This window comes from Lactuca virosa, chromosome 1 (genome assembly GCF_052849685.1).
Source record: "Lactuca virosa cultivar CGN04683 chromosome 1, Lactuca_virosa_CGN04683_v6, whole genome shotgun sequence".
In the NCBI taxonomy this organism is placed as follows: domain Eukaryota; kingdom Viridiplantae; phylum Streptophyta; class Magnoliopsida; order Asterales; family Asteraceae; genus Lactuca; species Lactuca virosa.
In genome coordinates this window covers 221,963,854-222,035,942 of record NC_136426.1, presented here as the reverse complement: position 1 = coordinate 222,035,942, position 72,089 = coordinate 221,963,854, and positions in this window count along the sequence as shown.

The following is a 72,089-nucleotide window of genomic DNA, read 5'->3' as shown; positions in this document are numbered from 1 at the left end:
TGTTATGAACCTCATTATATCAAATTTAAATAATTAAGTTATGGGATATAATGAAAGACATAAAAATTTAATTATCAAACATTAATCATAATTTATTAGTTAAAAACAAAGATTTTTAATAAATCAAGAATTAAATAAAGAAGCCTTTTTATAAAAGTTGGGGTTTTATAAAAATTAAAGGGAAATTATATAAATGTGAATTAGGAGAGAGAGGACCTCTCTTATACTCATAAATTTCGTCCATACTCTCTCCCATGCTCTCTTTTCCCTAAAACTTCAATCATTAAGTCCATTCTTACACTTCAACTCCCCATTCACACTCTCTCTCTCACACTCCACTCTTTACAACACTCAAACTCTCTCTTCTTCAATCCAAACCCACCAAATTCTCCAGCCAAGAAAACCTCTCAACCTTCAAATATTCATCTTCTAAGGTTGTTCTTCAAGGTAATCACAAAAAATCTTCCATTTTCCTTCATTTTTCTTTCTTGTTTTAAAGGTTTTTCTTGTACTTCTCATTCTTCTACACCATTCGCTATGAACATTCATGAACATATCCATGAATGTCGAGTTTGATGATGGTGGTGGTAGGGTTTCACCCAAAAACAACATGCATGTTGTTTAATGGTGAAATCCAAGGACCAAAACCTATGTCAAACCCTAAAATACGGATTTTTACAAGTTTTAAAGGTTCATATACCTTATGCATTCAAGTATTTCTTTTAAAAACATCACTATGACCAACATATGTCCATGCATGGTCTTCAAACTGTGATGCATGTGATGAACACCAAGCTAAAGAGCTTGATGATCAAAGTACATTGTTAATAGTGCATGCAAATGATTTTATTTATAAAAAAATCTAAAGATCCTTTTCAGTTCGAAATAAAATTTCCCCAGATTCCCAGTAAGATGATATAAATATCTGGAAAATCCCAAGAGTTTTTATCATTTCCTTGATTTATTAAAATTTTTACAAGAAAACAAGGGCTTAAATCATATAAAATACTTTCGAACGTTTACAAATCCTAGATAAATTCCTGGATGACCCCTAAAGTAAATGACGACACCTCATTAAGTTTCATCAATTTTTGTTACTGTTTAGTATGACTTCTGATTTGCTTTTTGTTTGGTCCCAATAAATCACAAATCCACTTTGGAGAGTGTGAAAATGGTATCGAGCAATTTTCGAAGCTCTTACCAGAGGTGGAAGACTAAGAAAAATATTTTCAGAGTTTTTCATAATGCATTCCTCTTTTTCCCTTATTTTTGTATTTATAATGGACTAAAAATAAAATAAATAGTTCTACTCATCCAAAATTCATGAAAATTTACCAGAACACCTTATAATACATTAGGATGCTACATAAAAATGTTTATGATTTTTCTATTCTGTATGCTATTTTTCTTCTATTTTCCCAAGATTAAATACACTTAAACCCATTTTTTATTAGAATAAATGCACAAAAATCGTAAAATTGGGTTAAACAGTTTAGAAATCCATTTTTATATTTTTCCTAGCTTAATAATGTTTAGTAACAGTAATAGAAAAAGTTTGGGTAATTTTGGAAACTGTTTTCTATTTATTTCATTTCTTATTAGAATAAATGCACAAAAATCATAAAATTGGGTTAAACAATTTAGAAGACCATTTTTATATTTTTCCCAGCTCAAGTATGTCTAATGTCAGTATTATAAAAAGTTTGGGAATTTTTATGCTTTTAATGCTATTTTTCATGAATTTACATTGTTATGAAGGCTTAAAAATTTAGAAAAATAGTTAATCACATCAAAAATTCAAGGAAAAATTTCTTGGAAACCTCTACTGTATTTAGAATGAAAATACAAGGTTTGACAATTTTTGGAAACTATTTGATAATATTTTAAATTTTTAGGAGTTTAAAACACCTTTAAATGTGTTGAAATACCCTCAATTAACCAATTAATATAAAACCAATATTAGAACATAAATTTGGCATTGGTGTATTCCGAGGCACCAATTGTACCTACTCGAAACATTATGAGTATTCACGACTTCCCCTATTTTCGGTTTTTAAATGTTTTGGGGTGGAAAAACATGTCGTAAACTATTTATGTTTGTTGTATTTAATTGACTCGTATAAACTGGGTTGCTACATTTTGCATATTGTGAGTATTCACGCACTCCCCTATTTTCGGTTTTTATGTTTTGGGGTGGAAAAGCATGTCCGAAAAACTATTTATTGTTCGTTGTATTTAAATTGATTCGTATCAAACTCGATTGCTATATTTTGCTATAATTTGCTATATTCTGCTATGTATGTCTATGCAACACGGAACATGAGAACTTATCATCTTAAGTCCCTTCCCTTATACTTTACTCCAACCATTAACTCTTTGAGCCAATGGTCATTGTGGATAGAGCTATTAGGAATTGACAACTCCTCACTCGCCCGATTGCTTGAGTGCATGATACCATATAATCTATGGAACGATAAGCATAGATCTTGATAGGGCATCAGTCATAGGCTTGGTTGGGAACTCATTGTTTGCTCATATACATACAAACTCGTTTATCAATCATAGCAATCAACTTTGTTTCTCATTATAGTAATAAACTTTGTTTCTAATTAAAGCAATGTACTTGTAATTATGGAAAGTCTTATACCAAATCTTGATTTTATAAACTTGTGAACTCACCAACTATTTTCATAGTTGACGCTCGTTTTACATGCTTTTTCAGGAAATAATTAGTAAGTGGATATAAAGATTCATCATCATAGAGCATGTTGCATCGTGTGGAAGTTATTTTACGAAGTTATCTTTTGAACAATGTCATTTTGGAAAATTTGTACTTTGTTTTGTTTAAATTATGGGTTGTAAACTTTTAACTATTACTATGGTGATGTATCTTTACCTTTTGCAATGAAACCTTTATTGCTGTCATATCTTGCGTTTCCGCTTTAGCGGAGTGTGACAGAAATGGTATCAGAGCTAAAGTTATAGAGAACATCAGTTTTCTTTTAAGAAAACACAACCTATAACCAAAACTTATAAATATTCTTTTTACATCAAACATATTACTAATATAATTAGGTCGGGAGTTGTATCGTTGGACCTCAATTAAACATAGTCTGATCACCTATGTTTAATTAAGGAAAGATTTATACAAAGCTTGAGCTAATTATAATGGGAATATGTTCAACCAAATTTTTGAGAAAACTTTATTTCAAAAATTCAAAAAAGGGTGAATTTTGGTGTGTGTAAGCATTGCATATTATAGGCATTCATTGTTATTTATTTCATATCTCATTGAAACTATGTCTCAGTCCACTATGTCGACATCGTCATCCTCTCGCGCTACCCCCTCGGCTGATGAGTCCGGCTATGTCACCGTTATCCCTCGACGTGATCCCCCCCGCCTCGGTGGAAGAAGACCCCTCGGAAGACACCGAAGACACAGGAGACTCGATGGAGATCAGCAGCGACATCGCCCCGAGTCGGCAACGCGAGGCATCGCCCGCATCGGTGTTACCACAGCCACCACTTTATGGGCTTCGTATTCGGAGGACGGCAAGGAAGAGTGTTCCTATCCCGGGAAGGATAGCAACCAGTACAACAGGACTTGGCACAGCAAGACCCAGTAGGGTAGGACCCAGCATGGCAGGACCGAGAGCACCCCCACCACAGTGAGTTATAGGGATACCTGTCAGGCAGTCAGGTATGACCCCGGAGGAGTCCCGAAGAATGCAGTGGATGGCAGCGGACCTACGTCACAGTCTTGCTGTGATAGCTGGGCATCAGGAGGTTTTGGATGAAATGATGATAGGAATGGACATCCTGTTTCAGCATTCGATGGAGGCTACTGATACTGCTAGTGCTGCTACACGAGTGGCAGGTCGTGCGATGACCGCATGTTATGTGTTTGGAGGGTTGTTACTGATCATGATGTGGATGTTTCTTGTTGGGATAACGATTAGTATTTGGTTCTGATTTCAGTATTTTATTTTATTTTGTCATGAAATGAAAACCCATGTTGGGTGTCTTTTGGGAGAAACATTAAAACTTTATTTTGGGATTGATGTATTGTTTTGGTTTTAAAACTATTTCAAATGGTAATGAAAAAGTTTATTTTTATGTTTGAAAACTTTTACTATGAGGTCAAACCCTAGAATTTATTTAGTCAGTGGTTGAATAAAAAGATTTTTCTTTTTCTTTCCTTTCTCAAATCTATATGCATAGTATTAATGCAAACCATTAATTTGACAACACTTATGGTTTTCAAAATTAGTAGTAAACTAAATATTATACATTATTTTATATATTTATACGTATTTCTTCTCTTGTGTCTTAGAACCATGTCAGGAAGGCCTAATCGCGGGCGCCCACATAACGAAACACCCGATGTTTCTCAAGTTGTAGCACAACAACTCATGGCAGCAATCCCAAACATTGTTACTCAAGTAACTGCGGGTCTTAATGCTAACCAAGGAACTAGAGGAGGAAATCAGGGAAGCAATGAAAGAGAATGCAACTACAAGTCTTTTATGGCTTGTAAACCTAAGGAATGCCATGGAAAGGAAGGTGCGGTCGGGTTGCTGAAATGGATTGACAGCATGGAGTCGGTCCTTCACATTAGCAAATGTCTCGAACGCAACAAAGTGGAGTATGCAACTTGTCTACTCCAGGATAGGGCATTGACCTGGTGGAATACACTAGTGCAAACCCGAGGCCATGCAGCGGCATATCAGCTAACTTGGGAAGACCTGAAGAACCTACTGATAGAGGAGTATTGTCCCAAGGATGAAATTCAAAAGCTTGAATATGAGTTTTGGAACCATTCTATGGTTGGAACACAAACAGAGAAGTACACAGTCCGATTTCATGAGCTAGCAAAACTGGTACCTCACATGGTCACTCCTGAGGAGAAACGGATTGACCGCTACCTTTGGGGTTTGGCGCCAGAGATTCAGGGAATGGTTACTTCATCAAACCCAACTACCATTCAAAGTGCAGTAAGTCTAGCAAATAGACTGACCAATGATGTGATTCGAACAGGAGCCTAGATAAAGGAAAACTCTAGTAGCAAGAGAAAGTTAGAAAATCAAGGAGAAGAGAAAGATGATGGTGATTCAGGGAGGAAGCGGAAAACCACAAAGAATTTCATAGTAAAAACACAGGAACAAGAGTCGGTGAGGACCCAGGAACGAGGGCAGTACCTTGGGTTGTATCCAAAATGCGATAAGTGTAACTTCCATCACAAGGGAGCTTGCCTTGTGCGCCAAAAATGTAACCAAACAGGTCATTACCCGAAGTATTGTAAGCTGAATAAGGATGGAAAAAGGGCATGTTACGAGTGCGGGAGTACTGATCACCTCCGTAATGCTTGTCCCAAACTGAACAAGGGGCCTGGTAACAATGGACAATGCCAAGCTAGGCAAAATTTCCAAGGAAATCAAGGTGGGCGGCCAAGAGGTGTAGCCTTTGTGATTGGTGTAGAAGAAGCTCGTCAGAACCCTGAAGTGATAACAGGTACGTTTCTCCTGAACAATCATTTTGCATCAGTAATATTCGATGCGGGAGCAGATAGGAGTTTCGTTTCTTTAGCATTTAGACCATTAATTGACTTGAAATCAAGAAAGATGAGGAATACTTGTACTATTGAACTTGCTGATGGGTATGAAATTAGGGCTAATGAAATAATTCCAGGCTGTACTCTGAACTTAGCTGATAAACTCTTTAGCATTGACCTAATTCCTATAGAGCTAGGTAGTTTTGATGTAATAGTAGGAATGGATTGGTTATTCAAGAATAGAGCGGACATTGGTTGTTATGAGAAAGTCATTAGGGTGCCTCTCCCCAATGAAGAAACCCTTATCATACACGGTGAGAAGCCAGGAAGAAGTTTAAACATTGTGTCAAGCATGAAGATTCACAAGTACCTGAAGAAGGATTGTATTGCATTCATGGCCCATGTGGTAGAAAGAGAACCTGAAACTAAGCAAATCAAAGAGATCCCGGTGGTTCAAGACTATCCTGAAGTGTTTCCGGAGGAATTACCCGGTCTACCCCCACACAGACAAGTCGAATTTCGGATCGACTTAATTCCCAGAGCAGCACTAGTAGCAAAAGCACCATATCGCCTCGCGCCATCCGAGATGCAAGAATTGTCCGGACAACTTCAAGAACTTCTAGACAAAGGGTTTATATGACCAAGTTCTTCACCTTGGGGAGCCCAAGTGTTGTTCGTCAAAAAGAAAGACGGGTCATTCCGAATGTGTATTGATTACAGAGAATTGAGCAAGTTGACAATCAAGAATCGATATCCTCTTCCTCGAATTGATGACTTGTTCGATCAGTTGCAGGGCGCTTCATACTTCTCAAAGATCGACCTCCGATCAGGATATCATCAACTAAGAGTTCACGAAGAAGACATTCATAAAACAACATTTAGAACCCGTTATGGACATTATGAGTTCTTAGTCATGCCTTTTTGATGAACAGGGTCTGTAGACCATACCTAGACAAGTTTGTAATTGTATTCATCGATGACATACTTGTTTACGCGCAAACCAAAGAAGATCATGAGAGACATCTGAAGCTAGTGTTGGAGCTATTGAAGGAGCAGAAATTGTATGCCAAGTTCACTAAGTGTGAATTCTGGATTCGAGAAGTACATTTCCTTGGCCATGTAGTCGGCGAAAAAGGAATCCATGTAGATCCGGTTAAAATTGAGGCAATCAAGAAGTGGGAAAACTCCAATTACCCCACGATTTAAGCGCCATTCACGACACATTCCACGTCTCCAATCGTAAGAAATGTTTAGTCGACGAAGCATTAATAGTACCTCTGGAGGAAATCAAGATCAATGATAAGCTGAATTTCGTTGAGGAACCGATAGAAATCCTTGACAGAGAGGTGAAACAACTCAAGCGGAGTAAGATTCCGATTGTGAAAGTTCGATGAAACTCAAAACGCGGGTCGGAGTACACCTGGGAGTGTGAGGACTTCATGAAGGAAAAGTATCCACAACTTTTCCCATGCGATGACAAACGATGACATAGAATGCATTTTGGGACGAAATTCTTTTTGAGTGGGGGATACTGTGACAACTGTCAAATTCAGGTCATTCTTGGACTCATGCATCTTTTATAAAAACCATATATGCACAACATGTCATGGCCTAGTAGTATAAATTAGGTCAAAATCTTGCATAAACTAGGATCCAACTAAAATGTAGGACTAATATACTTGCCTCTTACGATTCTAGTAAGTTGTCTAGCTACCGTAGGAAATGCCAATACACGAATTAGAACAAACTCCAAACATTTGTTACAAATGAAAAAGAGTATCAAAACCTTAAAAATAAATTAAAATTTTCTAATTTCATTTCATTATGATGGTAAATATCTAACAAAGTTCCAAAAGCCCTAAAGAGCCCAAAAATCCAAATTTATAAACTTTAAAACCTAAAAACTCTATAAGATTTGTTATGAACCTCATTATATCAAATTTAAATAATTAAGTTATGGGATATAATGAAAGACATAAAAATTTAATTATCAAACATTAATCATAATTTATTAGTTAAAAACAAAGATTTTTAATAAATCAAGAATTAAATAAAGAAGCCTTTTTATAAAAGTTGGGGTTTTATAAAAATTAAGGGGAAATTATATAAATGTGAATTAGGAGAGAGAGGACCTCTCTTATACTCATAAATTTCGTCCATACTCTCTCCCATGCTCTCTTTTCCCTAAAACTTCAATCATTAAGTCCATTCTTACACTTCAACTCCCCATTCACTCTCTCTCTCACACTCCACTCTTTACAACAGTCAAACTCTCTCTTCCTCTCTCCAAACCCACCAAATTCTCCAGCCAAGAACACCTCTCAACCTTCAAATATTCATCTTGTAAGGTTGTTCTTCAAGGTAATCACAAAAAATCTTTCATTTTCCTTCATTTTTCTTTCTTGTTTTAATGGTTTTTCTTGTACTTCTCATTCTTCTACACCATTCTTTATGAACATTCATGAACATATCCATGAATGTCGAGTTTGATGATGATGGTGGTAGGGTTTCACCCAAAAACAACATGCATGTTGTTTAATGGTGAAATCCAAGGACCAAAACCTATGTCAAACCCTAAAATACGGATTTTTACAAGTTTTAAAGGTTCATATACCGTATGCATTCAATTATTTCCTTTGAAAACATCACTATGACCAACATATGTACATACATGGTCTTGAAACCGTAATGCATGTGATGAACACCAAGCTAAAGAGCTTGATGATCAAAGTACATTGTTAATAGTGCATGTAAATGATTTTATTTATAAAAAAATCTAAAGATCCTTTTCAGTTCGAAATAAAATTTCCCCAGATTCCCAGTAAGATGATATGAATATCTGGAATCCTTGATTTAATAAAATTGTTACAAGAAAACAAGGGCTTAAATCATATAAAATACTTTCTGAGGTCTATAAATCCTAGATAAATTCGTGGATGACCCATAAAGTAAATGATGGCACCTCGTTAAGTTTCATCGATTATTGTTACTGTTTAGTATGACTTTTGATTTTCTTTTTGTTTGGTCCCAATAAATCACAAAACCACTTTAGAGAGTGTGAAAATGGTATCTAATAATTTTCGCAGCTCTTACCAGAGGTGGAAGACTCAGAAAAATATTTTCAGAATTTTTCATAATGCATTCCTAGTTTTCTTCGATTATTGTATTTATAATGGACTAAAAACAAAAGAAATAGTTCTGCTCATCTAAAACTCATGAAAATTTACCAGAACACCTTATAATACATTAAGATGCTACATAAACAATTTTTATGATTTTTCTGTTCTGTATGCTATTTTTCTTCTATTTTCCCAAGATTAAATACACTTAAACCCATTTTTTATTAGAATAAATGCACAAAAATCATAAAATTGGGTTAAACAGTTTAGAAATACATTTTTATATTTTTCCTAGCTTAATAATGTTTAATAACAGTAATGGAAAAAGTTTGGGTAATTTTGGAAACTGTTTTCTATTTATTTCATTTCTTATTAGAATAAATGCACAAAAATCATAAAATTGGGTTAAACAATTTAGAAGACCATTTTTATATTTTTCCCAGCTCAAGTATGTCTAATGGCAGTATTATAAAAAGTTTGGGATTTTTTATGCTTTTAATGCTATTTTTCATGAATTTATGTTGTTATGAAGGCTTAAAAATTTAGAAAAATAGTTAATCACATAAAAAATTCAAGGAAAAATTTCTAGGAAACCTCGACTGTATTTAGAATGAAAATACAAGGTTTGACAATTTTTGGAAACTGTTTGATAATATTTTAAATTTTTAGGAGTTTAAAACACCTTTAAATGTGTTGAAATACCCTCAATTAATATTACAAAATCTGGAAAATTAATATCCAAAATTGTCTTAATCACATGAGTTATAGAATTTCATCATTTCAGAAAATATGTAACCAATTAATATAAAACCAATATTAGAACATAAATTTGGCATTTCTCTATATGTAGAGTTTAGTATATTAGCATTAGATTTCGACATAGAAACTCACTAGTGTCTGTTTGATGTCATAGGATCCCGGTAGTAAGGCGTTGGTGTATTCCGAGGCACCACTTGTACCTACTCGAAACATTATGAGTATTCACGACTTCCCCTATTTTCGGTTTTTAAATGTTTTGGGGTGGAAAAGCATGTCCTAAACTATTTATGTTTGTTGTATTTAATTGACTCGTATAAACTTCGTTGCTACATTTTGCATATTGAGAGTATTCAAGCACTCCCCTATTTTCGGTTTTTATGTTTTGGGGTGGAAAAGCATGTCCGAAAAACTATTTATTGTTCGTTGTATTTAAATTGATTTGTATCAAACTCGATTGCTATATTTTGCTATAATTTGCTATATTCTGCTATGTATGTCTATGCAACACGGAACATGAGAACTTATCATCTTAAGTCCCTTCCCTTATACTTTACTCCAACCATTAACTCTTTGAGCCAATGGTCATTGTGGATAGCGCTATTAGGAATTGACAACTCCTCACTCGCCCGATTGCTTGAGTGCATGATACCATATAATCTATGGAACGATAAGCATAGATCTTGAGAGGGCATCAGTCATAGGCTTGGTTGGGAACTCATTGTTTGCTCATATACATACAAACTCGTTTATCAATCATAGCAATCAACTTTGTTTCTCATTATATTAATAAACTTTGTTTCTAATTAAAGCAATGTACTTGTAATTATGGAAAGTCTTATACCAAATCTTGATTTTATAAACTTGTGAACTCACCAACTATTTTCATAGCTGACGCTCGTTTTACGTGCTTTTTCAGGAAATAATTAGTAAGTGGATATAAAGATTCATCATCATAGAGCATGTTGCATCGTGTGGAAGTTATTTTACGAAGTTATCTTTTGAACAATGTCATTTTGGAAAATTTGTACTTTGTTTTGTTTAAGTTATGGGTTGTAAACTTTTAACTATTACTATGGTGATGTATCTTTACCTTTTGCAATGAAACCTTTATCGCTGTCATATCTTGCGTTTCCGCTTTAGCGGGGTGTGACATGCACTGCTTCGTCCTGACCCATTGTCAACACTCTTCCTGCTGCTCCTGCCCCCCTGATTGTTTGCTTTTTGGCAGTTGCGCCGGAAATGGCCGGTTTCTCCACACCCATAGCAGGTGTAACTAGCCCCAGCATTCTTGTTGTTGTTGTTGTTGTTGTTGCGGTATTTGTTGTTGTTGTTGTTGTTGTTGTTGTTGTTGTTGTTGTTGTTGTTTGACTGTTGGTTTTGTTGCGGATACGTTCTTCAGTACCTTGCAGTATGACCCTTTCGGTTGCAGCTTGTGCAGTGCATCTCTCTACATTCTCCCTGATGGTGAAAATTGCATTTGTTGCACTTAGGTAGGGTCCCTGAGTATTGCTTGGGATTATTTGGTGTGGATGAGGCTAGAGCATGTGGTGTGGTGGTAGCTTGAGTAGCAGCATGGACAGTCATAGTTTGTTGTTTCTTTGATGATTCAGAATTTTGTTTTCCCTTCCGCTTGTTGTTTTTCCCCTTCTTGTTCTCACCTTCTTTCTTAACTTCCGATTCTCCTGTTTTGGCACCCGTTTTGTTGCCATGATCGTACAATTTCTTGGCCAGCCTCTTTGCACTATCATACGTCTCAGGGTTTGCTGAAATTACATTCCCTTGGATTGGCGCGGTTAATCCCCAGATGAATCTCTCGATCTTCTTCGCTTCAAATGTGATCATTCCGGGACACAAGAGAGACAACTCACTAAACCTTGATATGTATGCATCGATGTTGGAGTTTTGAACCATGAGGTTGCATAGCTCTTGTTCCATTGTTTGTATTTCTCCCATTGGACAGTATTCAGCCAACAACATTTCCTTAAACTCCTCCCATGGCATCGCATTTTCTACCGGGAGTGTCATGGCCTTTACGTGACCATTCCACCAGGAGAGAGCTTGATTAACGAGTGTGCAGGATGCAAACTTGACCCTGCACCCATCCGGACATCCGCATATTTCAAACACTGATTCCACCTTCTCTATCCATCCTTTTAGGTTTATTACGCCTCCCGTCCCGTTGAAGGTTCGAGGTTTGGCGTTGGTGAAGTCCTTGTAGGTGCAGGTTCTTATGGTCCCGTGGTTTGTTCCTTGATTTGTGCTTCCGATTCCCAGTCCGTTGCCTTCTCAATTGTTTCTGTTGCGAATTTGTGCAAGTGCTGCAGTGACCGCAGCGGACACTGCTGCTTGGAATGCAACTGAGTTAATTTCTGGTGGAGTCGGTGTTGCGTTGTTTCCACGGTTTGGTCTTTGAGGCATCTTTTTGTCAAAGAACGGAAAGGTGTTGAGTACATATCGCATTCCCAGTTTAGACTGTCACAGACTCGGCGAATCGATTTGTGCATCTAAGTGATTCCATGTATTAACATAAAACAAGGAAATAACACACATAGCAGATAACAACATCACGATAAAACATAGAGCATTTCCATTTATAATAATCATTTTTAATACATGAAAGTTTGCCAAAAGGCATACAGTACATGGGGAAACATATGATCCGACAGCATGATGACCCTATGAGTAGTGTAATCACTTAAACATATGGTCGATGGTACATAGAGTAAAAGAAAATCATAACGATAGTACATGAAAAGGTGCTTGTCGCGACGGGGTGGGTCTGGTGGTGCTGACGATGAGGTGGATGCGCCCTGAAGTCTAGCCAGGTGGCGCTCGGCGTCCCGAAGTCGGGCTTCCAAAGCGGCCTGACGCACCTGGTAGTCCCTGACTACCTCATGTGTCATCCTCTCCGTGCGTTCCATTGCGGCTCTCATGGCCACCATCTGGCCAGCGGTCGCCTGCGCCTGCTCGCCGATGTCGCGAGTCCTCCGCACTATCACAGGCAAGGCTCGGTCGGTGGGTCCACCGTGACTCAGGTCGTAGTAATCCCGGTTCATACCAAATTGGGGTCGCACCCCTTGCTGACGGCTCCATCTCCAGATGTCGTGTGCCCATGGGGGCGTAAGTCCATTGTGGCCCATCCGGTATGGGGGCACCCTGGCCATGTATGGAGGATTGATGATTTCAGACCCCGTGTCCGAGTCATCTGTGTCGTTGCCCTCTGCCTCCTCCTCGTCTGAGTAGGCTACTGGTTCTGTCGGTGCTTCCACGGGCTCTTCTTCATGCTCTTATTCTGGTTATTCCTCGGTTTCCTTCTCGGGTTCTTCCTCGGGTTCTAACCATCCACCATTTCCTTGATTTGGGAAATAGGGATCTCCAGGATGATGAAATTCGGCCATAGAGTGTGCACGAGGGTGTAAGACGTTGTAAGAAAGAAGAAAGAAAAAAAATGTATGCATATAGTATAACCAAAATACTCCTATAGTATTTTAATTATTTGTGTTTGAATTCCTGAGAAGTTTTGGATACGAGGTAAGCTTCTAGGTCAATTTCCCACCATGATTACCCCCAAACACATGTTGGTCATATTTTGAATAAATATAGTTGATCCGGCTATATTTATCCCCAGTATGACTACATAACTGCCTAGGTTTAATCACAGTGTTCCATTTCCTCCAGAGACTTTTATTGTTATTGTTTTAACGTATACCTAGGTATGCATTTTATTCAGAGTGTTTTAGTCCCATTGTATTTATAGTTTCACATCAAGTATGATTAGATATTCCAGTTCACTATAAACAATGCTCTGATACCAATCTGTCACACCCCCGAACCAGACGGCGGAAACGTCCGGGGGCTTGCGTGTGACTTCATCTTGTAATATCATCACAATTGCATATAATTGAAACAAGACAACAACATCATCATACATATCCAGATACAACCAGCATTGTTTACATCAAGTACAATATCATAAATTACATGTTCAAAATATTTAATGTATGATGATAACAAACATAACAAATTCCACCATTTCCTGCTGACCTTTCTGCTTAAAGATTCCCTGAGAATACAAGTTATTTTGAAAAACGTCAACATATATAATCTTGGTGAGTTCATAAGCATATTTGAATGAAAAGTTTTGGATTATTTGTAAACACCAGAAAATCCGTTATTTTCTAAAAATGGTTTGAACGTGATGTATCAAAATCAAGTAATAATGCATGTGTATTTTCTGTATTTGGAATGTATAAAAATGTAATCCAGATAAAAACCCTGTATTTTCTATACTACGTAAAAGATATTGTTTAACGGATATTACCCCATAAAATCCAATATTTTCTGTTTATAAAAGTGTTGTGGTCTCAACCCTAAGACCGAATAACAATATATGAATGTTTTTGTATTCAACAAGAATTTATAGGTAATCTATAAAATTATGTTGGAGAGGATTTCTAAGTGAGCCATTTTAACCATACTTAATTTTTGATGAGTTCGCCTGTCGTGGCGTTCTTAGGCGCCAGTTTGATTTACGGTAAGGTTTGTCACCCTAGACTGGCCTAGTCTAACTGTAGCGAACAACTCAGGTGTGGGGTGTCACCCTGTATAGATCTATACACAAACTCTCGCTCTTCCTCCAAGAGACTCTGGTTATAACTACAGGCCATGATCATAGACTCTTGGGGTGTCAACCGACAAGTCTCACTAGATCATTTATTGTTTTCACACGAGTATTGAATTACGATATGTATAATCTTTTCGTATATATAGTTAAGATTTGCAAAGCCCAGAAAATAGGTATATGAATGTATAAGGCCCAACATACATGTAAGGGAGCAGCTATGGCCCACTAAGCATGTGATGTATAGACTGGGCCCATTAAGCATGTTAATGGGTCACAAAGGCCCAAATTAACATGTGATAAATACATTAGGCCCAACAAATATGTAAATGGGCTACAAAGGCCCAAATGGACATGTAATGGATATATTAGGCCCAATATCATGAAATTTACATTTATGGCCTAAATATATATTAAATATTATTTTTGGCCCATTTTTATAGAAATTGACATTTTTGGCCTAAAATATATATAACATATTATTTTCGGCTTATTGTTATTAGGATTTACATTTTCAGCCCCTTTTTAAATAAAATGACACTTTTCGACTCAAATTTTATAAAAATTGACATTTTCAGCCCATGATTATAAAAATTTACATTTTTATCTCACTTTTCGTAGATATTACGTTTTTGGCCCAAGTTTTGGAAACAATTCATTTTAAACCCATGAAACCGTAGGTTTACATTTTGGACTCAAACTTGAGTTAAATGACGATTTACTCCATAAAAATCGAGATTTTTAAATTTTAGGCCCAATAAAACCGAAACGCTCATTTTTATGCCCAATATTCAAAAAAATTGCATTTTTGGCCCTTTTACTCCCAAGAATATCATATAAACTCATTTTTGTATAAAAGTGACTCTTTAAGTCCTTGTAAAACTGAAAGTGTCATAAAACTCTCATCTTTTTGTTTATTTGTAAAAAATGGCCCTATTTCAAGATTTTGTTTCATTTTTCCAACAATCATCACATATGTACACTTTCATTCCAATGTTATGGTGTGTAAAGTGTTATAGTTTGTAAATTTCACATTCTTTTGTTATAGAGTTCGAGATCTATCATATTTCATCACATAATCACAACATAAACCAAGAAAATCACACATAACATGCACTAATACCTAGATCTACACATATGTACTTGTATTCTCCCACACCAAAACAAAGTAAAACCGAAAAGAAGGGGGTATGAACTCACCTTGATGTTGGGATTTGATTTTTGATGAAGATGTGTAACACCCGGATTCCCAAGTATGTTATTTTAAGTATTTATTTTTTGGGGTTCATTGATCTACTCGACAAGTTGGTGCTATAACTCGCCAAGTAGAGACGGGATGGCCACGTGGGTTTAATGATCTACTCGATGAGTCCGGGAGTAGACTCGCTGAGTAGGTGCTGGGAGTGAAAACCCTCAATCCCCGGGCTTGAGACCTATTTAAAGGCACTTATAGCCTCCTTCGTGGCCACCTTCCCCAGAGAAAAACCCTAACCTGCCCTATCCGTGCATAGAGAGAGAGATAGAGAGTCCATCTTGAGCATTCTTGAGTTCTTTGGAGAAAAGATTGGAAGAGTTGGTGAATCTAATCAAGAGGAGGCTGTGGATCTTGCATTCTTCTGTCATTAGCTGCTATTCAAAGGTATAAAGCTCTCATCTTGACCTCTTGTTTGTTAGATCTCATTTTGGGAGCTTTTAGGGTTTTCTTCCAATCATCTTATGTCCTTGAGTTATTTGAGCATGGTTTGAGGTTAGGACCTCGGATCTGGACTATAGGAGGCCTTGAGAGCCCAAAGAGTCAAGCTTTATTGAGCTAGAGACAAAATCATGTGCTTTTATCCTTCTTTGGAGCTTTTAATGGCATATTGGAGCAAATATGCCATGCATGAACGTAAAGATCGAAGCTTTACGTGACTTTCGAGCCTAAGGAGCCTAGATCTAGAGTTTGGAGTGTTGGATCTACCCTAAAACGTCTGAATGGGAATATAGACTGGATGAACTCGCTGAGTCCATGAGTTGACTCGACGAGTCGGTTAGGGTTTGTCCCGATAAGTCTGAGCACGCTGTGACTCGACGAATTGGCGGGCCTACTCGACGTGTAGAGTCGGTTTTCATAAGGTCCCTGAGGGAGCGAGGGAACTCGACGAGTCTCCCCAGTGCACTCGACGAGTTGAGTCAACACGAACTGTTGACTCAAGTCTGACTTCTGTTGACTTTTGGAACTTTGACCAAATATGAGCAATGGGGACCATGGAGGGGTAGAATGGTCTTTTGCCCTTACCAAGAGTTAAAGAGGGGTTAGAATGAGTTTATTATAATTATGGTTTAATTAGACATATTATCCTTGTGATTAGGCGGAGGCTAGATCGAGGATTCTCGAGTACGAGGCTTTTACTTACTAGCTTACAAGGTGAGTCTTCTCACTATACACACCTAGAGTGGTAACTAGAGCTGTGTGATAGAGTATCATATATGTTATTTGTGTACTGTGATATACTGCATTATTTTTATGTGATTATTGCTATGTATTATTCAGATTTTACAGAGTTAGGACCAGAGGGTCCACAGAGTTAGGGCCGGAGGGTCCACCAGAGTCGTGGGACTGGAGGGTCCCACTGAGATACGTTGACCCGAGGGTCAAATAGAGTTATAGCCTCGAATGGCTATCTGTTGTATGTGGTATTTTGGGGAGCTCACTAAGCTTTGTGCTTACCGTGTTATGTGTTGTGTGTTCCAGGTACCTCAGAGGATCGCGGGAAGGCACCGACATGATTGTACACATCTGTTCGAGATTTTATTGAGGGTTCTGGGATTTGACTTTGTCATGGATTTATGTTGACTTGAGACACTTATGATTTTTATGATATATAATATATGAGTTTTATGTGATTTAAAAATGAAAAATTGGTTTGAAAATTTACGTCGTTACAAGTTGGTATCAGAGCCTTGGTTTGAGGGATTCGGATGCACCTTCGGGTATGTCTGGACTCAAACTAAGGATTTGAGAAAAATTTTCCAAGAGAAACGATTTTTCTAAAATGAGCAAGAGTTCTACGAGAAAAACGAGAAAGAGCGATTTGTACAATCAGCCAGAGCCCGAACGGTGATTTCCCAAAATACCCTTACTTTCTGTGTTATAAGATATTTGCGAGATATTATGAGATATATTATGCATGCTACAGAATTGGCTAGGTATTTCATATTTTAGGACTAGAGTGGCCTGATTTGTGATGCCTTAGCCTAGTAGTTCTGCTACCGGTGATTTGTTTGACAACGAGTGTATAGCGGGAATGAGCTTATGAGAGTAGACTGGTTTCAGCGAGATATAGAGTATGTGCTATCTGGATTCCTAGGAGGAGGACTTGGGGTGATTAACGATGCAGTGTGGAAGGTAGTATTGGGCCCGTACTACTAGAAGCACCGGGTCGGTGAGCAGTCCAAGTAAGAATCCTTGGGATGCCAAGGAACAAGTAGGGGGAGTGATCGAGTGTGAGTATAGTCGAGCGAGTCTCTGATTGTGTTGTTTTGTATTCTAGAGACATCATGGTGGGTACGCGCCACAAACCAGGGGGCAGTGGTACCAGTGACGATGAGATTCGGAGGATGATTCATGAGGAGGTAGCCGCAGCCATCCGAGCAGAGATTCCTGAGATGTTTGGGTCTATCAAGACCAACCTGATTGAGACATTTGATGAACGATACACTACCATCAATCAGGCTGCTGCTTCTCCCGCCACCTCAGCTGTCGCTGCTGTTAGGCCACAGGGAGGTGACTCGTTGTTGTTCCGGGAGTTCAGCAACACGAAGCCACCAGAGTTTGATGGGACGCAGGATCCGATTACTGCTATGAGATGGATTTCTGATATTTAGGGGTGTTTCTACAGTTATTCTTGCCCAGAGCACTTGAGGGTTTGGTTCGCACTGAACCAGCTTCGCTTGGGAGCGAAGGATTGGTGGAAGTTTGTGACAGCTCATTTTACTCCTGCAGAGCACACTGGCGTGACTTGGGATAGGTTCACTATGATGTTCAGAGATGAGTATGTTCCCCCGGTGGAAAGGGAACGGTTGGCCCAGGAGTTCCTGTCCCTCAAGCAGAGGACAAAGTATGTGACAGTGATTACGAGGATGTTCCATGAGAGGGCGTTGTTTTGCCCTGAGCACGTATCTACCGAGAAGGCACGTCTGAGTCGGTATTTGAGCATTCTGAGGAGGGATATTCGTGAGTTCGTGGCGAACTCGTCTTATCGGTCATTTGATGAGCTTTAGGCAAATGCCCGAAAGAGGGAGATCGAGCTAGAGACTCAGGCCAGGGAGGAGGCGGAGTCGCAGGGGAGGGATCGGCGGCCGACACAGTCTCAGCCGGTAGCCAAGCGGGCAGGGCCCACTGATTCGAGATCAGGAGGTTAGAAGGGATGCACTTGTGGAAAGTGCGGAAAGGGTCATGAGGGGATATGTCGAGCAGGGTCTTGCTACAAGTGTGGCAAGGAGGGGCACATGGCGAAGGACTGCCCTAAGGGATTTGTAGTTTGCTTTCACTGCAACCAGACTAGCCATCGGAAGGCCGAGTGCCCGCGGCTGCTTCAGGGATCAGCGCAGGGAGTTGTACCTGCTGCTATTCGAGCTACAGAGAGTCGGCCAGCTAAGGCCGAGGCACCGAAGGCTCGCGGGAGAGCCTTTCAGCTGACAGCGGAGGAGGTCCGCGCAACACCTATTGTCGTGGCCGGTATGTATTAATTTGTTATTCTGTTTTGAGTTATTTGTGCTTATATTATGATATGCGTAGGTACTTTTCTGGTGAGTTCTGTACCTGCCTTAGTGTTATTTGACTCGGGTGCGAGTTGATCCTTCGTATCATTAGCGCTTAGTCACCATATCAGTATCAGGCGTGAGTTGTTGAGTTGACCTCTTAGAGTGTCCATAGCTGATGAGCATGCGGTGTTTGCCACTGATGTGATTCGGGGATGTGTACTCGAGATCTTTGGTGTTGAGTTTCCGATAGATTTGATACCGATCGCGATGGGTGATGTATGTGTCATTATGGACATGGACTGGTTGAGCTGATACGGAGCAATAATCGACTGTGAGCGTCAGTTAGTGACCATACGATACCGTAGTGGGGGAGTGCTCACAGTATATGGTGAGGGTACCCGATCTGGATCAGATTTTTGCTCTGCCGCCTGAGCGAGACAGAGCTTACAGCAAGGTTGCATGGGTTTTCTGGCGTATGTGATGGATATGCGGGTTACTGCTGAGAGACCGAGTTCTATCGCTGAGGTTTTGATAGTGAGTAAGTTTCTAGATGTCTTTCCTGAGGAGTTATCGGGTGTGCCTCCCGAGAGGCAGGTGGAGTTTCGAATAGATTTGGTTCCGGGAGCGGTGCCTATTGCCAAGGCTCCTTATCGCCTTGCGTCGCCCGAGATGCAGGAGTTATCCTCACAGCTTCAGGAGCTGTTGGGGAAGGGTTTTATACGACCGAGTAGCTCGTCATGGGGAGCGCCGATCCTTTTTGTCAGGAAAAAGGATGGTTCACATCGGATGTGCATTGATTACCGGGAGTTGAACAAGCTGACAGTCAAGAACCGTTATCCACTTTCGAGGATCGACGATCTGTTCGATCAGTTGCAGGGTGCATCTTGGTTTTCCAAGATTGATTTGAGATCAGGGTATCACCAGATGAGAGTACCTGAGGAGGATATTCAGTAGACAACTTTTAGGACTCGTTATGGGCATTACGAGTTTGTGGTGATGCCTTTCGGGCTCACCAACGCACCGACATCATTCATGGACCTCATGAACCGGGTGTGCAGGCCTATGCTAGATCGATCGGTGATCGTGTTCATTGACGATATCCTCGTGTACTCGAGGTCCAGGGAACAGCACGAGGATCACCTTGGAGTGGTTTTGGGAGTATTGAGATCGGAGAGGCTTTATGCCAAATTCTCCAAGTGTGATTTCTGGTTACGAGAGGTCCAGTTCTTGGGGCACCTCGTTAATGAGAATGGGATTTTGGACGATCCGGCCAAGATTGAGGCTGTTATGAGGTGGGCGGTGCCGAGATCCCCCACCGAGATCAGGAGCTCTCTAGGATTGGCCGACTACTATCGGAGGTTTATCAGAGATTTCTCTAAGATTGCCGTCCCCCTCACCAGGTTGACCCGGAAGGGCGTTACTTTTACTTGGGGTCCCGAGCAGTAGACCTCATTTGAGACTCTTCGCCAGAGGTTGTGCGAAGCCCCGGTATTAGCTCTTCCCGAGGGAATGAAGGACTTTGTGGTTTATTGTGATGCATCTGTTGGATTAATGTCTAAGTCCATAACTATAATTGGTAAGACTTGACCCGACCCGGCATGGTCCATTTGGGTTGCATGGCATCATGCATTTGGATAGACTATAATGAGAGAAATAACACTTAAGGTTGGTTAATATATTATAAGTTCTAATATATTAATAAGGTTATTTAATTAGTATTGATCAAGAATTAATTTGGAATTAATTAAATGATCAAAAGGAGACTAATTAAATATATGGGTTGATTGTGTAAATCATTCATTCTTATATATGTGGGCTTGTGATCCAAGATTCCTTATGTTGGACTAAGTCCATGGGGTGACCCATGGATACTCCATGGAGGTTAAAATCCATGGAGCATAAGGAATGGGAAAAGTTATGAGTTACATGGTGTAACCCTAATAGCCACCATATAAAAGAATCCCATGGCTCAAGAAATCGTGCACTAATGTGTGAGTGTGAGGGCTAGACGATTTCAAGGAGTGTTCAAGTTTCTCTCAAGTTATTCCAAGTGTATTTGGGGTTGTGTGAACCATTTGAGGTGTCACACTTGGGGCACTAGGCACTCAAGCTTCATGAAGACATTCTACATCAAAGAGGTATGTATTCTATCTTGTTATATTTATTATTTTGTATGCTAGATTAGGATAATACCTTGGATGTTCATAATTGTATGTATAATAGAGAAAACATAGATCCAAGGTATTTAGGGTTGCATGTACACTTAGGAATGTTAGAATGCTCAAAACCCAACAGTGGTATCAGAGCCTAGGCTTGTTTTCTTGTTATACTTGCAAAAGTAGCTGAAAAATCGAGTTGGATGCATATATTCGATTGTTTTGGCTGGAATTGGACTAGGAACATTCCCCTAAGATGTTTTTGGACTTATAAACTTGTTTTTGATGTAGTAATGTTCATGCTAATCCAATTTCTAAGATAATTGTCATAATTTCAAGATTTGTATTAGTTTGTATGTTCATGCTAATTTCTTGAAGATTGATGATTTGAATTATCTTGTTCTTATGAGGTTCTTAGATTAATAGAAAAGTTGTGTGAAATAGTTGTTTTCAATCCATTTTAATCTAAGAGTTGATTCCAAAGTGTGTTTTTGTAACTTGTCCTCAAGTTATATGAAAAGTCACATTTAAGAATCATAAAACTCATAAAAGTTGGCAAAGGTTACAAAATGAAGAGTCTAGTTCTAGTTAAATGGTTTTATGACTCCATAACTTGTCCTCAAGTTATGGAGGTTCAAGAGTCTCTTCATTAAATTAAAAAAAAAAGTGTAACCTTAATTAGTTCCATAAGTTACAATAAAAAAAAGTTATTTTTTTTATTAATTAGTTTAAAGTCTTCCATAACTTGTCCTCAAGTTATGGAACTTGAAGAGTTTTTTTTTAATTAAAACTACTTTAAACTCATAAGTTATGGAATTAATTAGTTTTGAATAGTTTCAACACTTGCCCTTAGGTTTTGGAATTTGAAAAGTTTTCACTTATGAATACTTTAATTCCAAGTTAGCCCTTAGAATTTTAAAAGTTAAAATTCAACCCTTATACTTTATAATATTATAAGTTAATAATATTTATATATATGTATAAGAGTAAAGTCAGTCTTACCGTTAGTAGGCCTCATTCACGAAGCCGGTCTATAAGGGGGGTATAAGGTTACTGCCTATAAAATGGCAGTTTAATGGGTGTCCACTCTCACCCACCGCTTCCTTGACTGGTGGAGGGTCGTTAGCCGAACGGGTAGGACAAGGACTATAATTCTCCTTTCATTAAAAGTATTAATGATAAATACTAAGTAACTAAACTCTTATTAATACCCAATCTTAGTTACTTAGGAAAATGTGAATTTGGTGCTAACCCATGAAATTACACTTTGCACTTTGCTTAAGTCGTTAGTGGAGCGTGTGTGGTTAACCGGCACACTAACCTGGATTTAACAAAGTAGGCAAAGGGTAACTTAATATTTATCATAGTATCGGTGGAGCTCGTGTGGTTAACCGGCACATCGATTGAGGGGTAAATATTAAGGGTACCAAGTATATTTGCATGGTTACTTCACACCTTGTTTTGTGATCCTCGGCATCCCAGTCAAAAAACCTGAAGGGCACATTCGAGATTGAAACATGCCATTGAAAAGTTCAATGAATCTCAAAAGATCTAGGAGTTTCAAATCCAATTAAAAACCTAATTACATTATTTCGTTTTTCATGGTGGAAATTGGTAAATCGTCATTTACCTACCTTCAACTATTTTATAACTCGGATTACGGCATCCCTCTTCCAGTTATAAATAAGTTGTTGGATCCTAGCCTTAATATTTCATATTGGGTGTTATATTAAGGACTTTAGATCAACTATCTTGAATATCTCCCAAAAGATGTCTAGTTCAGACATCTATGATCTTCCCAAATCTCTTGGAACTTTACTTCCTCCACCTCCTCCAATTATTCTCCCTAACCCACAAGTTCAAGGTCACTCAAGCCCTAATGGCAAGCAAGGTCTATGTGTGATCATATCTTAGAGATTAAGTCGCATATTGACAAGCTGTGAGAGTTGGGTGTCAAAGTCTTGAGAAAGTTGGTGGCTCAACTACTTTCTAAGTCACATAGTAAGTTCTTTTGGGAATCCTATGAAACAGACTAAGACAAGACCCTTAATGATCTTATCTATTTGCTAAGATCAACTTCCTAAAACGCTATGGACATTGACAATGATGACATTGGATATCCAGTAAAGCTTTCTCTTCCCAATGGAAAGGGATCGGCCATAGTCAACTCGGTTGACCCAATGGTAATGAGAGAGGCGAAGTCTGAGATAGTCCCATTATCAAGGGTCCATAGGTAACTATTGCCAAAGGAAGGGGCATTGGTTACGAAGCTGCCAAATTTACCTAAGGATGTTAAAGTCAATAAGTTTGGCTCTACTTCAGGTAAAGTCCATTGTCTAACTCTATTAAGTACATGCTGATTCTGATCGCGAAGATGGATTTCAATCGCATGGTTCGGTGATCAGAATTTTGGGCTATTACTTAAGAGTTATGATATTTATATTTCTTAGGAAAAGATAACAACAAGGTTTTCATATGGATTGTAAGGATAAGTTTTTCCGCAAAGTTTTAAAATAAAAGAAAAAGGTTTTGATTTTATTTATCCTTACAATGGCATTTGTGAAAAGTTGTTGCTTATAAGATTCCATTGATAGCAATATTGGAAAAATGGATTTGATTCTTTCGGTTGTGGTAGTGTCTAATATTACCAAATAAGGAAAGATTCTCATCACCCAAGGTTCAATTGGACCGAGACTTGGAATCATGAAAGTTGTATAGTATGATGAATGAGAACTTTTAGCTTGGAAAATTAAGACTAATTCCTTATGTGAATAAGGAAAGGACTAAGGAATCGAGTACACATTCTTGTGCACTGGTCAAGTCCACCATAAAAGATCAAGAAGACTATTCGTCATGATTTACTTAAGTTCAGTAAATATGGTTATACTTATAAGTTTAAGTATAAGTCTGTAGCATTGGAGAAGTTTCAATGTGAGACAGAACGAATAAGAAGAATCAAAGTATGGCAGAAAGATAAAAGTTTCTCAAATCTGAAAAGATGGGAGAGTACTTTAGTATCATGTTTATGATCATCTTAATGATTAAGATACCATATCACAATTGGTCCTCTAAAGTCATCTTAGTGCATTCTTATGACTAAGAAGAGGAGTCATGAATTGTTGAAATGGTTAAATCAAAAAGATGAGTCATACTTCGTTCCAAAACAATTCTTAGAGTCATACTCCAAGATTGTAACTTGAGTGACATATCTTAAAGAGGGTTTGTTAACACTAGTCAAATGTAAGAGTAAAAGGTTATCTACTCTTGTACATTTGAAATTGGTAAGTTGTGGTGTTTTGGATAAAACAGAGACCAACTTAGGCCAATTGTGTAAAGTGTTAGTCTTGATAAAGAAACCGCACTATCTCTTGAATATTTGACAAGGGAGTATTATATGTCAAGAGGACAGTGGGAGTCTTAAAGCTCTTGAAAGTTTCAAGACTTAATCAAGAATAAAACCTAAAGTCCTTCACTAGCACACGACTTGAGGTTTATAACCTATCGTGTTGAAATTTTTGTGCCTATTCAAGTTGGCTTTGCATAGGAGTTCTGAGAGTTCTCAATTGGTTGCACAACAACTTGGAAGCAATGGCAGGCACCTGAGCTGCCAAATGGCAAGAATTTAAGATTGCACAAGATTAATCAATATAAGTTTGGATTTGTCACTAACCTTGTCTTGTGATTATGGTTTTGACAAATTCACATGGATAAGAACACATACACTATTAAATCTAAGTGTCATAAGGTTTCTCTCCGATTCATGAAAATGATGGTGAGGAAACACTTTCACTAAGTAGATTTTAGCTAGATAGCAATTGTGATATTTGCATTCTCAAAGTCGTTAGTGGAGCGTGTGTGGTTTACCGGCACACTAACATGGACTTGTGAGAAGTGGCAAAGGTCTAAACAATTGAGACTATGATTACGGCATCCCTTTTCATAGTTCTAAAATTGTTTAGACACACATGTGAGCTATCTAAGAGAGGTGTATGATTTTGATAAAGTTTTTTCAAAACAATCTACTATCAGAAATCTGAACTTTGGTAAGAAAAGTCAGCTGATTTCTGAGTACATGTCAAAGCTAGTGGGAGAATAAGTGTTATGTTAATAATCATCATGTTAGTGGGAGCATGATAATTATGACAAAGGTTGCAAGTTAGCAATGTTAATTATAGAAAACAAAAGTTTCAATTCGTGAGGTTGCAGGGGTTGAAAAAGTTGTTTTGCTATAATTAAGGGAGAGGAAATTATACTTCATTTCAATTCTAAAAGCTTAGATTGAGATTTTAATCGTATTTAATCAAGGATATATATATGAATTTCATGTTGGAATGGCTCAACATAAGGAAATTCTATATATGGGTCCATTATTTGCGTTCTAAAATTCGATTATGATTACGGCATCCCTTTTCATAATCTGAATTTTGAGAACTTGGCAAATTGAAATGGAAATATTATAGCAAAAGACTGGTTTAGTCTTTATGTGAGACATCATGAATCGTGTCCCATATGCTTCGGATATAGGATCGATTACATGTGCTATATTCATCCTTTCTAAAATTTTCCAAATGCCTGGGGCATTATGAAGGGAAAAGGTCTAGAATTGGATATGACTAAAATGATTAAGCAATTGTCGAGGACAATCTAAGGTTTACCAAAGATTGGTTGCTCAAGGACAGTTGGAAGTATAATGTTAATTCTGGAAGGACCATATTGACATAATCTGTAAGGAGGCAACTCTTGTTCAGAAGTGATAGTCAAAATGGAATATGGAAATGTTTCAAAGTTAGAAATTATTCAATCTGTGTAAGATTAGGAAACTTAATTAAAGAAGGATGTTTCCAAGGAGCTGATCTCCTTTGGAATGCTCTGTAATGATTGTTGTCAAGTCTTTCTGAATTCGTGCATAATCATTAAGAGGATCAATGCATATAAGTTTAGAATCTAACAGATTTCAGTAAATGGCATGAATTTGGAATTCTTGCATTTGCAGTAAGGATTTGGGACTGTGAAAAGAGGATCATTGGAGTGATGTTCAATTGATCTATTTTTCAAAGTAAAGATCATAGACAAACATAGTATGCATACTTGGTGTATGGCATGACTAGTGTTTAGAAAACATAGTGTACATGCTTGGAGCAGGGGACAACTATTGTTTTAAATTCAAGTATAAAGTTGATAAAACCGAAACAATGAATAATGAGTAATCAGTATGGTGATAAATAAAAGTGTTTATTTATATTCATAGGGTTTGATACCATATTTGATTCATTTATTCTTGTGTTTCACTTTGCATGTTTTGACTTCCAGAATAACTAAGTCGCTCTTCCTGAATGATTAAGTTATTCAAACCATCCACAGTCGGTCATATGTTGGAAGTAGATATGAATCAAGACTGTCATGGGTTGGTTTGTAGAGGTCCAAGTTGGTGGACAAAGTGGTGCTACAACACTCATGAGTGCTCATAAGTTCTGAGTATTGGATTTAACCCGCGCTCATTTGAATCACTTCATGGATTTTATCACGAGTGATCATGAGACGATAATATCTTATATTCTTCAAACCTAGAGATATGAGTTGTTACTATGAGTTGGTTGTACATTGATTGCACGAAAATGCATTCGGTAACTCGATGTTATAAAACGTGCCTTTGTGTATGATTCAACAAGTAGTAGAACAAGCCATATGAGTCGAAGTTTATCCATTCCTTTTACCTTCCGCATAAAAGCGATATCTGTGGGCCCCTCGATGATTTAAAGATGATACATGTGAGTGCTTGGCCAAGCCAGGACTGATTTGATTTGTTCAATCAGTCAGTCATCATGAATCGGAAATCGAGAAACAACAAATGGACAGAGAGAATGATTGATAATCCATGTCTCAATCCATATGATATCTTGAATGGAGGAATATATGATCCCTTATCTAATGGACAAGTCATTGACAAAGGTCAGAGTTCATCGACAAGGTCAGAGTTCGACAGAAGCTTTTGAGAGCTACGATTGCTGATCGGTTCCTAAAGTTATACGCAATAATAGTTTTAGACTTATCCAAGTGGGAGACTGTTGGATTAATGTCTAAGTCCATAACTATAATTGGTAAGACTTGACCCGACCCGGCATGGTCCATTTGGGTTGCATGGCATCATGCATTTGGATAGACTATAATGAGAGAAATAACACTTAAGGTTGGTTAATATATTATAAGTTCTAATATATTAATAAGGTTATTTAATTAGTATTGATCAAGAATTAATTTGGAATTAATTAAGTGATCAAAAGGAGACTAATTAAATATATGGGTTGATTGTGTAAATCATTCATTCTTATATATGTGGGCTTGTGATCCAAGATTCCTTATGTTGGACTAAGTCCATGGGGTGACCCATGGATACTCCATGGAGGTTAAAATCCATGGAGCATAAGGAATGGGAAAAGTTATGAGTTACATGGTGTAACCCTAATAGCCACCATATAAAAGAATCCCATGGCTCAAGAAATCGTGCACTAATGTGTGAGTGTGAGGGCTAGACGATTTCAAGGAGTGTTCAAGTTTCTCTCAAGTTATTCCAAGTGTATTTGGGGTTGTGTGAACCATTTGAGGTGTCACACTTGGGGCACTAGGCACTCAAGCTTCATGAAGACATTCTACATCAAAGAGGTATGTATTCTATCTTGTTATATTTATTATTTTGTATGCTAGATTAGGATAATACCTTGGATGTTCATAATTGTATGTATAATAGAGAAAACATAGATCCAAGGTATTTAGGGTTGCATGTACACTTAGGAGTGTTAGAATGCTCAAAACCCAACAACATCTATATCCGGGATGGGTGCGGTGCTTATGCAGAGAGGGCACGTGATAGCATACTCAACGAGGCAGTTGAAGCCTCATGAAACGAGATATCCCACCCACGACCTAGAGGTGGGGGCGGTGATGTTCGCCCTCAAGATCTGGCGCCACTATTTGTATGGGGTTCGGTGTACCATATACACGGACCACAAGAGCTTGAATTATCTGATAGATCAGCCCAACCTAAATATGCGTCAGAGGAGACGGTTGGATGTGGTAAAAGATTACAACTGTGAGATCCTGTATCATACGGGCAAGGCTAACGTGGTAGCCGATGCCCTGAGCCGTAGGGCGGAGAGCGCCCCGATTTGAGATATGTGCATAAGGATGACAGTGGTGACTCCGGTATTGGATACCATTCAAGAGGCCCAGGCGGAGGCCGTGAGACCGGAGAACCGCAAGATGGAGCGGGTGATTGGGCAGGTATCCGATTTTGTGACGGATAGCCGAGGGCTTATGACCTTTAGAGAACGGATTTGGGTGCCCTATATCGGCAGAGCACGTAACATACTGATGGAAGAGGCACACAGATCGAGATTTTCGATCCATCCTGGGGCCACTAAGATGTATTTGGACCTGAAAAGAGATTATTGGTGGGCTTGCATGAAGAGGCATGTTGCGTTGGTAATCGAGAGGTGTTTGACCTGTCACCGGGTCAATGCAGAGCATCAGCGTCCACACGGTTCATTCAGCCTTTAGAGATTCCCCAGTGGAAGTGGGAATAGATCTCTATGGATTTAATCACCAAGTTACCGAGGACTGCGTGTGGAGTTGAAGCGATTTGGGTGATTGTAGACCGATTGATGAAGAGTGCTCATTTTCTTTCTATTAATGAGAGCCCGTCTGCAGAGAAATTGGCCGAGATTTATGTGAGAGAGGTGGTATCTCGGAACGGGGTGCCGATCGCGATAGTGTCAGATCGGGATGTGCGTTTTACTTCCAGGTTCTGGAAGAAGATTCATGAGGAATTAGGTACGTGTCTGCACTTCAGTACAGCCTACCACCCATAGACAGATGGGCAGAGTGAGCGGATGATCCAGACGCTCGAGGACATGCTTCGAGCATGTGTTATGGATTTTGGTGGGAGTTGGGACACATACCTGTATTTGGCTTAGTTTTCCTACAACAACAGTCACCATTCCAACATTGGTATGCCTCCATTCGAGCTCCTTTATGGGAGAAGGTGTCGGACTCCTATTTGTTGGGGAGAGGTGGGACAGCAAGTGATGGGAAGCACTGAGATAGTGCTCAAGACGAACGAGCAGATTCAGCAGGTCAGACAGAGGTTACTGATGGCCCAGAGCTGCCAGAAGAGTTACGCAGACAGGCGATGATCCGATCTCGAGTTTCAGGTCAGAGATTTTGTCCTTCTGAAGGTATCCCCTTGGAAAGAAACGGGGCAAGCTTGGGCCCCGATACATCGGTTCTTTTAGGGTGACCGCCAGAGTGGGTAGGGTAGCGTATCATTTGGAGCTACCTGCAGAGTTGGGTCAGATCCATAACACCTTCCACGTATCCAAGTTGAGGAAGTGTTTATCCGACGAAACGGCAGTAGTACCGCTAGAGGACATTCAGGTAGATGCGAGCCTGAATTATATTGAGAGACCGACCACAATCATGGATCGAAAAGTGAAAGTTCTGAGGAACAAAGAAGTGCCTCTGGTTCAGGTCCAGTGGCAGCATCGAAGAGGGTCCGATTTGACTTCGGAGCCGGAGTAAGAGATGCGGGAGCAGCATCCAGAGTTATTTGCAGAGCATGACTTCGAGGGCGAAGTCTGATTCTAGTGGGGGAGAATTGTAACATCCGGAATCCCAGGTATGTTATTTTAAGTAATTATTTTTTGAGGTTCATTGATCTACTCGACGAGTTCGTGCTATAACTCACCGAGTAGAGACGGGATGGCCACGTGGGTTTAATGATCTACTCGACGAGTCCGGGAGTAGACTCGCCGAGTAGGCGCTGGGAGTGAAAACCCTAAATCCTCGGGTTTGAGACCTATTTAAAGGCACTTATAGCCTCCTTGGCGGCCACCTTCCCCAGAGAGAAACCCTAACCTTCCCTATTCGTGCATAGAGAGAGAGAGAGAGAGAGAGAGAGGCCATCTTGAGCATTCTTGAGTTTTTTGGAGGAAAGATAGGAAGAGTTGGTGAATCTAATCAAGAGGAGGCTATGGATCTTGCATTCTTATGTCATTAGCTGCTATTCAGAGGTATAAAGCTCTCATCTTGACCTCTTGTTTGTTAGATCCCATTTTAGGAGCTTTTAGGGTTTTCCTCCAAGCATCTTATGTCCTTGAATTATTTGAGCATGGTTTGAGGTTAGGACCTCAGATCTGGACTATAGGAGGCCTTGAGAGCCCAAAGAGTCAAGCTTTATTGAGCTAGAGGCAAGCTCATGTGCTTTCAATCTTCTTTGGAGCTTGTAATGGAATATTGGAGCAAATATGCCATGCATGAACGTAAAGATCGAAGCTTTACGTGACTTTCGAGCATAGGGAGCCTAGATCTAGAGTTTGGAGTGTTGGATCTGCCCTAAAACATCTGAGTGGGAATATAGACTGGATGAACTCGCCGAGTCCATGAGCTGACTCGACGAGTCGCTTAGGGTTTGTCCCGATAAGTCTGAGCACGCTGTGACTCGACGAGTTGGCGGGCCTACTCGACGTGTAGAGTTGGTTTTCATAAGGTCCCTGAGGGAGCGAGGGAACTCGACGAGTCTCCCCAGTACACTCGACAAGTTGAGTCAACACGGACTGTTGACTCAAGTCTGACTTTTGTTGACTTTTGGAGCTTTGACCAAATATGAGCAATGGGGACCATGGAGGGGTAGAAGGGTCTTTTGCCCTTACCAAGAGTTAAAGAGGGGTTAGAATGAGTTTATTAGAATTATGGTTTAATTAGAGATATTATCCTTGTAATTAGGCGGAGGCTAATTCAAGGATTCCCGAGCACGAGGCTTTTACTTACTAGCTTACGAGGCGAGTCTTCTCACTATACATACCTAGACTGGTAACCAGAGTTGTGTGATAGAGTATCATATATGATATTTGTGTACTGTGATATACTGCATTATTTCTATGTGATTATTGCTATGTATTATTCAGAGTTTACAGAGTTAGAACCAGAGGGTCCACAAAGTTAGGATTAGAGGGTCCGCAGAGTTAGGGCCGGAGGGTCCACCAGAGTCGTGGGACTGGAGGGTCCCACTGAGACACATTGACCCGAGGGTCAAATAGAGGTAAAGCCTCGAGTGGCTAATTGTTTTATGTGGTATTTTGGGGGACTCACTAAGCTTCATGCTTACCGTGTTATGTGTTGTATGTTTCAGGTACCTCAGAGGATCGTGGGAAGGCACTGGCATGATTGTACACATCTGTTCGAGATTTTATTGAGGGTTCTGGGATTTGACTTTGTCATGGATTTATGTTGACTTGAGACACTTATGATTTTTATGATATATAGTATATGAGTTTTATGTGATTTAAAAATGAAAAATTGGTTTGAAAATTTACGTCGTTACAAGATGTGAGAAGATCTCGGCCCTAGGAAGCTTTTTGAGAATGATTTTCGAACTTAGATGGTCCTAGGGAGCTAGAACACGAAATGAACCATGTAAGGCGTGTTCTTGGCTTAAAAATGGAAATTAATGACATATGTATCATGACAAATTACCAAGTAGATTATTCTTGATGAAAAACTCTTGGAGTCTCACCCAAGATCACGAAAAATGCAAAAGGAAATGAGAGAGTTTCTCCTTGAGCTTGAGAGGATTTGAGAGGGAGTTTGAATAATTTTGATGTGAGATGTGGAGAGGGGGGCGGGGTCTCGGCTGAATATTAAGAGAAGAGAGAGAGATGTGAGGTGATGTTGCATGGAAATCCACCATGCAACAATGATGTGTCACAAGCACAAAATTCCTCATTCTCCCCCCTATTTTTATAATAACCCTATTGGACCGAGAATTTGGACTAGAGGAATAAAAATGATTTGGTTTGGGCCCATTCTTGGTCTTGTTCGAATTTATGAAGCCCAAAAATTCTTTTTCGGCCCATTGGGCCCTTATGAGGGTTTACGGCCCAATAGAAGTCCATTAGGTAACTTACGGCCGATTAGGACTAATGGAAAAATTTATGGCCCAACAAGGCCCATTAGGGATAAGAGAGCCCTTTTAGGTCCACATGGCCCAAAATGCTAAAGTTTTAGGAGTGTGGGTCTAATTAGAGCCCAATTAGGGTTTCTAGGCCCAAGATAGTCAAGGTTGATTGGTCCATTAGGCCCAATAAGAGAATCCTAGTTCATATTACACTTAAACCGGAATTTTTAGGGTTTTCAACACATAATTGACTATAAGAGATGTATTGCATAATATTTTGAGCTTTACTGAAGAATGATGATTAAGTTTGTTGTCATTGAATGAGCATAGGTTACACTATAGAATTAAGGTTACAAGTATCACAGTAGAGAATGTTTACACGAGACTAGAATTTCCTAGCCAAAATGCTAGTTGTGACAACTTTTACCAAATTTTTCACATGATCAAACTGATATTTTACATGATGTAAATGATAATGTGTCTAGTGTAGGTGAAGAACAAGATGAAATGTACGAAGATGCACCATTGGAGTTTGATCCTGCATAACCACCTACGGACAAATGGACATGAAGTCATCCAAAAGAACAAGTTCTTGCTGATGCAAAAGAGCCAGACTCCCTGCCGAAGGTTCATTGCTGGTTCTTATCCTCTTGTGGCACGCGAAACGACTGTTTGATGTGACAGTTTGTTCGCGTCACGGTTTTCAAGGAAAAAGTGGTCATAACTTTTTAGACGTGGCTACTTTTACGGCATATCCACTTACGGACAAATGGACACGAAGTCATCCAAAAGAACAAGTTCTTGGTGATCCAAAAGAGCCTAGACTCCATGCCGAAGGTTCATTGACGGTTCTTATCCTCTTAGGGAATGCGAAACGACTGTTTGATGTAACGGTTTGGTAGCTTCACGGTTTTCAAGGAAAAAGTGCTCATCACTTTTTAGACGTGGCTACTTTTACGGCTACTGGCCCGATTTTCAAGGAAACACGTGGCATGATTTTAATGCATAGCCGCTTCAAATTCAAACTTGGGGTTTACATATAAAAGGAATTTGGGGTCATCAAATTCCATATTTACGCGATCAGGCAAAAGATTTCCTCAAATTATCTTTCCTTATACTACTTAGTTCTCTCAAACCTTCAAACCCTAACAATGGCGGCCAAAAATGTGAATGTTGATCCTTCTCAAACTACCGATGATGACAAATATCAACCTCTGTTGAAGATCGAAAGTACCAACTACAGGGTTCAGCCGGATGTGTCCAAGTACCCTGAAGAGTTGAATATGTTGATCGTTGATCTAAATCATTCTGTACTTTCTACTGTGGTGTCCTCGTCAATCTCTCTACCGATGACTTGGTTATCACTGGCTGGATCAACTGCTATGTTCAACAAAACAACAAAGGTTGTTAGTTTTCAAATCACTAATGAGAAGAAGTACAAATTATCAAAGAAGCACTTTGCCCAAATCTTGAACATTCCCAATGCTAAACCTTTCTACGAGGTCACAAATGAACAACTTGTTCACATGTTCAATGAGATAGGTCATCAACCTCCACTCACCAAGATCAGTGATTTCAAGAAATCATCACTACCCTGTATCTGGAACTTTCTCTTTGGCATTTTTCTTCGATGCTTTACAGGTCGAGGTGTAGGGTTGGATAAATCAAAGCATGAAGTATATGTGATGGTTGTTGGATTGTACTATGATCTTCAAGTGGATTATGCAACTCAATTTTGGCAGGATTTTGGTAACAACATTGCCCACACCAGTGTTGTAAATGGTGTCTCTTATGAAAGGTATTGGAGTCTAATCTTGCAATATGTGTATGAGAAAGAGGGTATTATGGTTCCAGAAGACGTTCCAAAAGTAGAATTTTTCTTGTATCAACATCCCAAGATGGTGGAAGACGATTCGAAGGTGTTCCCTAATGTTGCAAGGATTCCTGATGCTATGCTTCGCAAGGTTGATCCAGCAGATCTAGTTTTATAATAACCCTATTGGACCTATTGTGAGGTGATGTTTCATGGAAATCCACCACGCAACAATGATGTGTCACAAGCACAAAATTCCTCATTCTCCCCCCCTATTTTTATAATAACCCTATTGGACCGAGAATTTGGACTAGAGGAATAAAAATGATTTGGTTTGGGCCCATTCTTGGTCTTGTTCGAATTTATGAAGCCCAAAAATTCTTTTTCGGCCCATTGGGCCCTTATGAGGGTTTACGGCCCAATAGAAGTCCATTAGGTAACTTACGGCCGATTAGGACTAATGGAAAAATTTATGGCCCAACAAGGCCCATTAGGGATAAGAGAGCCCTTTTAGGTCCACATGGCCCAAAATGCTAAAGTTTTAGGAGTGTGGGTCTAATTAGAGCCCAATTAGGGTTTCTAGGCCCAAGATAGTCAAGGTTGATTGGTCCATTAGGCCCAATAAGAGAATCCTAGTTCATATTACACTTAAACCGGAATTTTTAGGGTTTTCAACACATAATTGACTATAAGAGATGTATTGCATAATATTTTGAGCTTTACTGAAGAATGATGATTAAGTTTGTTGTCATTGAATGAGCATAGGTTACACTATAGAATTAAGGTTACAAGTATCACAGTAGAGAATGTTTACACGAGACTAGAATTTCCTAGCCAAAATGCTAGTTGTGACAACTTTTACCAAATTTTTCACATGATCAAACTGATATTTTACATGATGTAAATGATAATGTGTCTAGTGTAGGTGAAGAACAAGATGAAATGTACGAAGATGCACCATTGGAGTTTGATCCTGCATAACCACCTACGGACAAATGGACATGAAGTCATCCAAAAGAACAAGTTCTTGCTGATGCAAAAGAGCCAGACTCCCTGCCGAAGGTTCATTGATGGTTCTTATCCTCTTGTGGCACGCGAAACGACTGTTTGATGTGACAGTTTGTTCGCGTCACGGTTTTCAAGGAAAAAGTGGTCATAACTTTTTAGACGTGGCTACTTTTACGGCATATCCACTTACGGACAAATGGACACGAAGTCATCCAAAAGAACAAGTTCTTGGTGATCCAAAAGAGCCTAGACTCCATGCCGAAGGTTCATTGACGGTTCTTATCCTCTTAGGGAATGCGAAACGACTGTTTGATGTAACGGTTTGGTAGCTTCACGGTTTTCAAGGAAAAAGTGCTCATCACTTTTTAGACGTGGCTACTTTTACGGCTACTGGCCCGATTTTCAAGGAAACACGTGGCATGATTTTAATGCATAGCCGCTTCAAATTCAAACTTGGGGTTTACATATAAAAGGAATTTGGGGTCATCAAATTCCATATTTACGCGATCAGGCAAAAGATTTCCTCAAATTATCTTTCCTTATACTACTTAGTTCTCTCAAACCTTCAAACCCTAACAATGGCGGCCAAAAATGTGAATGTTGATCCTTCTCAAACTACCGATGATGACAAATATCAACCTCTGTTGAAGATCGAAAGTACCAACTACAGGGTTCAGCCGGATGTGTCCAAGTACCCTGAAGAGTTGAATATGTTGATCGTTGATCTAAATCATTCTGTACTTTCTACTGTGGTGTCCTCGTCAATCTCTCTACCGATGACTTGGTTATCACTGGCTGGATCAACTGCTATGTTCAACAAAACAACAAAGGTTGTTAGTTTTCAAATCACTAATGAGAAGAAGTACAAATTATCAAAGAAGCACTTTGCCCAAATCTTGAACATTCCCAATGCTAAACCTTTCTACGAGGTCACAAATGAACAACTTGTTCACATGTTCAATGAGATAGGTCATCAACCTCCACTCACCAAGATCAGTAATTTCAAGAAATCATCACTACCCTGTATCTGGAACTTTCTCTTTGGCATTTTTCTTCGATGCTTTACAGGTCGAGGTGTAGGGTTGGATAAATCAAAGCATGAAGTATATGTGATGGTTGTTGGATTGTACTATGATCTTCAAGTGGATTATGCAACTCAATTTTGGCAGGATTTTGGTAACAACATTGCCCACACCAGTGTTGTAAATGGTGTCTCTTATGAAAGGTATTGGAGTCTAATCTTGCAATATGTGTATGAGAAAGAGGGTATTATGGTTCCAGAAGACGTTCCAAAAGTAGAATTTTTCTTGTATCAACATCCCAAGATGGTGGAAGACGATTCGAAGGTGTTCCCTAATGTTGCAAGGATTCCTGATGCTATGCTTCGCAAGGTTGATCCAGCAGATCTAGATTTATAATAACCCTATTGGACCTATTGTGAGGTGATGTTTCATGGAAATCCACCATGCAACAATGATGTGTCACAAGCACAAAATTCCTCATTCTCCCCCCCTATTTTTATAATAACCCTATTGGACCGAGAATTTGGACTAGAGGAATAAAAATGATTTGGTTTGGGCCCATTCTTGGTCTTGTTCGAATTTATGAAGCCCAAAAATTCTTTTTCGGCCCATTGGGCCCTTATGAGGGTTTACGGCCCAATAGAAGTCCATTAGGTAACTTACGGCCGATTAGGACTAATGGAAAAATTTATGGCCCAACAAGGCCCATTAGGGATAAGAGAGCCCTTTTAGGTCCACATGGCCCAAAATGCTAAAGTTTTAGGAGTGTGGGTCTAATTAGAGCCCAATTAGGGTTTCTAGGCCCAAGATAGTCAAGGTTGATTGGTCCATTAGGCCCAATAAGAGAATCCTAGTTCATATTACACTTAAACCGGAATTTTTAGGGTTTTCAACACATAATTGACTATAAGAGATGTATTGCATAATATTTTGAGCTTTACTGAAGAATGATGATTAAGTTTGTTGTCATTGAATGAGCATAGGTTACACTATAGAATTAAGGTTACAAGTATCACAGTAGAGAATGTTTACACGAGACTAGAATTTCCTAGCCAAAATGCTAGTTGTGACAACTTTTACCAAATTTTTCACATGATCAAACTGATATTTTACATGATGTAAATGATAATGTGTCTAGTGTAGGTGAAGAACAAGATGAAATGTACGAAGATGCACCATTGGAGTTTGATCCTGCATAACCACCTACGGACAAATGGACATGAAGTCATCCAAAAGAACAAGTTCTTGCTGATGCAAAAGAGCCAGACTCCCTGCCGAAGGTTCATTGATGGTTCTTATCCTCTTGTGGCACGCGAAACGACTGTTTGATGTGGCAGTTTGTTCGCGTCACGGTTTTCAAGGAAAAAGTGGTCATAACTTTTTAGACGTGGCTACTTTTACGGCATATCCACTTACGGACAAATGGACACGAAGTCATCCAAAAGAACAAGTTCTTGGTGATCCAAAAGAGCCTAGACTCCATGCCGAAGGTTCATTGACGGTTCTTATCCTCTTAGGGAATGCGAAACGACTGTTTGATGTAACGGTTTGGTAGCTTCACGGTTTTCAAGGAAAAAGTGCTCATCACTTTTTAGACGTGGCTACTTTTACGGCTACTGGCCCGATTTTCAAGGAAACACGTGGCATGATTTTAATGCATAGCCGCTTCAAATTCAAACTTGGGGTTTACATATAAAAGGAATTTGGGGTCATCAAATTCCATATTTACGCGATCAGGCAAAAGATTTCCTCAAATTATCTTTCCTTATACTACTTAGTTCTCTCAAACCTTCAAACCCTAACAATGGCGGCCAAAAATGTGAATGTTGATCCTTCTCAAACTACCGATGATGACAAATATCAACCTCTGTTGAAGATCGAAAGTACCAACTACAGGGTTCAGCCGGATGTGTCCAAGTACCCTGAAGAGTTGAATATGTTGATCGTTGATCTAAATCATTCTGTACTTTCTACTGTGGTGTCCTCGTCAATCTCTCTACCGATGACTTGGTTATCACTGGCTGGATCAACTGCTATGTTCAACAAAACAACAAAGGTTGTTAGTTTTCAAATCACCAATGAGAAGAAGTACAAATTATCAAAGAAGCACTTTGCCCAAATCTTGAACATTCCCAATGCTAAACCTTTCTACGAGGTCACAAATGAACAACTTGTTCACATGTTCAATGAGATAGGTCATCAACCTCCACTCACCAAGATCAGTGATTTCAAGAAATCATCACTACCCTGTATCTGGAACTTTCTCTTTGGCATTTTTCTTCGATGCTTTACAGGTCGAGGTGTAGGGTTGGATAAATCAAAGCATGAAGTATATGTGATGGTTGTTGGATTGTACTATGATCTTCAAGTGGATTATGCAACTCAATTTTGGCAGGATTTTGGTAACAACATTGCCCACACCAGTGTTGTAAATGGTGTCTCTTATGAAAGGTATTGGAGTCTAATCTTGCAATATGTGTATGAGAAAGAGGGTATTATGGTTCCAGAAGACGTTCCAAAAGTAGAATTTTTCTTGTATCAACATCCCAAGATGGTGGAAGACGATTCGAAGGTGTTCCCTAATGTTGCAAGGATTCCTGATGCTATGCTTCGCAAGGTTGATCCAGCAGATCTAGTTCTTGTGGCTTATCTACAAACACTCAAACCTTCTATCGAAACATGAGTCTTGTTACCGAAAGGAATAGCAGGATCTTCAAAACGTGGCAAGAAATCCAAGAAGGTTATAAAGGCTAGTCCATCGAAGCCTAATTTTGTTCCTACTACGAAGGAGGTTACTAAGCTTGTTCAAGTTACTAAAGTTAAAGAACTGGGAAAGGAAGTACTGCCTTCGAAATCTGGTGTTCTCAAGCGATTGAAGAACATGGAACATATGCCTCATCATTCACCTGAACGGCCTATTGCCGAAGACACTCCTCAGAAGTCTATTTCTTCACCTAAATGTGTTTTTAGCACAAAGAAGATTTGCAAACCTCAAATCAGTCGAAAGGGTGTTAAGATTCGTGAAATTCTAGCTCCAGTTTCTATGGCCTCTAAGAAATGCAGAGCTCAAGATATGGTGAAGAAAATAACAAATAAGAGAAAGCATGTTCAAGATCCATTGGATAAGGTTGTACTCAAAACTGAATTTAAAGATAGTGGCAAGTCTCAGTCTCCATTTCGCAAGGATGATATGGGTTTTTCCTCACCTCAGAGGGACTCTCCAGTTCATGATCCATTGGATGATGTCGTACTCGAGGCGACTGGAAGTTTTGGTGGCAATGTGGAAACATATATTGTGGACATAACCACTAATATGGTTAATCTTTCTAATCTATCCATCCCTGAGCAGACTTCAGTCATACCACCCGAAGTTTCAGTTGATGAATCCATTATGGAGGAGGTACGAACTTCAGGCATCGTTGTGAACATATCTAATATGGACGCAAATGTCAACAAGGGTGATGGGGTGTCAACTAACGAAGACCAAGGTATTTCTACTGTGTCTACTTCATCATTTCCTGTTTCCATTGTTACTTCATCTCCAATCGAATCAACTTTCATTGATACTTCCACCTCATTACTACCGTTACATACTCCCACTCCTACATCTTTACCTACTTCTACTACGTCACCTATTTATCACTACATTCTCAGTCAACCAATCACTTCATTGTTTCCTACACAATCCACTGATGGTCCAAATTCCACTTTGGAAGTTGGCCAAGATGATGATGATTACATGGTTTCTTTTCCGAATATACAATTCGATCTTGAAGAGGAAAATGTTGAGTCTTGTAGGGTTGCGTTATTGGGCTCGGTCCTTACCCCAGTTTTGTTATATGATTGGGGCCTGTCCAACCGTGTTTTGTTTTGTTAGGGTTTTAGTATTTAAGGTGCCTGCATGCATCCTTTATTGGAAGAGCATTCATTATTATTCTCATCATTGTACTACAAACCCTAGCTCGCCTCTACAGTGGAAGTTCTTCATCGAACTCTGCTTTGGCGTGACTACATTTGAATCATTAAGCATTACTTGATTCTATATCGTGTTCATTGTGTCTGTTTGATTTTATTTTTTAGCTGTTGAAGATCTAATCGATCTAAGAGTTTCTGAACTCATCAATTGTTATCAGAGCAGGAGACTGTGTAATTCATACACATCTATTCTGGTAAAGAAGATCTTAGGGTTTTCCGCTTTGATTGATATTGTTAGAGCCGTCATTCGCTATTGACGGAGTTCTTTAAATATTCGATCTTACCCTAACGTTATTTACAAGTCTGATCTTAAGCAGGTTTTTGAACAAACATCGTCATGTCTATAGATGATTCTCAGTCAAACCCAATCAATATCTCCAACAACATAGGATCGACGACAAGGATTCCTATATTGTACACTCAGGATTATGAGGTCCGAATGCCTCACTTTGAAGACTACGTAATTGGCTCAGAAGACAATGGATATTTTGTCTGGGAGGCGATTACTGTAGGTTCATTTGCTCACTCAAGAACTTCAAGAATTGTTAAAACTCAAAAGGAGTACAATCAACTCGTCAATGATGTGAAGGACATTCCCTAAGATGAGAAGGAAACGTTTCAGTGCAACATCAAAGCTTTAAGAATGATTAGGTTTGTTTTACAATCAGACACGTTTCAGTTGGTAAGCTCATGCACAACGGCAAAAGAAATATGGGACAAATTGAAGGAATTGTACTCTACGGATGAAGATCTTGAGCATTCAATCCAAACACTGTTGCTCTCAGAATTTGGTGACTTCAAGCAGAAGCCCGAAGAGAAGCTTATTCAAGCCTTCGATCGCTTTAATCATCTCCTTAGTAAGATGATAAAGAATGGGATTGAAAGGAAAGTCATTGAACAGAAGGTGACTTTCATGAATGGCCTAAGACCCGAATGGATGGCTGTGGTGTCCACTGTGAAGGCACATGAACAATTCAAGACTTACTCTCTGGAAAAACTGGTGGGAATATTAAAGTCACATGAAAGGTCCCTGACTAAAGAAATGAATGTGGTTTCTAGCATGGGTTCCTTGGCCCTAATCTCCAAAGGAAAGAATGTTGCTGAAGAAGAAGAAGATTTGGATCTTTCTGAATATGATCTAACAAGTGAAGAGTATGCTTTGATGGTGTCAAATCCCAAGAAGTTCATCAAAAGAAGGTTCCCAACAAATAAGAACTGAAACTGGCAAGGTAGCTACAGTGCCGAGAAATCAAAGGAGGAACCGAAGAGTGCTTCTCAGACCGAAGAACCAAAGAAGGAAGTAAAACTTGGAGGTGACTCGGGTATTAATTGTCACTACTGCGGAGGCAAAAATCACTTCGCCAAAGATTGTATGCTGAGAAAGATGTCGAAAAAGAATGAAGACGAGGACGAGGAAGCGAACCTCACACGACGATTGGAAGAAATCAAGAAGAAGAAAGTTGGATCTACTAACACTATGAATGCTCTTATTGTGCAGGGAAATATTGTTGACGATGAGTTCGGAGGTGTTGAAGTTTGGTCCACTGATTCAGAAGATGAAGAAGTGAGGAAGCCTACTCATGGTAGGGCTTTGTTGGTGAAAGAAGAGGACGTTGCAGGAAAGTGTGTAATGGTGACTTCTGGGGTCTCACAAATGAGAAGCTATACCACTGATGGGGGACTGGATGAAGCAAAGGAGCGAGAAGACAGGTGTTTTGCAGCAAAACTTGTCAATGAGCAGATCAACGAATGCGATGAGTTGATCAAGAAGGTACAATCTATTCTTGTTTCCTTACATATTCCCATCACAAACTATGAAAAAGAACTAAATGGATTAAAATCTAAATTTTCTAGTATAAGTGGTAGTTTAACCCAAACTCGCATCACAAACTCTAACCTAACTGATCAAATCAGTAGGGTATCATCGAAGAGTGAGGAGAGGCGTATGTGGATTGAGCAGAAGGAGAAGGAGTTGGTTAGGTCTAGGGATGAAACAATTTATTTGCAAAGAGATAATTTAAAGCTTTTAAAACAACGAAATGTTTTTTGTTTAATTGCTAAACGATTATATACCAACATTACTCAATTGCATCTTGATTGTGAAATAGGGAAGAAGACACATCGTATGATTTTACCCTTCCTTGAGTTAAAGGAGGATGAAATCGATGTCGATGCTTATAACTGTGAAAACGTTGTTTCTTCTAATGACATTTCTCCAGCTTACAAAATTGTTCTTGACAAAATAGAGTCCTTCATAAACTCAAAAGACCATAAGGACATGCTCAAAAATTTGTTGGATGAAAATGACAAATTAAAAATCAAAACCAAAACTGTACATAAATTTGACTCTTTGAATGCCAAGTTAAGTTCAAAATATAAAATTGATATTGAAAACACTAATGAATTCAATGAGGATGATTATATGAGTGTTATATATGTGGAAGATGAGGTTGACTGTTCCGAATTTGTCAAGAGCGAACCCGAAACCAACAAAAATCTTATTTCTGAAAATTCTATTGAGTTCGCTCGTTTATCCAAAGATAAGACCAAAGTCCTCAAGGAAAAAGTTGTTGTATATCAAAAGGTCCAAATGACTCCAAATCAAGTTTACAAAGTTAATGGAGTTACTCAGCAACAGACAACCGAACTGACAGCATTAGTAGCAGAAAATAATGCTGATGGCTATGATGAGTTTTTCTGGTCAGCACCGATTGATAACGCCGATGAAGCAGAAGGTCTGTCTCAAAAAACATCATGGAGAGTAAAAGGAAGGTATGTGCCAGAACGACTTAATGATTCTACACGCTTTGATGTGCCCAGCACAAGTGGTACCAAAACTTCTTCAGGCGAACCGGTCATGGTGACAAGCAAAACCTCTTCGCCAAAGAGCGAGCCTCATGCTCAAAAACCAGAGAAAAAGGCCAACATCCACAAAAATCCAAAACAGTTGTTAGACCGAAAACATCAAAGAAATTTGAGGTACAAGAAGAATCTCACTGAAAGGAAACAGTTCTGGCGATCTCAAAATCCTGATTACGTTCGCTATGAAAAGCCTTCTAAGTCAAAGGAGGAAGGAAAAGCAAACTCCACTCCTCGTGCTCAACATGATGAAAACAACCGAAAGAAGAGTTTCGGTCCTCAGAATCAAAACAACCGAAAATAGAGTTTCGGTTCACAAAGGCATAACAACCAAACAAGAAGTTTTGGTTCTCAAGATGAGAGAAACCAAAAGGGTGGTTTCGGTTCTAGACCAACCAGTGAGAGGAACCGAAGGGAAAGTAGTTTCGGCTCTCAACCATGTAAGAGCAATGACCGAGAGTTTAACTCTGATACCAAATCTCATCACTCTCGTTCTCACTACCACTCAAAGCATAATCGAAAGGGAAAAGGAAAGCTCTCTCCAGAAAACGCAAGGAAGACATCGTTTAAACCTGATTTTCAGAACCGAAAGTCTCCCGACGTCAAATTCTCAAATTCAAAAACTCCACCTAAAGCACTCAACTCAAATAACATCAAAGTTTTCACCATAAAAAGAAAATATGAAACAACCTTAATAAAAAGAACCTTTTTAGTTGATGTTTCTCTTACAATTCCCTGTTCTGTAAAAGGCTCACTAGGACCCAAGAAACTTTGGGTTCCTAAATCTGATTAATTTTTGCAGGTTATACGTGACGAGCAGTTTGACGATGAATGGTACATAGACAGTGGCTGCTCGCGTCACATGACAGGAAGAAGGGAAGATCTGAGGGAGTTTCGGTCCCTTACAAATGGTGGAAGTGTCAAGTATGGTAATAATTCTTTTGGAACGATTAAAGGTTATGGTATGATCACCCATGGCGAGTTCTCAATACGAAAAGTGGCGTATGTTGAAGGTTTACAACACAACCTTATCAGTGTTTCTCAACTGGTGGTTGGTACCGGGTTAAAAGTTTCATTCGATGACGATGGCTCAAAGATTATTGAAAAGAAGACGAACAATATTCTGCTGAAATCAAAGCGAAAAGGAGAAATGTACCCTCTGAATCTTAATCCCATACGAGGGAAACCAGCAATATGCCTACTTACGAAGGCTCAATCAGACGAAAGCTGGCTTTGGCACCGAAGACTCTCCCATCTAAATTTTAAAGACATCAACAAACTGGTGCTTGGGGATCATGTTCGAGGTCCTCCTGTTCTGAAGTTCGATAAAGAACACTTGTGTGCTGCATGTGAAATGGGAAAGCAAAGTCAAAAGATTCAACCTTCTCGAGTCAACACAAAAATTATTGAACCACTTGAATTACTTCACATTGATTTATGTGGTCCATCTTCAATCGAAAGCATTGGCGGTAACAAGTATATACTTGTCATAGTGGATGACTTCTATCGGTTTACTTGGGTGTTCTTTTTGAAGCAGAAATCAGAGGCCACTCCCAAACATAAACTCTTTATCAAGCAGACAAGAAGCTGTTCTCTGTTACGCTTCGGTGGTATATGGATTTCAGACAAACTCTTCTTGCCATCATTCCAAAATTGTTCAAGGTTGTGAAGCAAAATCCTCAACCTCCACCGAAGTGCAGTCTCGCCCTAATTGACGCAAAGGGGGAGATTGTTGAGTCTTGTAGGGTTGCGTCATTGGGCTCGGTCCTTAGCCTAGTTTTGTTATACGATTTGGGCCTGTCCAACCGTGTTTTGTTTTGTTAGGGTTTTAGTATTTAAGGTGCATGCATAAATCCTTTATTGGAAGAACATTCATTATTATTCTCATCATTGTACTACAAACCCTAGCTCGTCTCTACAGTGGAAGTTCTTCATCAAGATCTGCTGAGGTGTGACTACATTTGAATCATTAAGCATTACTTGATTCTATATCGTGTCCATTGTGTCTGTTTGATTTTATTGTTTAGCCTGTTGAAGATCTAATCGATCTAAGAGTTTCTCAACTCATCAGAAAATATTCCAGATCACATGCTTATGTCTGGTTGATGTTAGGAATTTCTCAACTCAACCGGAAGTTGAAATCTTTACTCCAACTTCAAGATGATGTTGGGAGTAGGAATAGTGTATCAAGGATAGAGGTTGATGTTATGCTCAAAGCTCAGGAACTTCGTTTGAGGACTTTTATGGAGCAAATTGATACGAAGCATGAGGGAAGGTTGAAGCGTCAATCTGATTCCTTTAATGATACATTCAAGGAATTGAAAGTTGTGACCAAAGAGAGACATATTCTCTTTGTTGAAGCAGTAAAAAAGGTGAAAGGGAATGTAAATTTTAAGATTGAATAGATTCGTCAAGAGATGACGAAGGAAGTTGATAAAGTTGATATGAGTTATTCAACTCTTAATACCAAGATTGATATAATTGTTGAGGCAGTTACAAAAGTTGTTGAATTCTACCAAGTCAAAGTCTGATTCTACAAGCTTTGCCAAGTTAGAGGAGTTACTGGGATTTTTAAAGGAGTTGATTTCGACGTTTGGTTCTTCTCCATAGTCTTCGGTTTCTCCAGACTCCTTTTCTCAGATGTTTTCGACATTGCAGTTCAATATCAAACCTGAGTGAGCTCCACTTCTGAAGCTTGTTAGTTTGATGCCCACATACGCCCCACTTATTTCAACTGGGGTGCAAGGGGGGAGAAAAGGGTGTTGGTGCATCAAAGGATTTGGATCAAGGGAAGGTTGTCAGTAAAGTAATGAGCACACATATTCTTTCTTCAATTCCAATGTCTATGTCAACTACTTCAACTACCATCACTTCAAAGCCTTTAACTAAACGTATTGTTATTGGTTCATCTACTAGAGGATCAAGTTCGAAGCCACCTCCATCAAAGGAAGAAATGCAAGGAAAAGGAAAAGGTATTATGACTGAACCAACTGCAGAAGAAAAGAAATTGGCCTTGGAAAAAGAAATGGAGAATCAAAGAAAAATGCAAAGTATTCTTCGACAAATACAAGTTGATCCTCCTGGTCTTGAAAAGGGTGTACCAACAAAGCCTTATTGTTATGAAACAATTGAAGCTGCGGTTTTCAGTGGAGTAATGCATGAGTTTGAGAAAGTTCCCAAAAGGAGATTTGATACTGAAAACACTGATTTTAATCAGTTAGATTTTCCTATCAATGAGATGATGTTCATGTCAGCTAAGCATCAGATTGCAGATAAGTTTGAAGACAAGGAAGAATACAACAGGTTGAAGCTCAGATTTCATGCAGTGCTTGGTCAAAGAGAAGAATAAATCTGGTCATTGGTAAAGATAGTGAGTGTTCTCAACATCTAAAAAGATGTTTTACTCGAAGGGGTGTTGCAGAATTATCAATTCCACGTTGTTCAAGCCAACAATGTAGCTTTCGACATCTCTATAGCTGATTTTCCTTTGATGAATCTAAATGATCACATCAGTGTTGCAAGGATTTTGAGGGGTGTAGATGTTTCGAAACTTCAAATGACCAACAAAGAAGACCTTCTGATTGGTTTCACACATGTAAAACTCTTCATAGACAATTACTATGATTGTCTTGCTATGACAGATGTGGAACTTGCACTTGCAATGGTTCGTCAAGTTACTATGCCCCAATCAATGCTAAAGGGTCAAGGAAGTCTTAAAATTTTTGGAGTCGGTTAAATTTGGGTAAATCCGTTGGGTATATTTTTGTTGGACAGAACAAGAAAGGGAAAAACACAAAGTTCCTTTTTCAAATTTGTGATGTGGAAAAGTATACCAATGTGTAATATACAGATTTTCTTGTTCTTATAAATAGTTGCAAAAGAAATAAAGATGGAGACAAAGCTAAAATTCGTAGAACAATTAATTGGTACATAGAGATTTGAGGAGTTTTACATCAAGCAACCAAGATGCTAATGACTTAGGATTCGACACTGCTCACAAAGGGAGATAATGTTGAGGTCGAATTTAGTTGTGAAGTGTCGAAGTTTCCTTAGTTATTTGTTAGTGTCGAAATCTGTATTGTATGTATTAAATAAGGACATATTTCTATGTCGAAGAGTAATGTTTTAGCCCTTGTGTATATTTTGTCTACTTTTCTCATTCCTATAAATAGGGATAGGTACTAGAGTTAGAGTAACTTTTGAGCCTTCGTTGTTCTTACTCTAAACTTTCTCTTGTATCTTTCAGAAGTTATATTGAGCCAAACAAATTTTATTTATGATTTCGTGTTCTTGTTTGATCCATACTCTGATTACATTTTAATATCTCGATTCACACGAACTACATAATATCTGGAAGGCAGATTCTTAGTTGTCTCCCTAATCGAACTTTTTGTCCTTCTGGTCAGAGTTGTGATAGGTTTGGCTATTTTGGAGAAGTTCTTAATGAATCTTCAGTAATAGCTCACAATCCCTAGGAACTGGTGCACTTATGTTGGCGTTGTTGGTGCTTTCCGATCCTTAACCGTTTCGATCTTTGAGGGATCGATATGAATCCCTTTTCTACTGACCATATGGCCGAGGAAATGCACTTCATTAATCCAGAACTCCCATTTAGAGAACTTTTCATAAAGTTTCTCCTTTCCCAATAGTTCCGTAATTATTTTCAAGTGTTGGCCATGTTCTTCCTTGGTTTGTGACTATATCAATATGTCATTGATGAAGATGATCATGAATTTATTCAAGTAAGTTTTATACACCCGATTCATAAGGTCCATGAATACAGCTGGTGTATTGGTCCGTCCGAATGGCATAACCAGAAACTCATAGTGACCGTACCGAGTCATGAATGTCGTCCTTGGAATGTCTTCTTCTTGAACTTTGAGTTTATGTTTGTCGGGTATTAGATCGATCTTTGAGTAGTAACATGATCCTTATAGTTGGTCGAACAGGTCATCGATCCTTGGGAGTGGATATCGATTCTTGATGGCGAGTTTGTTCAAGTTTCAATAGGCGATGCACATCGTGAACGATCCTTTCTTCTTTATGACAAACAATACTGGACCTCCCCCTGGTGAGAAGCTTAGATGGATAAAGCCTATTTCGAGAAGTTCTTGAAGTTGACTGGATAGTTCTTGCATTTCCGATGGAGCCAAACGATAAGGAGATCATGCCTTTAGTGTTGCACCTGGGATTAGGTCGATTCAGAATTCAACCTATTTGACTGGAGGTATTCAATGTTCTCCGTCTTGAATATCCATCACTTGGGCCAAGAAAGTGAAGCATCTATACTACAATTACCTTCTTGCCTTCATGCACGATATAATTCTTAGATTCTTTCCTAGTTTGCGACAACCCGAAGCTTTCATCTTGTGCTAATATTCAAATCAATTGAAGTTAGACTCGTTCTTACTACTTTCTAGCCTTATTTTGAGTCATTTGGGTGTTCTAAACATAAGGAGTGTACGGCCGTACACTTGGGTGTGCGGCTGCACACCCCTCCTACGGCATCACACACTCACCTGGAAGCACTCTCATGCCTATATGATAGAGTCTTGGCCTTCATTCCACCCTTTTTCACCCTCCTAGTCAAGAACTCATTTTTCTCTCAAGTAGCTCCCGATTTTCAGCTAGATCTTCGAGTGGTAAGTGTTTTTACCCTTTGATTCGTTTATCTCTTACTCCATCTAGCTTAAATCACTGATTTCATCCATGAAATCACCTCATTTTAGTGAATCTTCAAGTGTTCTTCAAGAACACCAACAACACCAAGAACACCTACTAAGTTCTTGGGCTCCAAACACCCCTATACGCTTCTACACTGTAAGTACCCTACTCCTACATGTGTTTAGCTATATTTGAGCCTTGTTAAAAGCCCCAAAACTCGATCTGAAAGGAGTGTGTGGCCGCACACCTTCATGTGGCCGTACACCCCTTATTTTAGTGCTTTAAGGCCTCAAACTCAAGTAGTATTCTAGCACATGATCAGGGACACTTAGGGGGACAAGATACGAACTTAGAAATACGTTTTGGACCATTTTTTCTAGGAGTGTGCGGCCGCACACACCATGGCCGCACACACTGGCCGCACACACCAAGTGTAACCACACACACACTTTTAAGGGTCCAAAATAGCAACAAACTCCCAATCCGGCTATGAAATGGCCAAAACACGTTCTTAGGATCATCACAAAGGCTTGGAAAATCGGTTTGGACACACTTCCATGGCAGTGTACGGCCGCACACAGGCCTGGCCGCACACTCTGGCCACACACACATAAAAGTTGAGTTTGGTGGCCTTACCCTCAAATCTAAGACCCTACACTCATTTAGGGACTTCCATAGGTGTTTGTAACACTTAATTCTAAGTGTTTCCATGTCCCTAAGGCGTGTCCATGTGCCTATTAGTGGTTATATACCCTAAGTAAATTCATATACGTGTTAATACATGTAAAATAGGGTTCGTTTGTGCACAAAACTCCAATTGACACCCGATGATCCTATATCGATCTTTCATTCAAGTTACTCACTGCAGGTGAGTACATACCCCTTAATCAACCTTTTAAATGATTTTAAATGCTTTTAGGGGGGGATACAAGTTGAAACATTCTAGCCATTGTTTTAATCACATATGATTAATGACTAGAACAAACAGAAAGATATACTATTACTTTCAAGTTGTTATCAAACTTATGGATTTCAAGCATTTCAAAACCTTTTATTAAACTTTTTTAAATGCTAAACCTATTTTCAAATTCTTTCAAACTTACATTCTTGCCAAACTCATACCTATATAGTTATATTTATATAAGTAAGGTTTGAAGGACTTAGGACTGATAGCTCACCTTATTTCCTGTTCCTTGTTTGGTTGTGGACTTAGGGTATCCTGTTATTTGTCCGAATTTCGTTGAAATCTTAGTTATATATCGTATATACATGTGTGGATATAAAAGCTTTTACTACAGTTCAGTACCTCTGTGTAACAAAGGCATACCAACAACATTTCTATTTAACTATAATAAGTATAGTTAAGGGATTACTACTCACTATTACTATTACAACGACACATATAAGATTCAGCACAGTTATGAGTCATTACATACACATTATAATGAGAAACCATACAATGCGCCATACAAAGGAATATACTATATACTAGCACAGAGAAAGCATCACTACACTAGGGTTTACTACACAAACATTTGAACATTATAAACAGAATGTGACATTCTACTTCTCGATACGACACTTCATTGTGGTATCACTTTGTAACCAGAGTCTCCTGGAGGGAGAGCGAGCATTGTGTGTATAGATCTATACGGGATAGACACTCCCACACCCTGACTGCTAGCTACAGTCCCAGCCGATAAGGCCAAGGGGTGACAGAATGTTACCTCACTACATATGACACCGGAGGGTCATTAGTTATTCAGCCGTCGACCAGCATGGTTACATACGAGTTCACATTCAAACCATTAATTAACCAATTAAGAATTAAAGGCAAAACAAACTTTTCGAGGCGTATTGTTCATTTAATACCACCTGGAGTCTGCATTTCCATTTCTTTTAGACTCCCCGAGGTGTACTGTACATTTTAATACTACCTGGAGTCTGTATTTCATCATATTATAACCAGCAGTGTCACTGCTGAGGTAAAACATTATTTTCCTATGACATTTACTTTGTGATCATGTCACATACACATTTCAGTAAACTGTATTTTCATAATGATAGTTAAACTTGGGAAAATACTCACTTTTGCGCGGAACAAAAATACAGAACATTGGTGCCTTGGTAAAAGGCTACTTTTAGTAGAAAATATAGGATTTTCTAGGAGATACTATTACTCACTACAAACATTTACATTGAGAACTTACAAATATTTTCTTCAAACTTACAAGTGTTTCCATATAAACAATGACACTAAACACTTATGAACTCACCAGCATTTTATGTTGATACTCTCTTTCAAAATAACTTGTATTCTCAGGGAACCAGTAAGGCAGGTTTACCCATGCAGCCTTTGAAGGACAAAGTGGATCCAAGACTCGTCTTTATTTTGATTGTACATTTTTGGTGTTATTTAAACTTACAAAAGAACACACTTGTACTTAACTATTATATTAATGCAATGGATGTTGTTGCTTGTCTTTACTATTATGCTTTGTTATGATACTATACATGATGTCCTCCACCCCTGAAAGTTTCCGCCGTTCCGTTTTTGGGGTGTGACAGATTGGTATCAGAGCATGGTTTATAGTGAACCAAGTATATCAACCCATAAAAGATATACAAACTATAAACACATCGGGATTAAAACACTCTGACCAAGAATTTATACTTTTAAATAACAAAATATTTAACTAAGTATATATACATCTATTCATACCAGGGTCAGTATCATACTAGAACATAAAAAAAGTATTACGATTGTTGAACCACACAATTAGGCTTAGAGACATATAGTCAAATCTAGGGGGATGTAGCCTGATCAACTATATTTTCCGAGGAGTGACTAGCATGTGCCTAAGAATGATTGTGGAGTTGCAACAAGTCTAAAACCTTACCAACACTACTACAACGGGAACATTAGAACATAACATAAACCTAAAATACTATAGGAGTATTGTGTGTTACTATTATTACTTATGTGCAATCTAAGAAGGGTCGGTATTAGTACGTCTATTAACTATTCTTTTCCCCTATTCTCGCGTAGATAACATGGCTGGCTTCCATCTCCCCGACGACCCGTACTATCCCAACCAAGGAAATGGTGGGTGGCTCGATGATGAGCCAGAAGACGATCACCCAATCCCTTTGGATGATCACCGTGCAGAAGGCTTTTTGGATAGCTCTGACTCCGAACCAGAGGTCAACAACCTACCCCAAGAAGGTCAAGTCCCAAACCTCAACCCCTGACCAGCATTTCAAGGCCCTACTCCCTTGTGGGCAACAAACTTGAACCGTTGGAGTGATGAGCAGGGCCAACCTTTACCCTTCAACGGAGACCGAAGCTTTTACAACATAAGCGAGGGAGGCTCCGCTGACCGAGTCCTGCCCATCATGTTCCGTAGGATTACTCGGAATGCCGAACAAGGTCGTGCAACCATCGACCGAGTGATGGAAGTGGACGCCAACTGTGGCGTTAATACAGTCCGCATTCGCCAACTTGAAGAGGCTATGGAGAGAAGTAGGAGGACCAACGAGGCTCTGCAGCAACAGCTAGCTGTATCCCGAGCCGAAGTCATGGAACTCCGAGTGCGTCAGAGAGTGCATGAGCGACATCTTGAAGAGGTTGTACGTCAACTGGCAGATCAGAGGGTTCACCCGCAGGATAGTCGTCGCCGGTAGAAGATATCGACTCATCTCTTTCTTTTGGGATAAGGAATAACCTTTCTTTTCCGTGCTCTATGGAGCACCTGTCTGTAAAATATTCCTAACTTTTAAAGTACTCTAACTAGACTTCTAATACTGCCAACATCTTCGCTTATGGTTTGATGTAAGACCTACTGTTAGGTCATTTTTCCCGAACTCATTTTACATCATTAATACCAGTAATATTGGCAGTTATCTAAATCTATGGGAAAGTATTTACCTTGTGTTTCCCTACTCTATTGTTATACCTCTATCTGATAGTTGGACTATGGCGATTTAGTCCATGAAACACTCTCATCATACTTACAATTGATTCTTACTATTATCATCATCTCTATAAACTTCCAGTAAAAGATGTCGCCTCGTCTGCGTCCGACCAGGGGCAGGCCTGCAAATCAAACTCCACCACCACCACCCCCTCCGCAGTTCTATGCGGTGATGTTTCAAGCAGCAGTGACCACGGCTGTGACCGCAGCCATGGCCCAAGTAAACTCTGGTGGTGCAAGTGGAGCTGGAACGGGCACCAACTCTAGCCATGGTGAAATCCAACCGCGTACACGGGAGTGTACCTATAAAGATTTCATCAGCTGCAAACCAACGTACTTCAATGGAACCGGAGGGATCATTGCGCTGTCCCAATGGATCCAGAGGAATGAAGCCATCTTTGAAATGTGCTCATGCCCAAAAGGAAGAAAGATAAAGTTTGATGCTTGCACCTTCACCGAAAGGGCCATGACGTGGTGGAATGGCCATGTCAAATGACTCTCACTGGTAGCAGCTAACGCCATGGGCTGGGATACATTGAAGGACCTGATAACAAGGGAGTACTGCCCGAGGGGCGAAATTCAAAAGCTCGAGGAGGAACTGTGGAACCTCAAAATGAAGGGTTCCGACATAGTGGCTTATACAGCCAGGTTCTGCGACCTGGTGACTCTATGTCCTAACCTAGTCCCCACTGAAAGCAAGAAAGTCGAGAGATACATCTGGCGTTTGGTACCCCCGTATCGGGGGAATGTCTTGGCATCGAAGCATGCGACCTTTGATAGTGCCAAGGAGTTGGCCCAAAGGCTCATCGATCATGAAGTTCCTGCTACTCAAACAACAACCACAACTGTCGCCCCAGCACCAACCAAAGCAACCGGTAACAAGAGAAAACGTTGGGACGGAAAGAAGGGCAAATCAACTCAACCCCATTCCAAGAAACAACAGACTGTGGCTGTCCATGCTGCCACCACCCCTGTTGTCCCTATACCAGCCAAGCCATATGCAGGGACCCTACCCAAGTGCACCAAGTGCAATTTCCATCATAACGGCCCCTGCCGGGAAATGCACTACACCAATTGCGACCGGAAGGGCCATACCGCCCGGTTTTGCAGAGCACCACCCAAACCGATCACTCAGGTCCCTGGCGTAGGAGTAAGTCAGGCCTGCTACGGGTGTGGCGAGACAGGGCACTTAAAAAGAAACTGTCTGAAAGGTGGGAATGCGGGAGGAGCAGGAAGACTACTTGCTATTGAACATAATGAAGCCGTGGCCGACCCCACAGTAGTCACCGGTATTTTCCTTCTCGATAACTCATATGCTTGTATTCTATTTGATAGTGGGGCAGAGAGGAGTTTCGTAAACCAAAAATTTAAACACTTACTTAATCAAGCACCGCAAGCACTAAAAGAAACCTTCGTCGTAGAAATGTCCAACGGAAAGACAGAGAGTTCTAATGAGATTTACATAGGTTGTACCCTCACGCTAGATAATCATTCATTTCCAATCGATCTCATACCAATAGCAATCAAGAGCTTCGATGTCATTGTGGGCATGGACTGGTTGAGTCTCCATCGTAGCGATATTCTGTGCTTCAAGAAGGCAGTCCGTCTAAACCTACCGAATAACGAAACTTTGTTGATCTACGGAGACAAACCCAGTACGAGCCTTCGTATCATCTCGGGTATCCAAGCCCAAAAGTACTTGCGTAAGGAATATCGTGCATTCCTTGCACACTTAGTCGATGCGAACCAGAAAACCAAAGACCTGAAGGACCTCCCCGTAGTGCGCGATTTTCCTGACATCTTTCCGGAAGAACTCCCAGGGTTACCCCCGCAACGTCAAGTCGAGTTCCGAATCGACTTAGTCCCAGGAGCTACCCATGTAGCCAAAGCGTCCTATCGTCTAGCACCAGCTGAGATGCAAGAACTGTCAGGTCAACTTAACGAACTGCTCAGCAAGGGCTTATAAGACCAAGCTTCTGACCCTGGGGAGCCCCGGTCTTGTTCGTCAAGAAGAAAGACAGATCGTTCCGTATGTGCATCGACTATAGAGAACTCAACAAGCTTACAGTCAAGAATCGTTACCCTCTACTTCGCATAGACGATTTATTCGACCAGCTGCAAGGGGTGAGCTACTTCTCCAAGATTGACCTGAGATCAGGGTATCACCAGTTACGAGTGCTTGAGGAGGATGTTCCGAAGACTGCCTTCCGAACTCGTTACGGACACTATGAGTTCGAGGTGATGCCATTCGGATTGACCAATGCCCCCGCAGTATTCATGGACTTGATGAATAGGGTATGCCGTCCTTACTTGGATCAGTTCGTCATCGTCTTCATCGATGATATACTTATCTACTCTCGAAGTGAGGAAGAGCATAGTGATCATCTACGACAAGTCCTAGGAACCCTACGATCAGAGAAGCTCTATGCGAAATTCTCTAAATGCGAATTTTGGATCCGAAGAGTCGAATTCTTAGGACACGTGGTTTGCGAAGAAGGAATCCACGTGGATCCATCCAAAATTAAAGCTATTGAAAACTGGTCAGCACCAAAGACGCCTACCGAAATTCGTTAATTTCTAGGCCTCGCTGGCTACTATCGCAAATTCATACAGAACTTCTCTCGAATGGCGAAACCCCTTACAACATTGACCCAGAAAGACTCGGCCTTTGATTGGGAAGAGAAGCAGGAGAAAGCATTCCAAATGCTAAAACGAACCCTATGCACCGCACCAATACTGTCCCTCCCCGAAGGGATAGAAGACTTCGTGGTCTATTGCGATGCGTCAAATCAAGGGCCCGGCTGTGTTCTGATGCAGCGAGGTAAGCTCATCGCCTATGCCTCAAGACAGCTGAAGACACACTAGGTCAACTACACCACTCATGACCTCGAACTAGGAGCAGTTGTATTTGCTCTGAAAATCTGGAGACACTACATGTATAGTACGAAGAGCGCTATCTTTACGGACCACAAAAGCCTACAACACATATTCAACCAGAAGGAGCTCAACATGAGACAACGACGGTGGGTCGAGCTACTCAATGACTACGAATGTGAAATGCGTTATCATCCGGGTAAGGCCAACGTGGTAGCGGACGCCCTAAGTCGGAAAGAATATTTTGGTCGAAGAGTCAAGTCATTAACTATGACTATCCATTCTCATCTATCCGCACAAATTAAGGAGGCTCAGCTCGACGCCTTAAAACCTGAAAATGTGGCGGGAGAATCCCTGCGAGGAATGGATAAGAACTTAGAAGTCAAGGGTGACGGAGCCTTATATCTCATGGACCAGATCTGGACGCCGAGACATGGTGGCTTCAGGACTTGTTCATGAAAGAAGCATACAACACTCGTTACTCCGTCCACCCAGGTTCGGATAAGATGTATCTGGATCTTAAAAAGTTATACTAGTGGCCTAACATGAAAGCGGAGATCGCTACCTTCGTAAGTAAATGCCTTACTTGCGCCAAGGTCAAGGTCGAATACCAGAAACCATCAAGTCTACTCCAGCAACCGGAGATACCTGAATGGAAGTGGGAGCGGATCACTACAGACTTCATAACCAGGTTGCCCAAGACAACGGGTGGACTTGATACCATTTGGGTCATCATCGTCAGATTGACCAAGTCCGCACACTTCCTGCCTATCAAAGAAACCGACAAGATGGAAAAGCTCACAAGAACATACATTCGGGAGATAGTACGACTGCATGGTGTCCCTATATCTATTATCTCCGATAGAGATAGTAGATTCACTTCGAGGTTCTGGCAGTCACTACAGAACTCCTTAGGAACAAGGCTGGACATGAGTACAGCCTACCACCCACAAACCGACCGACAAAGTGAGAGAACTATCCAAACCTTAGAAGATATGTTGCAAGCATGTGTGATTGACTTTGGAAAGGCGTGGGATACTCATTTACCCCTTGTCGAATTTTCCTACAACAACAGCTTTGACACGAGCATAAAGGCTGCTCCATTTGAAGCCCTCTATGGCTGGAAGTGCAGATCCCCTCTGTGTTGGGCTGAGGTGGGTGACACTCAATTAGCTTAAGGACAAGTTCCTGACAGCACTCTCACCGTTCCGGAGATCATTCGGGAAACGATAGAGAAGATCGTTCAGATTCGTGAACGATTGAAAGCCTCTAGAGACCGACAGAAAAGCTACGCAGACAAACGCATGAAACCTTTGGAATTCCAGGTGGGATATCGAGTCCTTTTGAAAGTCTCATCCTGGAAGGGCTTGATACGCTTCGGAAAGCGTTGAAAGCTAAATCCAAGATACATAGGGCCTTTCGAGATTCTCGCTAGAATCAGCCCTGTAGCTTACAAACTCAACCTACCCCACGAGCTTAGTAATGTACATCCTACCTTCCACGTCTCATACTTGAAAAAGTGCTTATCCGACGAGACTCTGGTAATTCCACTCGACGAGATCGAGATCAACGAGAGCCTCAACTTCGTGGAAGAACCGGTAGAAATCATGGACCGAGAGGTCAAACGAACCAAGCAAAGCCGTATCCTGATTGTGAAGGTTTGCTGGAACGCCAAGCGAGGACCGGAATTCACTTGGGAGCGCAAGGATCAAATGAAGCATAAATATCCTTATCTTTTTACTTAGTTATTTGTGATAACTTAGTTGCTTAAACTCAAATTTCGGGATGAAATTCCCTCTAACGGGGGGATGATGTGACAACCCGAAGCTTTCATCTTGTGCTAATATTCAAATCAATTGAAGTTAGACTCGTTCTTACTACTTTCTAGCCTTATTTTGAGTCATTTGGGTGTTCTAAACCTAGTAGATGCTAGTTAGAAGTTTGGATTGGAATCCCGCAAGCTCACCCGACACGAAAATTGGCCAAACACTCCAACATAAGGAGTGTACAGCCGTACACTTGGGTGTGCGGCCGCACACCCCTCCTCCGGCAGCACACACTCACCTGGCAGCACTCTCATGCCTATATGATAGAGTCTTGGCCTTCATTCCACCCTTTTTCACCCTCCTAGTCAAGAACTCGTTTTTCTCTCAATTGGCTCCCGATTTTCAGCTAGATTTTCGAGTGGTAAGTGTTTTTACCCTTTGATTCGTTTATCTCTTACTCCATCTAGCTTAAATCACTGATTTCATTCATGAAATCACCTCATTTTAGTGAATCTTCAAGTGTTCTTCAAGAACACCAAGAACACCTACTAAGTTCTTGGGCTCCAAACACCCCCATATGCTTCTACACTGTAAGTACCCTACTCCTACATGTGTTTAGCTATATTTGAGCCTTGTTAAAAGCCCCAAAACTCGATCTGAAAGGAGTGTGCGGCCGCACACCTTCATGTGGCTGTACACCCCTTATTTTGGTGCTTTAAGGCCTCAACCGCAAGTAGTATTCTAGCACATGATCAAGGACACTTAGGGGGACAAGATACGAACATATAAATACGTTTTGGAACATTTTTTCTAGGGGTCTGCGGCCGCACACACAATGGCCGCACACAGTTGGCCGCACACACCAAGTGTAACCGCACACACACTTTTAAGGGTCCAAAATAGCAACAAACTCCCAATCCGGCTATGAAATGGCCAAAACACGTTCTTAGGATCATCACAAAGGCTTGGAAAATCGGTTTGGACACACTTCCATGGGAGTGTACGGCCGCACACAGGCCTGGCCGCACACTCTGGCCGCACACCTGGCCGTACACACATAAAAATTGAGTTTGGTGGCCTTACACTCAAATCTAAGACCCTACACTCATTTAGGGACTTCCATAGGTGTTTGTAACACTTAATTCTAAGTGTTTCCATGTCCCTAAGGTGTGTCCATGTGCCTATTAGTGGTTATATACCCTAAGTAAATTCATATACGTGTTAATACATGTAAAATAGGGTTCATTTGTGCTCAAGACTCCAATTGACACCCGACGATCCTATATCGATCTTTCATTCAAGTTACTCACTGCTGGTGAGTTCATACCCCTTAATCAACCTTTTAAATGATTTTAAATACTTTTTTTGGGGGGGGATACAAGTTGAAACATTCTAGCCATTGTTTTAATCACATATGATTAATGACTAGAACAAACAGAAAGATTTACTATTACTTTCAAGTTGTTTTCAAACTTATGGATTTCAAGCATTTCAAAACCTTTTATTAAACTCTTTTGAAGGACTTAGGACTGATAGCTCACCTTATTTCCTGTTCCTTGTTTGGTTGTGGACTTAGGGTATCCTATTATTTGTCCAAATGTCGTTGAAATCTTAGTTATATATCGTATATACATATGTGGATATAAAAGCTTTTACTACAGTTCAGTACCTCTGTGTAACAAAGGCATACCAACAACATTTCTATTATCTATAATAGGTATAGTTAAGGGATTACTACTCACTATTACTATTACAACGACACATATAAGATTCAGCACAGTTATGAGTCATTACATACACATTATAATGAGAAACCATACTATACGCTATACAAAGGAATATACTATATACTAGCACAGAGAAAGCATCACTACACTAGGGTTTACTACACAAACATTTGAACACTATAAACAGAATGTGACATACTACTTCTCGATACGACACTTCGTTGTGGTATCACTTTGTAACCAGAGTCTCCTGGAGGGAGAGCGAGCATTGTGTGTATAGATCTATACGGGACAGACACTCCCACACCCTGACTGCTAGCTACAGTCCCAGCCGATAAGGCCAAGGGGTGACAGAATGTTACCTCAGTACATATGACACCGGAGGGTCATCAGTTATTCAGCCGTCGATCAACATAGTTACATACGAGTTCACATTCAAACCTTTAATTAACCAATTAAAATTTAAAGGCAAAACAAACTTTTCGAGGCGTATTGTTCATTTAATACCACCTGGAGTCTGCATTTTCATTTTCTTTAGACTCCCCGAGGTGTACTGTACATTTTAGTACTACCTGGAGTCTGTATTTCATCATCTTATAACCAGCAGTGTCACTGCTGAGGTAAAACATTATTTTCCTATGACATTTACTTTGTGATCATGTCACATACACATTTAAGTAAACTGTATTTTCATAGTGATAGTTAAACTTGGGAAAATACTCACTTTTGCGCGGAACAAAAATACAGAACATTGGTGCCTTGGTAAAAGGCTACTTTTAGTAGAAAATATAGGATTTTCTAGGAGATACTATTACTCACTGCAAACATTTACATTGAGAACTTACAAACATTTTCTTCAAATTTACAAGTGTTTCCATATAAACAATGACACTAAAAACTTATGAACTCACCAGCATTTTATGCTGATACTCTCATTCAAAATAACTTGTATTCTCAGGGAACCAGTAAGGTAGGTATACCCATGTAGCCTTTGAAGGACGAAGTGGATCCAAGACTCGTCTTTATTTTGATTGAACATTTTTGGTGTCATTTAAAATTACAAAAGAACACACTTGTACTTAACTATTATATTAATGCAATGGATGTTGTTGCTTGTCTTTACTATTATGCTTTGTTATGACACTGTACATGACGTCCTCCACCCCAGAACGTTTCTGCCGTTCCGGTTTTTGGAGTGTGACATAGTTTATGTTTGTAAATTATGAGAGCTTCCTTATTGGGTAAAGATAGTTGAACAACCTTTTCGTAACTTAAAATCTTCGCTCGATGCAATGATAACAATCAATTCTGATGATCACATGAAAACTTCTAAGGGTCATAGGCATTAGGTTGACATGAAATATGTTATTCAGGGTGAAAATGCAACTAGTGAGTAATTATAAGGTGCTTTCTAACTGGTCGTTTGCTACTTCTACAGTGTAATGTTCATTAAGTTTGCATGAGATATGGTTAATCTTGATCCTAAACTTATGGGAAATAAAGCTTCTATCAGCACCATAATTAAATAATATGGAAGCATTAGTATTGTTGATAGAAAACGTACCGATAACCATAGTTGGTTCCTGGCGAGCATTTCCAGCACCTATCCCAAGTTCTCTTCCTTGGCCACCCTAATTCCTCGGTTTCGGATAGTCCTTCTTGAAATGCCCTGGTTGATTGTATTCGAAGCAACATCAACTTCGTCCTACAGTAGTGGTTGAGGTTGTATTATTTGGGGTCTTTCTGAAAAACTTAGAGGTGTGACGTCTTATGTGATGGCCAACATAAACCATTTACGAAGCAATCAAACAAAAGAATATATACTATAATAGGAAACATTCACATCCATTAACTAAAAGAAAACATTGTCAATCGTCGGACTCCCGGATTTTAGGGCTGCCACAAGGGCAGCAAAGACGAAAAAAAAGAGAGAATATTGTTCACAAAAGTTACATCAAAACAAATCAGGCAAATAATGTTACTCGTGATCAGGGGCAGTACCATCACCAGGTGCAGAGCTTGGGCCAGGACCCGACTCATCGTTCTTAGCATCATCACGAAGAACACGGAGCCCGGCCAAGTTTATGTCGCCCAGGCGAAGATAGTCTCCGTGAATGTTGCAATGGCGTCCTCCATCTCCCGAGTCTTGGTAGCCACATCCACCTCCACCTCTGGGTCAAATTCCCCGACAACCACCAGTTCTCTTGAAGCTCTTTTCCACTGCTCCACTCCCGCCGCTACACAAGCCGCCTGTACATGCATCAAGCCATTGAGAAACTGGGGGATTTCGATCACCCTGTCCACAACCAGGCTGAGCTCATCACGAAGGATCCACGCAATGTCCTTCTCCAACACCCCTCTTGCAGCACTTTCCCCAACCAGGTCCGCCCTAGCTCTACTGTTTGCTCACTCAGGCCAGTGTTTTCAAAGGACAGGGCCCCCACACGATCGTTCAAGCGCTTCACCTCCCCGTCCAGCCTTGCCACATGTTCTTCCAGTCTTGCCTTCTCACACAACCCAAGCCCTTGCTGGGCCTCCCAGTTGCGCTTGTCGGCTTCCATCTTTGCCACCTGGGCATTTAACTTCGTACATTCGATGCTCATCTTGTCCGAATGAGACTGCATAGCCTCTAGGTCGGAAATGCACTCGGCAGCTAAAACCAGGTAAGATGACACTTGGGCGGCGGCATAGCGAAGACCGTCGGCCAGATGATCATCCGCCAAGACGGCCAAATCTTCAATTGTGGCAGACGGAAAAGCATGTCGACACCACTCAAGAGCAGTGTCGTGGTCGGAAACGAGGTCTCTGGGGGTTAAGCTCTAAGACGGCCTGTAGGTGCCTGAATGAGACCCTGAGGAGGAGGGACAACTCATGTTTTACCAAAAGAAGTTGGCACAAGACCTTGAGAGGGCGTAGGTCCAGCCTTCACCTTGGCTCCCTCAACAGCAGGATCAGGGTTCTTCACGTCGGGGTTTTCCTTTGCTGAATGACTGGGCAGTCCAGTCGCCCTATTGTGTGCCCCTCCAGTAGTAGCGATTAACAAACCTACCGATTTTAAAGGACTTCAATATGTAAAAAGGGGGAGAGGGCAAGAGAAAATAGAAGAAGAAGCATCATACCTTGTTTCTCGATGACAAACTCGGGCATTTTCCCACGAGCCCTCCAAGCAGCGCTCATCCCACCGGCAGCCAAGAAGCAGTTGAGGCATTCCTCACCATTGATGCTAACATTCTCTAGGGCATCGACCAGCTCTTTGTCAGCACCAAAGAGTGTTGGAGCACATTCCACATACGTGTTGGTCCTTGGATAGCTAAGCACCAAAATGTCGTTGTTCACCTACAAAAACTTATCCTGCCAGTTCTTCTTGGATTTTTAATCGTGAATGAGGGTAAGGACTCCCCGCCGACGAGAAAGGGTCCGAGTACCATAATTGGTGGAAGCATTGAAAAATGCTTGAACGCCTAGAGAATTGGTTGATGGCCTATGGCACGACAGAGAAGCTCAAAGCCCACTATCTTGTTTATGGCGATTGGGGTCAGTTCCCTCACAGAAAACCCATATTCACGAATGATCAGGTTGAAAAAGTATGTAGTGGGCAAACGCACATCCATAAGAGGGATTTGAACCCCATGTTCGAGGACAAACCCAAATCGGAACTAGAAGGATTCCCATTCCACGGCAGTAAGTTCCCTTCCCAAAGGACGAGCAGTAGCCATGGAAGAATGCAAGAAAAGGTCGAAAGGGTTTTTTGGAGCAAGAAAGAAAAGATAGAAAGGCAGAGAGTGAGGAGGAAACGCCTGGAGGATGAAGGGTTTAAATGCTACTAAAGGAGCAACGAACCGTTTCATGATGAAACCGCCGAAGAACGGCGACTCCGTCTTGACAACCGCACAGACTAGCAATAGCAGTCCGCCATGTGTCTATAAGTAGACCAGAATGACTTTGCTAAGTCACTAACGAAGAAGCCTACTGCTCTAAGGGACTTGTTAACGTTGTCGTATACAGCTACATTAAACTTGACGGAAAGCACTAACGGGACGTTATCAAGCCAAGACATTGGTCGGGACTCGGTCTTAGCCCAAGTAGGCCAGCGCCTAGGTGGCGGTTCACATTCCATCACAAGGAAATAATATTCCTTGTGATCTACTCATTCGAATATGACCAATAATTTCATGACAAAGAGCCTGATGACGCCCAGAACTGACATCACCTGGCAGTTAGTTAGTGTTGGCGTACTTATCCCGGTAAGAGATTGCGGCATCTCCCTCCCACATGGGAGAGTCCCCTCATTCCGTTAGTAATAAGTATAAAAGGATCTCTTCCTACCCAATGAAGGGATCCATCTTCTCCCATATACAATTTTACCCAAATCTCTCTGAGTAAAAACAAACTTGATCGTCGGAGCGACGTCCCGGGAGAACCCCCGGTCGTCCTTTAACGATTCTTCTATATTGTGTTTTCAGGTAAACCTACAGGACAAAATCGTCTACAAACAACCAGTTCCCTGGAGAGCATGTCACAATAGTGTAAAAAGGTTGATCTTTGAAAATAGTGCATTCTTAATTCAGTGATTCTACCAAAAATAATCATGTGTAGGATAGATAATCGTAATATTGAAAACTTTTTATGTTTTTAAGAAGAAGAAACATTAGAAAATATATCCTTCACATATACTTTCTGGTCTTAGAAAATTGATAAGCACAAGGGTATTCATCTTTTGTATTAATTGTAAGGGAAATACAATGAAAATTGCACTTTAAATCAAGTTTCCGAATTTAGAACGAAAGAGCAAATGTAAATGTTTATTACTTGTTTACAGTAGATTTCAAAATAAAAACAAAATGTATATGATAAAAGGCGTAATTGAATATATCAAAGTTGACTAAATCAAAATTATGCCTCATGACTATACACATATTAATCTCTTAGGTTGATAAGGGTAGACTTCTAGTCAGTATGTGTACGAACATGGTACCAAGAGAGGCAAAATAGACAAAAACAATTTTAGACCATGCCTTGTGTTACTATTACGAGTTTACGAGATCTCAAATCAGAAAGAGAGCAAGAAATCAACTTCGGGGGAAAGAAAAGGAAGGTAGCAACAATGATTGTTATTGATAAAATTTTAAGAGCAATACACATAGGTAGATTTAAAACCAGGTCGAGATATATTTCAAACTTCACCCTTTGATGTATGTTGATGGTTACATAGACATGAAGACGTTTTAAAGTATTTGCTAAGGTTCGCTAAAAATTCATGAGTTATCTATTAAGTTAAACTCCATTTATGAAAAAGAAGAAGCACTACAAGTGGTAATTGAAAATCTGATAGTTTTGACCTTTTAGACTAGAGTCCAACAATGGTTAAAATGGATAAAGTAAAGCTCAATATATTTAAAAGAATAGTTAGCTTTTGTTAAAAGTGCATCACTGGAAATTTAAAAGTGAGCACTAAGTTTTGCAACGCGGTAAAATCTAGAAACTTTTTAGATTATAAAACTAATTCGTAACGAAGTACAAAAATGAGGTATGTTTTGAAATACAGACATTACTGATGTCTTGTAAACACGTTTAGAATAGAAGGTTGTAAAAATATCATGTTGGGTTTCAAGAAAATACATTTACATAAAGTACACTGCCGAAATGAGAAAGTGGTCAAAAGAGTTAAAACAAAAATGGTTTGAAAGATCCGATGAAGCTTTTACAGATAATATAAACTTCAATGTCATATGTTTAAGTTCTATAGCATAGAGTTTAAACACTTTTATAAAAGAAAGTGTTTTTAAGTTTTCGAAACCTAACAAAATCGTGACAATGTTTAAAATGATTTATATGCCTTCGAAACAACAAATAGCTATTTGAATATATTTGAAACGAAATTGGAATGACAAGGTTAAGATCAACATCATTTAAATTAAGTTTTGAAGAAAAGTGATAAGTTGAAGCAATTTAGCAAAAGTAAAATCGGTTGTTCCTAGCAAGAAATATGGCTTACATGATTAGGAAAGGTCTAGTAAACTATATGAAGTGGTTATAAAGTTATTGTATGAATGAAAAATAAAACCAATGAAGAGAATTAATTTTCTGATGGAAGATTAAGAAGTATGGAATAAGTGGATTTGTGTAGCTAATCATAGCTGATACTAAGGTGGGTGTAAGGCACGTACCGGTGACTTTTCCCCAAAATAGAGGACATGAATAATTGTTTGCAAAACGTTTTATAGTGTAGATGCAGTTTCACGCCTTTTATAGATGTCAAAGGTTAAGTCATTGGTTGAGTGTGTGACGGAAGAGGATACATCCTTGATAACGATGGGAATGCCAATAACGCCACTAAGGACTCAAGCGAATGTATGAAAACGATAACGGTCGAAGGGGGATTCAAAATTATAGGAAAGAATCATACAACGAGGTTGTGTGATGTTTAATTGGGTATGAAAATTTAAGGTTGAAGGTTTGTGTATGAAACATGTCAGTAATTTGGAATGTGTAAGATGATGATATACTTGAGAAGATCACTAGTGCATCTGGTAGGTCTTGAACTAAGACTTGTAAATTTTGCCATAAAGGGGATGGTTTGTGATTTAATACAAACTAAAGATGGTAAGGTAAGAATAGACAAAGTTAAGGTTTTGGTTAAAGAGATATCATATGTTAAGTTTTAATCCCAAGGTAGAAACAATGTAAAGCTAAAACCATAGCGTAGAAAGAAGGTCTCACATATTGGTAACAATGGGTTAAACTTCCATGCCTCCTCATGAGTCATATCAGGGATGCTCACCAATGGTATCCAAGTGACTACTTGTGGTGAATCATCTACCTTCAAACGTAATGATCCAATTCTCATCCGTGTCGGTATCAGCACGCTTTTCCTAGTTATAACTGTAGTACGAAGACGATGAAGAAGTATTGAGGTATAATTGGTATTGTTTTCGACATAAGATTATTACTAGTGGCTATCTAGCCATTAACCTTACGTCTAGAGTCAATAGCTACCGAGGAGTACTCGTTCTCAGTACTAAGTTGATTGCACCTAGAGTGGCTAGTAATATAACTTCACTGGTTATCCTAGCACTTGATAAGAGATAAGAATATTTCTAAATAAAGGTGTTGTGCTAAAAGTGCACTTAGTTTCTAAGTGTACCTATATGAATGCTTATAATATGCAATGCTTATACGCATACAGAAAAATTTTCTATATCAAAAGTTTAACTTGAAAATTATTTTGAACATAATTCTACTATAACCGTTTCCAACCTCGCATTAACTTTCCTTAATTAAGCATAGTTGGCAAGGCTATACTTAATTAAAGTCCAATAATGCATACTCGAATTAGTTACACAGTAGTATGTTCAATATTTTGAAAATCATTTTGAAATTTTTTCTATAGTGGTGGTTCTCCAAAGGAAAACCGGTATTCTCTATAACTTTTGGCTCTTATATCATTTCTGTCACACCCCGCTAAAGCGGAAATACGTGGCGTGGCAGCACAAAGGGTCTCATAGCAAAAGTTAAAAGACAACAGCAACCATAGTATTAAAAGATTTACAATTTACAATAAGTTTGAACAACTTTTAAAATTAGTTACAATGTATATAAAAAAAATCACACATGTGAATGCTCCTACAAGTGATATGTCTTTATGTGCTACTTACTCGACGATTCCTGAAAAAGCATGTAAAACGAGCGTCAACTATAAAAATAGTTGGTGAGTTCACACATATGAATCGTAATCAAAGTTTTGATAGAAGTTTCTCTAAATAAAAGTACATTGCTAAAATGAGTAAATAAGTTTGCATAAACAATGTTCGTTGTCATCATGAGAAATAAAGTACTTTGCCAAAATGAGATGCAAAGTTCATATTCTCATGGGAAAATATAAGTTTCGTTGCTAAAAAAAGCATACAAGTTTCATTGCTAAAATAAGTATACAAGTTTCGATGGTAAAATGAGCATACAAGTTTCATTGCTAAAATGAGTATACAAGTTTCGTTGCTAAAATGAGCATACAAGTTTCATTGCTAAAATAAGTATACAAGTTTCGTTGCTAAAATAAGTATATAGTTTTCTTTGCTAAAATAAGTATACAAGTTTTGTTGTTAAAATAAGTTTACAAGTTTCGTTGCTAAAATAAGTATACAAGATTCATATGTGCATCAAGTTTCCATTCATGAGTTCACAACACAAGCCTAATGACCAAATTGTGCCCTATTCACTAGTATGTTTATCGTAAACATAGTGTATAAAATATGGTAAAATGCACTCAAGCGAATTGTGAGAGTAAGGAGTTGTCTACCTCCTAATAGCGCTATCCATAATTATCATGGGCTCAAAAGAGTAAATGAGTTGTGTAAAATGATTCCAGGGACTTAACCGCGATACAATCCTAATGAATTAAAGTAACATTCACATACATGCAAAATATAGCAACCAAGTTTATATGACTCAAAATAAATACAACAAACATAAACAATTTAGGACATGTTTTTCCACCCCAAAATGTAAAAACCGAAAATAGGGGGAGATGTGAATACTCATAATACTTTGATATGATGCAAATGATGCCTTGAACTAAGTTCCACTTATACCACTGCCGATTCCTACAACGATGTTACACACTAATGAGTCTTTAATCAAAATCTAATACTAGTATATTTAACTTTTACAACAGAATTATGCCAATATTTTCTCAAAAATAGGTTTTGTATAAGTTGCAAATAGTTTTCTGAAAATTCAAATTTCCATATACCAATTGACTTATTAACATTTTCAAGTGACAAATCCCGTTTTGTATTATTGTTTGAAATACATTTTAGCACTTTTGGATGGGCTTTACAAACTAAAAATCAAAAACTAAATCAAATCAGTTCAAAAAATTTGCAAACTTTACATTTGAGTTTTAACTGAAGGCAAAGACATTAAAATAAATTTTCTTGAATTTTTGATTTGTCTAACTATTTTTCCTTTATTTAATTTCTCAAATAAACATAAATTAATGAAAAATAGCAACCAATTAAAAAAATTCTCCAAAATTTTTGTAACACTGATATTCATCGTATATAATCTGTGAAAAATATAAAACTCGGTTTTTAAACAGATTAATATGATTTTATGATTTTTCTCTATTTTTTATAGCAAAAATCGAAATAAATAGAGATCAGTTTATAAAATTCTCCAAACATTTTCTGTCACTGTTATTTAACATATATAAGCTAGGAAAAAACTAAAGTTGGTTTTCAAATAGTTTAACTATTTTTCTTTGTTTTATTCATTTAAATAAGCATTAATTGTTGAAGGATTATTAAGCAGTAGGTAAAATTAACTAAACTTTTTATTTACAATTAATACGTAATACTACATATGATGATGAGGTTTCATAATTTTTGGATAAGTGTAGCTAGTTTTCATTAATTTAATCCCTTGAACATTCATTAAATCGGGAAAATAAGAAATTGTCTTGGAAAAATCTGAAATATTTTTCACGCAGTCTTTCTGATGTCTTAAAGATGCGAAAGTTATGAAATATGGATTTGAACATTCATAGCAGTATTTTACTATTTATTTCTCTTCAACAAAAAGAAATTAGAAATCAATAGAAAACAGCCTTAGAAATGCATGAAGCTTCTTGAAAAGTCTTTAATCAGGGCATATTTGATATCCGAAATTTACCAGAATTTGTTGAACATGAAAAGTATTTTATATGAATTATTGCTCTATTTTCTTGCAAAAATTAGAATAAATCAAGAAAAACTAGTTATCTTCAGAATATTTCCAGATCACCTTCTTTTGTTGTTTGGATTCTGGGTAAAATCGAATTTGAGCAGAAATGAAGTTTTAGATATTTATTTATGAATGAATCCTTTTTAAGCATTCTTAACAATGTACTTTGATCATCAAGCCTTTAAGCTTGATGTTCATCACATGCATTATAATTTAAAGACCATGAATGAACTTATTTGATTCAAAATGATGTTTCTAAGTGAAAAACTTGAATGCATGTTGTTTTGAATCTTTAAAACTAGTAAAACTCAAGTTGATGGATTTGATTTAGGTTTTGATCATTGGATTTCACCTTCTAACAACATGCATGTTGTTTTTTAGTGAAATCCTACCACCATCATCATCAAATTCGACATGCATGAACATGCATGTGAATAATGTCAAAGAAAAGTGTTTATGGAGAAGAAAAATGCAAGAAAACTTGATAATTTTGAAAGAAAAGTGAACAAAATGAAAAGAAATTCATTTTACCTTGAATATCAACTTTAAATAATGAATATTCTTGAGTAAAATGAGGGAAATTTGCTGGAAATTTTGTGGGTTTTGGAGCTAATCATAGAGAGGAAGAATGAGGGTTTTAAAGAGAAGAAAAGAATGAAAAGAGAGATTCTATCTCTCTGGATAGCTCATCTCTCTCGTCATCTCTTTGGGGTTATACTCCACCAAAAAAATACAGATATGCTTATAAACTCATGAAAAATTGAATGTAAAAATCTCTCCCAGGGATATTGCCTCTAGGTTCGTCATTTTCAGAGAAAATGAAGAGGGATGTTTTTAGAGAGAGAAAGAGATAGGTGGAGTGAATGGGTGATCAATATGAGTAGTATTCGGAAGGAGAAATGAGGGGAAAGAGATGGATTCCGAATTTGACGGAGTGGGAGGAGATTTCTTTTTATTTTATTTATTTGTTTTGTGTTAATCCCAAAATTTTTATAAAATTTCTTTCAATTTATCTAGAATGTTTATTTTACATAAATTTTGTTCATAACTCTTAGATTTTTGGCTTATAAAAGTAAGGCTAATGTTACTGAAATAAATTAATTTCATTGATTGTATTTCCACATTTTAAATATTTTAATTTGATATTATAGAGTTTATAAAAATTTTGATGGGATTTTAATGTAAACTTCATAAAGTTAAGTTTTTTGGACTTTTAGGGTTTTGAGGAATTTTGTAAATCTTTGGATATGAAAATTAGTTGAATTTTGAGACTTCAAACTATTTTAGAGTTTCATAACTCTTATCCAACTTACAAATAATGTTTGTAATTTATTTTTATCGGTTTATAGGCATTTATATGTAGCGGTTTCGAGATTCAAGTGAATTTGATGAATAAAGTATACTAGGTCTAGTTTCAACTTTGACTTAAGTTTCAAAGAGACTTTGATCTAATTTCTACTTCTAGGTCAAGTGCATGATGTGTCTACATTATTCAAGAAAAGATGTTCAATTCAAGGAATGACCCGAATATGGATAGTCATTATAGTTAAGTAGTTGTAGAATTCACATACCAATGTGAAATCTAGGTACACTATTATTCGCTTCTACTTGTTTCCAAATTTCTAGTAGGTTATAACTGATGGGTTTTGAGCATTACATCAATCCTATGGTGCACATGCAAACCCTAAAGCTTTGGATCTAGTTTTTTTATTTGTACATGCAATAATCGTCCAAAGTTCATAAACCCTAAGATCTAGCATGCATATATCTAAATTAACATATGATTAGGGTCTGGAACTTTACCTTGATTTTTATATAGCAATAACAATCACAATCCTTCTTGATCTTCACTTCTGAAAGCCTAGTGCCCCAAGTGTTGCACCTCTAATGGAGTTACAAACACTCAATGGAAAGGAATGACTTAGGAGAGAAGGAAATCGCCATTCTAGGGATTCTTAAAGCTTAGAGACGAAATCCTTATGTTAGAGGGGTTTATATAGGGCTAGGCTGCTTAACTTTCAAGCTGGACTTGAATAAGGAAACCCTAGTTTCTTAATTTAAGCCCAAAGCAATCCATGGATTTCCTTAAGATGCCTTGGACGAATCCTATAGGGCTTCCTATAGATTTCGTCCAGTCCTCCTTAAAGACTCCAATAGCCCAATCTTGCAACTATCAATGATTTGCAAAACCAGTCCCTCATTTATTAATCAGTTCCTTTAATCCCAAAATTAATACTACATTAATTTCTGATTAATTACTAATTAATAATATGATTTCCAAATAATATATTAATCTTGTAATATATTAATAAAACCATTTTTAGTATGAATTTATTATTCAGATAATCAATTCTACTCTCTCTCCTCTCGTCATCCTATCAAGTTGCATGAGTGAAGGCAACCCAAAAGGACCATGCTCATAATCGAGTCAAGTACATACCAAAATAGTTATGGGCTTAGAAACCTAATCCAACAGTCTCACAGTTAGATAAGTCTAATAACTATTTTGCATGTACGCTTCAGAACATGATTAGCAATCATAGCTTTCAAAAGCCATTGTCAACTCTGATCTTATCAGTAACGTGTCATTTAGATAAGGGATTATATATTCCTCCATTCTCAAGATATCATATGAACTAAGACGTGGATTAAAATCATAATCTTTGTTCATGTTTTGTTTCCCGATTTCTGATTTCTGATTACAAAGTGCTCTATTGGAGATTGTTACAAGACAATTCCATAGATACGAAGTCTCATATTCAAAGTACATTCCTTTGAACATCCTTCTTGCATAAAAAGTTTCTAACCTACACATAGATTCTTAATATCCAACTCCCATTTATGGAAACATTTCCATATTTTCCACATGACAACTCATTACTAATAGAACCATATCTAATCATAACAACGTCATTATGGTCCATCCATTACTATACTTCCAACTACTCACAAGCGACCAATCCTTGGCGAACCTTAGATTGTCCTTTACAGTTGCTTAATTATTTTAGTCATGACCAGTACTGGTCCTTTTTCCCTCTTAATGCCCTAGGCATTTGGAAAATTTAGAACCGTCGAATATTACAGCATATGTAATCGATCCTATACCCGAAGCGTATGGGATATGATACATAAAGTCTTACATAAAGACGTGATACTTTATTAGTCTCTTGCTATAATATTACCATATACATAATTTCCTTATGTTGAATCCTTTCAACATAACATTCATATATGTCCTTTGACTAAATTTGATTAAAATTTCTCGATCTAAAATTTTAGATTTGAAATGAAGTAGAATATTCTCTCCCTTAATTATAGCAAAACAACTTTTTAACCCCTGCAACTTTGCAAATTTTTGTTTTCTATAATTAATATTACTAACTCGAAATACTTACATAATAAGCATGCTCCCACTAACATGATAATTATATCTTTACCAACATAACACTTATGCTCCCACTAGCTTTGACACGTATTCAAAAATCAGTTGGACTTCTAGAAATCAATACTTATTGACTTTCTTAACCAAAGTTCATATTTCTGATACGAGATGCTTTGATAAGACTTTATCTAAGCTTCTCTAACTCATACACCTTTCCTTAGATAACTCATATTTGTGTCTAAACAATTTTAGAACTTACAACAGTAAGTCCCGAATGTTCAGACTCATTGCCATTTCTCACAATTCAAACTATGAAGAAGGATGTCGTAATCATAATCGAATTTGAGAACGCAATTTACACAACATCTATCTACTTAAAATCTTCTTAGTGAAAGCGTTTCCTCA